At 38.7% G+C, this 59,190-nt stretch overlaps 2 protein-coding genes across 3 annotated transcripts in view; one reads left to right on the forward strand and one right to left on the reverse strand.

The window, feature by feature from the left end:
- Positions 1-2,271: 2,271 nt before the first annotated feature.
- LOC145222770 (uncharacterized) lies at positions 2,272-36,442 on the reverse strand. Its single transcript, XM_080088970.1, has 12 exons — positions 36,086-36,442; positions 33,096-33,482; positions 16,009-16,119; positions 15,452-15,572; positions 15,039-15,383; positions 12,272-12,405; positions 9,878-10,676; positions 7,029-7,081; positions 6,753-6,850; positions 6,308-6,425; positions 4,537-5,277; positions 2,272-4,436 (listed from the first exon to the last, which is right to left on the reverse strand). The coding sequence occupies exons 1-12, from the start codon at positions 36,149-36,151 to the stop codon at positions 2,826-2,828; spliced, it is 4,584 nt and encodes a 1,527-aa protein (XP_079945096.1). The 5' UTR covers positions 36,152-36,442; the 3' UTR covers positions 2,272-2,825.
- Positions 36,443-57,703: 21,261 nt separating this feature from the next.
- Positions 57,704-59,190, forward strand: part of LOC145222795 (complexin-1-like) — a 3,119-nt gene continuing 1,632 nt past the window's right edge. The window contains exons 1-3 of one of the 2 annotated variants that reach the window (XM_080089004.1): positions 57,704-57,803; positions 58,120-58,295; positions 58,859-59,000. In XM_080089004.1, the coding sequence (XP_079945130.1) occupies positions 57,773-57,803; positions 58,120-58,295; positions 58,859-59,000 (349 nt within the window). In that variant the 5' untranslated portion in view covers positions 57,704-57,772. The remainder of the gene's footprint in view (positions 57,804-58,119; positions 58,296-58,858; positions 59,001-59,190) is intronic. The other variant, XM_080089005.1, reaches the window with a different exon arrangement.

Raw genomic sequence — 59,190 nt, forward strand, 5'->3', positions numbered from 1 at the left:
AATTTAGCCACCCTGGTAATGCGGTTCAGTTAATCGTTTTATGGCACTTAACTGTAATTATGTAAAGAGGGCGCATTGTTTAAACTGCATGTTTTTTGCAGCCTGCTTGTTTCACTTTTAAATTGTTTTTATTTGGAAGGCTTCAGTGTCACTAAAAAAGGTTCATGAGCACTCTTTCAAACGTTAGCTTACATTCTTCTGGTTGCAACATAAAATTTGTCTATTGCAGGTGGTCATAACAATGACGAACTGTATTTTTACGCGTCACATTTTGCAGGCTAAAAACAACTGAGAGTTGTTTAAAGAATTTTGTTTAGAATTGTAATGTGATGTGTGAAACTGCTCTTGGGAGCAAATAACACCAAGATGATATTCTTTTCCTAAAACATGTGATGACTTTGCAAAAACGACTTTATCGCCGCACCTACAAAAATATTTTGCGGTAAACAGTTTGAGAACCGATGCTTCACATGTGTCGTTTTCTTTCTTGTATGTTAAATTTTTTAAATTGTTTTGAAACCAGCATTTCAGTTCTCATACAGGTTAGCCCACATATCTAAAAGATAAGTTTGGACTTTAGCTTTGTGAAAAATATAATTGCTATATAATTGCTCTTAAAAGTAGCCTACCGGTTCGTAACTGCCCTATTTATGGCAGCTGATGCACCTTGTTTTGTTGTTGGACATTCGTTACGTACAAAGGGCTAAAGCCCACTACTGGAATTTTTATTTTTAACCTAGGCTATTCACAGAAAAAGATAAATTTAAAGTTTGCGTGCAAAACACCCAACTAACTTTTACAACAGATAAAAACACTTATTTGCTCAAAAAGGCAAATTTCTGTTTATCTGATACAGCCTACACAAATTATATTTTGTTTCGTCACCAGATTTTGACGTTTGTTGGGTATAAAAATACTTTTATGAAGGCATCGTACTGGGAACGTTGTGTTGTAGAGACTGGGCCGAATGTACAATAACTCATCTTTATTCGCTATCGTCATGAACTTGTTAATTATGAGTTCCCCTCCCTAAGGGGACACATATTGTTTTTATTCGTATTTTGTAATTTTTTCGTATTTCTTTTTCTATTTTCTTTTTCTTTTTTTCTGGTTAATCCGGGCATGTTTCAACTGTTTGGTAATAAAATAACGTTGTTATAAGGATTTTATGCATGTCTGAAGTGGATTCTTTCAAAGTTTAAAGACGGATTGCTCGGCGGTTTACCCAGGGGCCCTCAAAATGTGGAAATAAAACGGCTATAGCTTATATCTACTAAAATACATATTCCAGGAGTTTTGTGCTTCGTTGATTGGTCCATTGAAAACAATTTTAAATGTTTAGTTACTTATTACACTGTGATATGTGGTTGCATAGTTTTCTAACGATTCAGTACCGATGTAAGGTTGTATATTTTACCACTTTCAAATTCTGTACGAGCTAGGCCAAACTTTGTGGTTGAAAAGAACCATAAAATAGACTTACTGCGATTTGCGAAACAGTTAAGAATGATTTGTTCATCAGTACCACAATATGGCTTCCTAATTTTGACATAACTTAATCTCGTCAACACATTAGAAAACGAGTTGTTGTACATTTGTCACAGTGTTTTTTTTAATCTTGACACAAAATAAACTCCAGAAAAATAGGTTAGGTACAATTTAGACAAAACGCTGTGGTTGTTGAATATAAAGGATCTGTAATACATTTTTGGTTTTCCAGGAAAAGTTTTAGCTGTTTTAAAACAGGCCCTGGGCTATAATATCAAGGTTAAATATAAATATTCGAAGCTTTTTTTCTTGTCCTTCATTACTTTAGTTAATATATATAGAATCACAATGATGTAAAGAGAATATGGACAAACAGTTTTGTGTGGGTTGATGATTTCTACCAATTTGTCCTTTGAAATCCATAAATATTTACACCATTTTGATGCTGTTACTAATTTGCAATTCCACGTTGTGGGGACCCATTTGTTTTTGCTTCTAAAAACAATCGTGTGAGTAGGTGTAGTTAAGAGGATTCGTTTTTTATTTATAATGGAGTGTTTTTCAGCAAAGTTGTAAACTCGTCTCTTTCAGTCCCCTTCTGAAATTACTATCTATTTCTACGTGACATCGTCGTAAAGATGTGAAGCGTGTTTGAGCATATTTTTAACTTTCCCTTGCTCGTTAACAAACAATCTTGCATTTTGAAGAAAGCTACTAAAGGTAAGTTAACAATCTTTAACTTCTGACACTGAATCGCCTCAACCCAAAAAACACACCAGTTGATAATTTATCGTAGTTCTTGGTTTCCCACAGAAAGCTCGGCAAACAAATATCGAAAAGTGACAAAAGGAAAAATGGAAAACAAACAAATTATCATTCGAACTTGGCGTTATACCTTCAATGCACACAAATCGCGCGAGACTTCTGAAACAAGCGAAACAAACAAAAAACACGAGAACTTCCATAAAATTTGCCGCGGCAAAATCATACCTATACGACGAAATCGTGACTGCGCACTTTAATGATGATTGGGCTAAATTTTCCATCGCTGCACCGAAGATTCAAATTTATCTGGCGCTGAATTTAGGTGCGACACAAATTGATCGCTAATACGTATTGGAATGACAGTTGGCTGCACAGTGGCGTGACGTCACACCACGCTGACGTCATTACACTTTTGTTCACTAGTGGATCGGATACGAGGAGGGTGGCGGGAGTACAGTATGTACGTAGAATCACAGCAAGTAATAGCAGCAACTGTCAGGCATAATAGAGATATAATATCGTTGTGAACTGTATCAAGGAAAAGAGAAAATAAGAAAGGCTCTCTAACGCCGCTATCGTCGCGCATACGACGGGTAATAAGGACTACCGACGTCGTTCGAAAAATGCGGTAACGGCGCGGCGACAAAGCTAGCGTTGCGGATTGCACCAGGAATCTGACCGGGAACACTGGTAAAGGCGGGAACCCCGTAACGAGCCAAGTCGTGTAAGTCATGTTGAAGTTTGGCGGAGGATGATCCTGAACTGGCTGATTCCTGCATTTGACGAATTGCCAATTGTTGGTACATCGCTAACGCCGCCGGGTCTTGAGGACGCATGTGGCTGCTTAACAGTGCTGCCCGGGCTAAATGTGTCGCCGCCGCAGCTTGTTGTTCCTGATGCGTAATTATACGCATTTGTTGTTGCGATTTCTCGATATGTTGTCGCAACAGGGCTTCTTGTAGTTCGGGGTGCATGAGAGGATTGGTGACCACGGACTTCATGGCCTCCTGCAGAGCGTGCTCCAACATTTTCGGTGTGTTGGCCACTGACGGTGGAAGACTGGATAAAAACGCCGAAGCGGCTGCACCGTTATCCTTGCAGGGCGACCGCGGAACCGAGATTTGAGGGCCGGCTGATGGGCGTTTTAAAGGCTCCTGATATTCCGGTCGGACTTCGGGACGTCTCGGAAGTTTGTAAGGGTCTATCTGAGGCTGATTTAGCTTTCGCTCCATCGGTTTCATGTACCCGTGTGATGGGTGCTGAGGGGTTTCGGGGGATGAATGCATAACACGAGGTTTGTTATCGTTTGATGAGTGCTGTGGTTTGTTGTTAGGATGAAGCTTAATATTCCGCGTATCCGCTGTCAAGCGATCGACCGAAAAAGAACTGGAAAATGGCTTCGTCTGAGGCGGTTCTTTAGAGTAAGGTCGCTGCTCAGGCTGGGGTGGACTTCTTGTTCGAGGCACGTACTGGATTTTACTCTTTTCCGCACTATGGTTCACACCATTTGTGATTACAGGACTTCTACTGTCTGTTGGTTTATGTTGAGGACGATTCGGGGTGTCTCTCGGCGACGATTGCTCTTTCTGTTGCCACATTTGTCTACTGGCAGCAATCATTCCATTGGGTGGGCGGTAATAGCTCCCTTTGCGTGGCTGCTGCTGCTGCTCCCGTGGCAGCTCGATGCGCTTTGGCGGGGAAACTGGGCGCATTCGCCCGTCGACGCCTGGGCGCGCTACCGGGAAACCGTTCATGGGTCGCTTGGGCTCAGCGCCTCTACGAGCGTCCGGTTTTATCACAGGACGTTGAGACTCATCAAGGCGTCGCGGATCCACGAAGCTGGGTCTTGGTTGTCTCGCTTCTGGAGGTATTCGGGTTAGTCGAGGGGATAAAAGAACAGGAGGTTCGGCTTTTAAGTTAGATTGCATATGCCGATGATGGTTGCTGGTCTGCTGGTTGTAATTATACGAGCTCGATTTAATGTCCATCGGCTTGTAAACATCTTCGAGTTTTTGATCATCGAGGGCCATAAGGTTTCGAATATCATAGCGACCGTGACTTGCACTTGGAGGCATGACCCTCGATTGAGCGATCTCGGTTCGATGTCGTTTAGGACTGGATGGTGAAATAGTTCGCGGGTTGGAAGTAGAGACTGGGAGGTGATGATCGTCATGAGGCCGTTTCTGTAACATACAAAAAAGTTGATCATATCAGCATGACAAGGGATTAAATCGTTTGACTAAGCATAATTTTACAGTCGGCAAAAGTAAAACAAGTTTTTACCTGCAACCTTGATGTAGAAAACTTGTCCGATGGTGAAGTGTCGATTGGGGGAGGAGGTTGTCGTGTCAAGTCAATGCTCGGACCTGGAGGGGTTTTCCCGTGCTCCGGGAGGGGAAGGGTCGGTTTCGATTTTGGCACAAACGGGGGCGGGGCGTTCGACATTCGGGGGCAGAAAGTCCTGGTTGGAATCGACATAGATCGGAAGGGGGCATCAGAAGGTTGTTGCTGTGGCATTCGACTTGTACCAACTATAACCGACGCCCTAGTGTATTGCGCACCGTTTAATGACGTCACAGGTGATGTTGATGATGTAGGCGGGCGTGATGTGACGTTGATTGGTGGAGGTGGCGAGAGCTTGGCTTTCGTATCCTCTTTGGTGTCCAATTTCATTCCATGGCCTGCAGAGAGGTCTTCAGGCGACGATGCCTTAGCAGGCCGAATGACGTCATTCGGCCGTGACGTCAGGAGTTCCTCGCGTATGACGTTGTGCGCCAGCGTCTCAAACTTGACGAAGGACGATGGCTTGCTCGACACTTGGGACACAGAAGGTTTTTCGTCGGAAACGATTGGGAAAGATTTGCTCTCCGCATCTTTGCTGTCATGGTATCCGTTCTCAGGTGAGGTAACTTTGGTTGGAATGGTTTTTGGCGGCGTGCCAACCTTGCTTTTGGCGCCATTGATAAAATATGCGTCACCGTTGTAGGCACGCTGCACAATGTTGCTTTCTTTCGACGACAGGTGCTAAAAAACAACATATTGATACGTAAGTATTTACGGTCGTGTTTTGAAGCATTGCGATAAGTGGAGTGAGGTAATATTTACTGAAGCACGAATTGTTGTTTAAAGTGTTTACTAGGTCAGATAGTTCGACAACGGTTTATAATTTCTGAGGTTTGAAGACGCTAGCCTGACTCGAAAATCGCCAAAAACATCCTCTACTTTCAAGTCAGCTAAAAAACATTGTTTACAACGCTGTGCTTTAAAGGTTTTCTTCAAATATGCCACAACATATTTCCAGTGATCAAACCAACGTCACAAGTTCAACACACTTTAACACCAGCCACAGCGGTCGGAAGCGATAGGCGAAGACGCTCGATTTCGAGAAACATAAAAATAATTGGTCACGACGCGATTCCATAGCGCTCACAGGTAGAGGCCCGGGTTTGTGCGATAATTTGCCCGCACTATTTTTAGCCGTTGCCAGGCACGACTTACAGCGTGATATCGCGAAAGCCAAGCTCGCCACTTTTTGTAGCTGATTGTAGACGACAGAATGTGGTCGGGATTAGGATGAGAATGCGATACTACGGATTTTCGAAAGTTGACTTTCACGAATGGTTGCGAATAAAATTAAATTGGGGAAAAATTTTTCGCATTTATTCATTTTAAAGGGAAGTTATATCGGTTAAAATTTGCAGTCAGTGCTTTTCCCTGTGTTTTGACTTTAAACTTTGATAAAAACTCTTCGTTGAACAAAGTAGCTTAGTTGTGATATACAGATGAAAACAAATTTATTGCATTTGATTTTACGGATTTTTTTTACTTTATCACTCAAAGCTGCGTTTAACCAAACTTAAATTGATAATTTTGCTCACATAAAAAGCAAATTAAAGAAAGGTAGTAATTCATAAATCGGTATGCAATGACATTTAACAATTACACCTATTTAAATAGTATTCCTATACAAAACAGCAATTCAACAAATATATCTTACATATCCACCCTAGCATAATACAATACAATAGCGTAAACACGTCAGCACTCGGTTTACCTCGTTGGTCGCGTTTCCAGTCGTACTGTCGTCACTTCCGCTATTGCGGTGCTCCCGTGCTTCCGGTTCTTTGTTACGTAGCTGCTGCCGAAGGTGCATCTCGAATGGGAGTAGGAGTCTATAAATGTTAGGTTAAATATGGTAACTCATTTCGCATGCGCTTTCGAAATTATAAACTTTAGTTTCCAATATGCAATCACGGCCCACTCATATCACTGAAGTTTTCGTTTAAAAAATAACGTTATGTTACATTTGTAGAAACATAGAAGACTCTAAAAGTGTACTACTAAAGACATAGGCATTAGCCAAGACTATTGGCCTCGTTTATGGTAAAAGCGTATAGTAATTGGATTTTTGATGAGCAAACGTTTTATTATGGCGCACAATTTTCAACAACATTGCAAAACAAATGACATAATAATGACACAGGATGGAATTTACCCACCTTTCAAAGTGCTTCCTTGTACACGTAGCAGCACTTGTACATGATGGGTTTCCTCCCATACGGTCGTACACATGCTTCCACAGTCGTTTTGCCGTGACCTGCAACAAGTTGAACACAATTGTAATTTCTGTCATGTTTCAAAGTGCTCCTTACAAACCAACGAGAAACTTAACTTTAAAGAGCGTGTGTTGATGTGGACTGTATTATGTTTCAATTGTGTGCTAATTTGGGACACTATGGGAAATTATACAGTTACACAAATGCTGATAAACTTACCATATCATATCCACCGTATTCCTGGGAGAGTTTGAAGAATGCCCACAAATCCACTGCAAAGAAAAGAAAACGTTTAAACTCTGTCCTTTTTTCCACAAACATACAATATATATACATTGTTTACATGACTTCGTAAATTTCACCAAAGTATTTAATGATTACAAGTTTCAATTTTTGCATACATTTTTGAAATTGGGGCGAGTTTAGTTTTGAAACACCGCAAAAGTTGACCCGAATTATATATAATACCATTCTGTGGTACGCCAAAAAGTCCATTTAAAACGTTCCCTTACAGCAGCAGTGTAAAATTGAGAAAAAGTGGGTTTGTAAATTGTTACTCCGAAGTTTGCGTGTAACCTTATCTAACAGGACGAATACTCTTGTAATATGGGCGCCGTACTGAAACGATATTTCCGTCAGACGGGGACGTTGTGTGTTATTCTGCACACGGACGGACTCTGCGATTCCACACTTTTCGACGAAATTGCTCGAATGCTGTAACCGTGCTTTGTGCTTGCGTTATTCGCTCGATGAGCTTCGGGTCCCGAACACAATACATCGCACAGAATTGCATGAGTCAGATCCGGGAAGCCTCGTTGCGAATGCGAGCAAAACATCTGCTACCAACCCCGCCGTGTTTCTCTGTCTGTTTACAGATTCTAGGCGAACTGGCGAAAAGCTGCCGATATGTTGACGCCTATATCAAAGCTGTGAAACGCTGCTGTGATATTTATTGCGCTTCAGTGTATCAAACAAAATATTTTTTACCTAAATTGTTTAACAATGTACCGTATTTTACGGACCGTAAGGCGCAATTTAAATCCTTTTTCCTCATAAATTGATCGTGCGCCTTATAAGCCGGTGCGCCTAATGTATGGATCAAGTAGTGCTTTATTGCTTACACTCAAAACCAGTACCGATACTATTATTATATAAATAAACCATCGTCGTACACAATAAACTACGGTAAAAGCAACTGGGATATTCACTAGGGTATTTTTTCTTTTGCTCATTGTACTATTGTGACTTGCTTAAATTTATTACGTAACAAGTAAACTTTTATAACCCATACTCCTTAAAATACGTTGCGTTCTATAGCCCGGTGCGCCTTATGTATAAAAAACTAATCAAAGCAATTTATTGACAGTGCGCCTTATAATCGGGTGCGCTTTATGGTCCGTAAAATACGGTAATCGTTTCCATAGCCGATTTTAAACAAAGATAGAATCCACACAAAGTAGCTGGAACTACGCGACCTCAAGTGTAACAAATCGTGTGTTTTACTATATAAGCGACTGAAGGGAAAAACAGATACTTTGGTAACGCAAAAACCCATTACCGTTATCTTTAAATAACGTTTTGAAATTATTTTAAACAACCGAAAACAACAACAGCAGATGTGACCTAATCAAATCGAAAGTTCAGTTTAATAACATCGTTCAAAGTAGGCCGTGACTTGCGCTATTTTGAACGAGAATCGAACTTTTGCTTCACGTTTTTAGCGAGACCGCTAACGATTAACGTTTTTGCTGTAAAGTGCACTCGGCGTCAATCACCTGCACGTATTGTAACACACTCGAGCTATTTGTGCAAAGATGTACCTGCGCCAAAATGCTTTGCGATGCGTGGGTTGTGTTAAAATGTCAAATTGAGCATTTCACGATGCCCTTTTGAAAGCGGACTGTTTTGCAATCTCAAAATCGTAAACATCGCGACCTGAATAACGTATTAAAATGGCACTCCAATACAATAGGTATTTCAAAAAAGGCATTAAAGGGATTTTGCTTTTCGCTAATTTGAAAACACAAAACGTTAGTTTTTAAGGGTATTATCATTTTTTCACACTAAGATTACACGAAAACATGGAAGGGGGAATTGAACGTTCGTTCCAGCACGCACATCAGCTGACATGACAACGGTTGTTAGGTTACAAACCACGATATGATCGAATAACGGAAAGACGCATTCGAGTTTTTAGTGCAGACACTATCCCTAATAGGTTTATTCTTTCCATTCTTTTTTACACGATAGTGTCTTGTTTCTTAACTTATAAAACGCATGAAAAATCTGCTAGCGGTTAAGTTACTTATTCTCAACTAAAAATCGTTTTCGAGAAAAAAAGAAACATTTAACTGCATAAAATCAATTTATAAAATTCCCCTAAACATACTTTTCACGTGAAAAGGTCTCAAATTACACGGCGATGAATAGCTTTTTACCTTTTCGGTGAATTACAGTATACATGAAAATGTCACGTACTCCATTCAACATTAGGCCAAATATCAACGAACATGGAAGGAATGGCCAGAAATCTAACATTTTGAAATAGCAAAGGTGTTCGGAATTTTGACCGATTTCATGCTCACACGTTTATGCAAATCAGACACGCGGTCTTAGGCAGCTCTCTGCACAACACTTTGCCGTTATTGCGTTTTATCGCAGCATTTTCCCGTGAACTAATCTCAGGCCGATCTCAAGGCAAATTATATAATGCCAAGAGGTGTTTTTACCTAGACTTGACGACAGGGAAATACCGTTATATCATGGGAAAGTTTCAGTTTCTAGGAAGTGGTGATATTTCTATGTACACGTTTTTATGTCTGTATATTTTATAGGTCAAACATCATTTAGAGCGATAATATAATCTGGGCCTATATAAAACCTTATTTTTTAAACCGAAAAAAGAAACAGTTTTGAATAACCCATCTTAAGTTTTAACAAAAAGCAAGCAAATTAGAAACCCAAATTGCGACATACACTTACCTTTTTAAATTTCACGTTAAAGTTGGTTAACAATTTAACCCTACAACAAAATCGCATATTTGAATTAGTGAAAAATAAAAACTTACATTTCTTAAATCCCAGTGACGGAATGCGTCCGATCGGTGTATTCCGCTTGCGCATAAACTGGTAGAGCTTATCGAGAAAAGCGCTCTTATTCTCCGGGATTTTGCCATCCATTAGTCCGTGCAAGAAAAGTTCCGCGCCTGGGCAGGGCGATGAAGTTCCACTTTTATCCTGCTCGTCGGCGGAGTGCGTCAGAAAATTGATCGGCGAAGACGACGGGGACGACGATGCATAGACGTCGTTGCTGTGCGTCGATGACGCCGATGAGACCGATGACTCGGCCGGCGAAGGCGCTTTTGATGGCGAATGCGAAGCTAGTAATAACTCTGTCGATGGACTTGCACTTCTTGAAGAACTAACAGAACTTGAAGTCTTTTTCTTTGATAATCCAGTATTTTCAGACGGCCAGACCGGCTTGTGATTTTCCAGCAAACTGTTCTGTATAGCGATATTAAGAGCTGTCACGGACGATCGACGACCAGAACGTTTCCTTGCTTTTGTTTTTCTTCTTCCCACCGCCGAGTTTTCTAACGCTGACGACTCTGCAACCACATCGACTGTCTGCGCGACGGTGGCGGCTGTAATCAACCCGCGGCTCGATCCAGCACCTGAATCTTCCTTCTCAATACCAGACTCGCCAACCGGTGTTGGTGTGCGGACAGGTGTTCGACGTGTTCTCTTCGACGATCTAACCAAGAACGGCACAAACTGGTCTTCGTACGCGATTGTCTGCGGCGATTTGCGCTTGCTTCTTCGGCGGCTGCTGCTTCGGCGAGTCGGGGTCGTCGCATCGACTTCGAGCTGCCCAAACACGACAAGCGAGATTACGGAAATGCGTTAACACATGCGGGTTGTCGCGCATCGCTGCCACCAATAGCGCCGCGCGATGCTCCTGCGTGAGTTTCTCGCGGATAGGAGGACAGGAGCACTCGAATGCGCGTGATTGACGCAACATTGCGAATGATTTTACGCTGATTTTGACCGCGTTTTTGTTGAGTACTCGCACGGTGTGCGTCATCACAACATTACTCAACAAGGGTGCTCATTGACGATGACCTCATAAAGCGATTAAGTGAATTCAAAACGAAAAAATAGGGGGTTTTATTGATGCACGTTAAACAAAGTAAAACTACAAACGACAAAACACAAGAGTGAATTTTCGTGACATTTTGCCCTAGGGCTTCTTTTATTGGCACCAAAATCTCAGGTAATTTTTACTAATCGACCTTTAAGCTCTAATCCCCAATATTTAAAACCTAATAGATGATGACATAGCGTTTTTGTACAGCATGGCCTGAATGTCGGCGCCGTAAAGATTTCGGATACCAGCACTCGACGAATTTGCCACCCCTTCGACTTTCGTGGAAGCGATTTCAGGCAGCGAGAATCGAATTCTGAGAAATCGCTGGTGAGCGTGTCTCAGACCAAAACATCAAGTGGAAAAGGCGACGGCGCGCCAAATGAGAGAGCAAGAGAAAAAGGCCGGAGCCTCAACTGTCACGGATATTTCTCTCTTGCTTTCTCAATGCGATCGGATTGATAACCCACGTGGCTTGAAATCGGTTGTTGTTGTTACCATTTTATTTTGAAAATTGCAAACTTTAGTGTGTGTAGTCACATGTGGTAAAATATTGCGCCGCTTTACACAAAAACAAATATTTTTTGTGTAGCACTACAAAACCGAAAAATAATTCTAAAGTTTGTTTTTTGATTAATTAAAACAGGAACACAATATCTATCTTCGCATTTAAAAGTGTGCTAATTTTATGCGTTTTTTCTATGGTGCAGCAAAAATTGACAAACAAAATTTGCGGTGGGAAAAGTCTCATAGGGGGCGCCAAATTTGGGCATCAGCTTCGTGACACAAGATCTCGATGTGACGAGTGGCGGCGACCGTCGATGCCAGAAGGCGATTAATCCCAATGTTAAAACGCAGCCTGCGGTCAAAATCGTATGGGGAGAAACTAAATTCGTGACCAGAAACCGAGAGAATTCGGCGAAAGCCTCGAATGACGATGTGTGAGATGGCCACTGTCTTCAAGCACTAAGCCGCAAAAAGCTAGGCTCGCAACACAAAGTTAACAGACATTGCTACCACATTGTCGTGACGTTTTTTTGCCTTTGTGGTGCCGAACCATTCAAGTACCTTTTCCCAAAATCAAAACCAACTTAATTTTTTTTATATCGATATAAACATGCAAACACTATTTGGCTGTGCTCAGGCACGAATACCACTCCAAAAGCCAGTTACCACTCCAAAAGAGGGAATTTCATAACGTTATCCAATTTACTCGAAATGTTAAAAACCACTGTCAAAAAAAGACAGAAATATACCCCATGCAGTTGTTCTGTTATTTGTATTCGCACTGGATAAGCAACTGTTTGTATTTTTTTACCTTTGCCATGTCGACTGGACTGTCAGTGTTTCTTCCCCGAGGATTTCCATTTGATGTTTTCTTGTTGTTCGACTTGGAACCGACGGCACCGTTCTTTTTCGGCTTCTTTCGTGGCCGTCCTTTGAAGACCGGAGCTGTAATGGAAAATATGCGATTGGACATCGTTTTTTACCAACACAAATTAACACAAAGAATGTAATTTTGTAATAGGCAATCCAACATTACACAAAAAAAGCGATATATTTTGTTCTTTATCGTTTCAGAGCACAAATTTTGCCAGTGACAGCCAAAAATGGGAAAGATGTTGGTGCACAAAGAATAAGCATTTAAAAAACGAATTTTACCAACCAGAAATACACTGAAAATCGCCATTTTTGGTGTTTATGATAGTAGAAAAGGTGTGATAAAACCACACAAATTTTAAAGACCTTGGAATTTCTCATTTTCATAAAACCAATTGAAATAATCAAATTTTTTAAAATTGTATAAAATTCTATATCGCATCACTAATTAATTTTACATCAGTCAATGCCTAATCCCGTCCCTGTTTTTTTTCATTTTCATAGTGCAGTGTAAATTTGAAACGATTGCTGCAAAGCATTCGCAGCAAATCTGAAATCTGAGAACATATGCCAACTTAATGACGCCAAAAGCGAGATAATAGAACAAGATGCAGCAATATTGCCACAAGAACAGGCGTCGACAGATTTCCTCTTGGTGAATCCGTGCAATTGTATCAGACTTTTAACCGGTATGTACATCGTTTGCGACAGGGAGACCGCTCGATTAATTTGAAAGTAACAATGGTCTGGTGACGTGCTGTCAAATAATTTTTCGCAAGTCGCGGGAACCTTACACGAAAACTCCCGCCGCGGCAGGCGAATTATATCGGGGTGGCATTTCCTGAAGACAATTGCTGTTGCAAGCAGATGTCAAACATTGCTCTCTGGTGTTACGCACACGAGTCAATAGGGGATATTTATGGCCATTCTTTCGCTGGAAATTGCCCGGGGAACACCACGTTAGGGTGTCGCTACGAAGCAGTGTATGGGACAAGCAGGCGTTAATTTTCGTCGAAAGTCAAACTGACACGATTGTGTTCGGAGTTGGTACAGACTATGCACAGTAGTGCGATTTGCAATTTTGTCTCTCCAAGTTTCTGACAAGCAAATCAAGCCGCACGGTCATGTCGCAAAGATTGAGCAAAAAAAGGTTTGCCTGCTGCAATACTAAATTTGCTGTTAGTTTGTTTGTTTTCAAATACGTCTATAGGCAGTTGGTTCTGCATTGGTCCAAACGTGTTTGTAATTTTACCATTATGGAGTTTTAATATTGTTATTAAATTTGACACGACAAAAGATTTGTTGTACAAAATAAAGGTCAAAGATTTTTGCACAAAGAAATCGCAAATTTCGTAATAATCAACAACTTGTTACGCGGGAAAGGAAACGGTGCCCAAACGCTTCCTCGGGCGCCAGTAAAATCGAAATCGTGTTTAAAATTCGTGAGTGTGGAGGCTGAAAACGGTAACTTTCACCTAAACATACGCTCCAAGGCCGCACGTCGTCGAGACAACGTAGGATTTCGGCACAGCAACCGCCCGAGTAGAGAAATGCAGACAGGCAACTGTTTTCGGCAAAATATACAGAACAGGAGTGAAATGTGGGTCGTGGCACAATTCCGCTGTTATTCAGCGTAGTGTGGTATGGCGACATTTCAAATCCAGGTGATATTTTCCAATCAAAAATAATTCGTTTGTTTATGTTTTTGCGCACCAAATGCATAAATATGTTGGTAAAGTGGGTTTTACCCTTCTACGCATATGAATTTCACTGATATTTTAAAATTTATGCTCACAATAATATTTCTCTGAATACATGTTGTTATTTTTTTGTCGTGCTTCACCACTATGATGCTACGGGGTTGATTTAACATTTTCCAGGCCATTATTACCACAAACTAATAACAACCGATCGTGGTTGTACTTGTTAATCTCGCCTGAATCATGTTTTTCAACCACACAGGGCGCACGTCCAACCAATAACCTTCGCAATGCGATATCCCAAGAGCAAGCGGGTAATTTCGCATACAGCTGCAGAACCTACCCGCGGAGCTATCAAGATCATTTCCGGGGCGATTCCCGGTATTTCGCGGTGATAAGCAACGAGCCGCGGGCAAAAAAACGGCTCCCTTTGACGATAGCTTTGCCCAGAATCGCGCCTTCAGTCGGCTAATCCGAACGCTCAACGTGAAATGCCGAAAGACCGATCCAAGTGTAGATTAAGGTCGAAAATAGCGATGCCCGCATTTACGTCTCACGCGTCAGCAAAAGACAATGGGATTACGATTTGTGTGATTGTGAGTGTGTACAGGCGCCACAAGGTGGAAAAACAACATGCCTACGCCAAGGTAATTGCATGCCACACCACTCTTGTAAGTCAAGGTCGGCCCACTTGGCGAGGCGCGAATTTACATCGGATATAAACGGCATCGTGCCTTGTCATTTTAAGCGCCAGCGGCTATGGGTTGGTAGCTCCAGGGCAAGCAACAATCTTTTATAAATTGCGACAACTACTTCTTGGAATGGCAAGCACGCATTTACTTCCAAACCGCACTGAATCGTTATGATTTCAGTGTGTTGAGTTTACCGATATTAGGTGAGAGGTCAATATTTTACGCACTGTAATGCAACACAACTGTCTGCCAACATTTTGAGGTCTATCATTTTGATCTAAATGCAAATCATCTATCACAATGTAATGCTTACCAAGCTCTTCACATATGAGGTCATGTTCGAATAGTTGTGGGTATTCGAACGTGTCGCGGCAGAAAACAACGCGGGCTTTTGGGTTCTCTGACGTCACGGCGCCGAGCGCGGTCAGGAAGGTCTTGGCACCAGGTCGGGCCAACCAGTCCCGATCGACGTGTTGAACCCGTTTCATCAATGCCTTGTGTCGACAATACGCGTTCATGCTTAACATCACCACCTCAGCCTTGTGCCGGGGTGGTTCACAGCACGCGGAGTTCGATGATTGATCGGCGGGGTTTTGATCACTCATTTGCCCGCTGACACTTTGCGGTTTCCCGGTCGAATGTGACCCGTAGCCGTTTTCTGGGAAAACACATCGTTAGAGATCAGGAAACAAAGCCGCAATTAAAGTAAGCACCAAACACGCTTACTTGACAGCAGCAGCGCCCGTTTTTCGGCATTGATGTCGTTCATGTTAACGCACGAATGGAGCATTGAGTAGCGATGCAAGGGAGCACCAGAGAGGTGGTTGAAACCACCATTCTTGTGTGGCTAAAGTAAAACATAAAAATGCTGTAATTAATAAATTTCAACCTAAATTTACGTGGTAATTGAACCAATAGCATGAAACCTAATAATATTCCACAGTGCTGGGTACTTGCACATGTACAATCGATCTTGAAGGTTTAAGTTTATGAAAAAAAAACAGTAAGTCATCCGTCCTTAAGACTTTGAAAAAGATAAATATTTCGTCTTAACATAACAAATTTCATCATAGTGTTCACCCACCAACCAATGAGCTGGGTGATTCTATTTTTAAGATAGATTGAAGTACAAGTTTCTTGAAGGTCAAATCTAAGTTTAAAAAACTATTTCCAAACACCTAATTCGATAGAACAATACATTAAAATGGTCATAAGGATTTTCTCCTGTTAAAATTAGAACTTGTTTATATTAAGGTTGGGTACTGAATATACAAAATATTTACCGGGGTAAGGAGTAAGGGGCTTCCGTAATTCCACTCGCTTGGTTCAACGATCCATGACGCCAGGTCGGTTGTTCGCATCACTATTTTGTCTGACACCGCAAGCATTTCATCCTGCCAAAAACATCAATCGTCTGTTAGATACGTATATGTAAAAAAAAGTTACGTAAATTATTTGTGGTCGTATACATAGAGATCATTTTTTTCTGCGAAAATGATTAGCACATCCACATTAACTAACGGTTTTCGTTTTTCATGAGTTCCAATAAAAACCACAAACAATTTCAGAATACAAAAATACTTGGAAATTGTAGTTATGTGTTGTAATGCAATAGCTATTCCCCATGCTAATATTAACCCAACGAGTAATCGGAAAAAAATTCTAAACGCTAAAACACCATTGCGTCGTTACGCCTCAGAAAAAAACAAAACAAGGCAATTGTGCAGCAAATGAGGACGACTAGAGGTCGAGAGACGACCATAGGTGTTTACGTAGACACTCCAGGCGCGATTCGTGGAAAAGCAGCAAGTTTAAGTGCACGGTTCCTGGAGACCTGCGCTATCATCTCGCGGGCAATTCAAGTCAGCAAGCTTCTATTACGCGCGCGACGACCACCGACAGACACGGATCGCGGTTTTATGGCGTTTTTACAGCGTTTTGTTTGTGCGACGTTTGCCCACCACTTCTGTTTAACGTTGGTTGGAGATTTGGAGTGCGTTACGTTTTAAGGTTTGTTTTTATGTATGTATATTGTAATGCACGCGTTGTACGTATGTTATTGTCACGTTTCAGGCGAACATTGACATACGATTTAGGGTTTGCTACTCTTGTTTGTAAATGATTTAGATTCTCATAGTAGAGAAGACTGGTTTTAGGTAACCTGATTTTAAATTAGTTTTACAAAGTCTAAAAAAAACAATGATTTTATTGCAACATCCTGAACATAAAACCAAAAATTTTAGTTGTACCAATATTAAATACTCGCAATATTGCTTGTATGTCAAACCCATTATATTTATTTTCTGTTAAAACGCCGTTGGTCATGTTTAACTTAATTTCGAAATAAATTACAATCTTGACCGCGATTGAACATGACCCAACCTATCCCTATTGGATTAACTTAAACCACCAAGTCGCCAAACGTGTTCTTGTCATAACAAATTGTCATGTTGGTCTGGTCTGCGAACAGAGCGCTATCTAATAAAAACGCAAGTTTGCTACCTTCCAAAAACAAAGAAAATAGAAGTTTCTACCATTTAACGTAATTTTGATAAAGAGACCACTTGATAGTATTGGTTTTGATTTACTTGTTTTTATTTGTTTGTATTGCAAATTTGTTTAGCATATTCTGTAACAACGGGCTGCCACCTAATGGAGATTACATAAAAACTTCTACGACACGATGGCGCCAAAGCGCAAAGCAGTTATAACAGACCCAACGTGAAACATCGCCCAGAACACGAAATGTTGAAGTACTTAATGTGACATTAGGTAACAAAGAGATAATACGCAAATGTTGGTGCCAAATAATTAAAGTATAATTATATTTTCTCAATTGTGAGACACATAAGTACTGAAGAACGAAAATGATTTCATGCAAATATTTTTTTTTAAATGCGAGTTACAATTGCAACAAACTCATAATTTATTCGCCACATTTAAACAACACGCCGCCTGTTCACAATTTTACAACCGACTATCAGTCCACTAAAGCGAATCAATGGCTTGACATCTCCCAAGCACTGTCACCAAACAAAAGCCATTCAAAGTCGATGGGAAAACAAATACGCCCCTACGAGGAGTGCAAGGAGAAGAGTGAGAGCATAAAAGAAACCAACAGAGGAGCGCCCGCTCTCCCGAGGGGCTTTGAACAGTCGGCGCAATGGTGCTTGCTAAATATTGGCCTTGGTCGATCTCCGACCTTTCAAATGCAAAAAAAGTTTGCAAGGAACTGTAGGCAAGGAAATTGTTGAAATTAATTGCTGCGGAAATAATTATTACAGCAACGTGGTGGTACCAGTTTTGCGATCGCATTTCGAATCACGTTTGTCAGAAGGAACAATTATTTCCGTGGTTCGATAAGCGGTTGTAATCAAAACACGGTTTAACAAAGCTAGTCAGCTCTTCCGTCCTGTGTGCATAAATTATGCAGCCCGTTCGCTTAACAACAACGAATGGAGGCCTGTGATATCAAGACACTCAACTAACGAATGACCCCAATGGAACTCTAAGATTCGATACACAGTGTTGAATTAAATAAAAAGACACCAACTTAAACCATGTGTTGTTTAATTTCAATATGTACATTTTAAAAACCTTACAAACAATGTACTTATTTGTTGGTATTATGCAGTTGCGTGGTTTATTTTAATACATAATTTTGTTACATTTGAGCATCAACACCCCTTTGCTTGAATAGTGTCATAAAATGTCGTTATCTTTTAGTACCTGAGTTGGTCGTATCTCGTATTTCAACACAAGCGTTTTATGAGGGTGCTGTGGGTGTGCGGAATTGTGCGCGACAGTGCTTACGTGTGTGTGTATGCACGCGGGTAAAGCACCTGTCGTCTGTTGATTCAGCAATTCCGATTTGTTTGAGCGGCCTGGTTTTATCACACAGTCGCCACTGCACGTCTGAATAATTCAACGATATCAAAAGTCGAATATCGAAAACCCTACCAATTTTGTTTTACAAGTTGAAACTAAAACAGTTTGTATATTACTAAGAGAATGATTCAAAATTTTCTCCAATACAGATATGTTTAATTACACTATAAGTAATGGCGGATAAGGGTAGGAAATGAAAATTAAATAATTAAAAAAACTGTAGCACAAAGTAATGTCCTAAACTTACGCAAGTGATTCTAAAATGTTGTTTGTTAGGTTTCAAAAAACGTAACAAGAATAGCGCTGTAATTAATGTCAAAAAGGACAGTACTATTCCAATAAATACCGACCAAAATCGAGGTTGGTATCCATTAGGTAACTAAAAAACGTGAGTAACAAACTGACGGGTAGCATTTCAGTGGCAGGCAGCAATTAAATTGTAACCGCAAGGCAAAGTGACAACGGCGAATCACACAACTTACAAATAAGGATCTAGTGGCGACGCAAATAGCTCTGTTGAAATTCGAGCGACAGCACAGATAATTTTCACTCAAGTTTCAGTCACGCCAACTTCTCTTACACCACCGCTTTCAAACGGTTATTTGATGTCCCTGCCGCGTCACTATTTATTAGTCTTGGGTCGCTTTATTAAACCACAAAAAACGTTTACAGCACGTTTTTGGAACACTCCTATTAAATTAAAATAGAACTCGACACACATATTTAACGCAACAGAATTTGTACATCAATAAATCTTTACAATATATTTTCAAAATAGATGTGTTATGTTCGCCTTTAAATTAAAACATGCGGACAAAAGAATCCACTTAACAATGTGCAATTTATTTTACAATACTTTGTGGGCAAGATGGGCATGAAAATCGCCACTTGTAAAATCCCATCCCGCCCGTGCCATTTTGAAATGCGGGAATTGTAATCTTAATCTTGACAAAGCCACGTAATTATATCATATATGCGAGTGGATTTACATTGCAGAGATAAGAGGCAAGTAAATACCACACAACCACAGTGACGCTGAAGATCAATGTGTTCTTTTCACATGCACATATTAAGTTTTCACATGCAGTTGCCTGTTAATGTAAGTGTTACACGAAAGGTAATGAATGATGAACGTAACCAAATGAGCTCTTTGCAAAATGTCAGATGAAAAGAAATTTTTGCAATTTTAGAGCGAATTCTACGGCAAAGACACAAAATTTAAGTTAACGGTTGAAACTCAACTCAGCGAGCTTGTTAAATCGACGCGGTTCTGGTTAAGCAGTTGGACGTTATCTGCATGGTCGACAAGCAGTTGGGGCATCATTAATTATTCACAGGCCGCTGTTACACCACAAGAATTCGCAAAATTACCGGGAAATGGATCGGGTTACAGCCGCCGTGGTCTGCGCCAAAGAGGGAAAAGGGCGTAGTACCAGATGCTTGTATAGTTTGTTTTATGCGTACCAACATGTTAAAAGTTCTTTGCTAGGTAACAAAGACTGCGGTTTTAGTAAAGGCGGTAATGATGCTGTTTACATGGGCGCCCGAAGCGATTACAAACAGCTAATAAAGGCAATGCTCTACAATAAATTAAACTTGATAAACCGCAATCTTGAAACCGATTTCATTTTCTGTTTAACTATAGTATAGTTGTTTATGTTTTTAATTTATTATTGTTATTTTCCTGCAATAGTAGGCGATTTTCAAATCACTTGTTTGCTTTGAAGTGTGTCTAATCCTCGGAATTTACTACATCTACGCAATTAGTTTCAATTTGAACGCCGGATCATTTTCGCCGCTTGGGGTGACACAGACCCGCGAGTGTCTGGAGAGCGCAATGCGCACAAAAGAGAAACGAAAAGAAAATGAGAAGGGAAGGAGCGACGTGGGAGCAAACAGCGAGCCTTCTGTTGGCGACAAGGATTAGCAGAAAACAATTCCGGGAATATCGTTCGTAACCTTTTGCCGGGGGATTATAGACTTACACACATCGCTTGTGGTTTAATGTTTTATCGCATTAGCAAGAGGGAGGGCTTGTTTAGCGGATTAAGAAAATGTATTAAGCGCAACTTAAAATGCAGTTCAAAAAAATTTGTGCGCCGATTTTTTGTTGATTTGATGAAATCTTCTGATGAATTAATTTCCGGTCAATTAGATGAACATCAAGTATTGACCTCTAAATGTCCTTTTGCGGTGACCAAATCGATTGATGACGTGTCACCCGCCAATTACGGGTCGAGGCAAACGATAATTGAAAGAAAATTATTTTTGGTGATTCTAAATAAATCGGTTCGTTTTACATTCACACGAAACATACAATTTACATATTCGTTGCTTAACTGACCTTTTCCGCAAAGTTTTTTCCCAATTTTACAAATTTTATTGGTTAAATTAATCATAAAGTTTCGTTTGATTTTGACTGGCTACATAGCTTTTAACACCCAAACAAATCGAATGGACAACAAAAGAAGAAAAATCACACACAGCTGCAGGTGGGGTTGCCAAGGGAAATTCAGCGAGCTAGAATTGCTTTTTTGTTTTCAAAACCTCTTACATGCCAAACGAGACGTGTCGAATTTTCGGGCCAAGTTGCCTGCGTGGGCGAACAATTTCTAGAGTCAGTAAAGTTTTGTTACATTTACACCTAAAACCACAATAGTTACATAATTTTGTGTGAGGCAACAACGGACAAGCTCATTAATGGCTTACTACTACTGAGGTATAACAGCTGATGATCACGGCGCTTGCGCTCTAAGCCAAAGGGCTTTGTAACGGCACAAATAGCTACAAGCCACCTGTGAAACCATTTATGCGTCACTAAAGAGAGTGGCCGTGACCACGTAACATTTTACAACCCAAAGAACGCGTTTTATAACCCTCATTTGAAGGGATTTCTAACGAAGCACAAATATTACACAATAGAAGCTACTATTCATTGATTTTTTACAGACATCCAATTTTATTCAATGAAAACAACGGACACAAGCTGTTTTCTCTAAATTGGCAAAAAGGTAAAAATGAAAGTACAAAAAGTAGGTGATCAAGCCTAATATATTTGTCATGCGGCGTCAAGTTAGGGCTACGGTATGCAATAAACCTGTTTAGGCAAACAAGGCTTACTGAGGGCAAAGGCGGCTTCAAAAAACAGCTTATCTGTCTCCACGAAGCGTGAAACGCACACGGGCGGTACTGGCGCAGTGTTGATATTAACGTGTGGTTTGTTCCATACACAATGTACACACAGGAAGACATAAGTAATATTAAGCGATGGGGAAATGGACTTATGACAAGATTTAATCAGTTTCGTTGAATCTGTTAACGCCATGAAAGATACAAAATCATCCCTAATGAATTCCAAATTTAAAAGTTCTTTATTTATTTCAAAATTTTCCATTTCAATTAAAAGTTTGTAATACTATTGGTAAAAACAAATGAGGTTAAATATAAACACGCTTTAGAGTTGTTGTTTTTTTTACTGTGCAGTACATTAAAACAAAACCGAAAACGCGAAAGGCCATGTTCTTTCCATTGTGTAATCATCATGGACTGAGTAGATTGTGCCGTAAATTGGCAAGCAAACCTTTTATTTATTCTCCGTTGCGTAACAACCAATAACGGAAAATATCGACAATGACGCAACGTTGACAAAACCCAAAACAGATTCGCGTCATACATGACTCAACATTAAAAACTTTGAAATAACGCATTTTTATCACAAGCAAGTCAGCGAAAAAGAAGTTTAACATTTCGTTGCTACTTCCGTTTTAGAAAGACCCGCTGCTTTTAGATCGCAATTAAAGTGTGTCAGTCGCATTAAAAGCAAATTGCAGTGTCGCTTTTTCGCCGCAAAGAGCAGCTTATCCCATTAAGATCGTGAACCAGTAAGCCCATTCTCTCTTTTTCTCGCTCTCACTGCTCTGCGCGTTGTGACGTCACAAATGAAACTTTCTCTCTCGAATACGTAACAAACACAAAAGAGATTTCCTCTGAATATGGTGACTCCCTACTCCCTAGGGCAGGGGAAGGACAAACAATACAGATTAAAAATATATTTTTTAACATTCCCTTAATCAATAATACCCTCAAGACCAAGTCACGATCTTACTAAGCGCTTGTAATCATCAAAAATCCAAAAAAGGTAATTTCAAAAATTTGGAACTGAGACTAACAATCGGAATTGAACACAATTGAATGTTTTTTAAAAGTTAAATTGAAATAAATCTTGTTTAGAAAAGTATACAGCACCATAAACAGTAGGCTTTAATCACGTGTTCAAACAAGGTCAAAATATTAGGCAAATATAACCCCTACACAGTGTTTTTTTAAGGTGTTTTGGGGGACCGAAACGGTGCCCCAAATTTCTCCAGCGGTTTCCCAAAATTTGCCAGTAGCCTAATAAATAATTCGTTTAAGCAAATATGGATATTTTTGGTATTTAAATGAAACACTTGCGGTCTCTTAAAACTACTTAGCGGTCACCCAAACCAAACCTTAAAAAAAACCTACACATATTATTTTTTTTTACACAATGTCTACATATTAATTTTTTACACAAATGTCTTCTTTTTTATTTCATACCAGCGGCGCCACACCCGCAAAATAGAGGCATTTTTACGCCCCCATTGAATTTTACAAAATCCAGACTTTTATTACAGGATCATAGTTTAACTTGCCGCACAGAAAAAAGGGACCTTAATTTAAAGGTTTTGTTACTCATATTGTCAAGGAAAGAAAATAACAAAAATATTTGTGCATTGTTTTGGGAGGTGCTTGGAGAATTGCGCAACAAACTTTTTGGCTCGCTCTCAAAAGCGAAGGCAATCACATGCAGCGATGGACGGTAGTGCAATGAGTGTACGTAACGTCACGGGTTAACTCATATGTTGTCACGTACGCCCACTTCTCTTGTTTCGTCATATAACGCAACGCACAACGACAAACCCACTGCTGATATTACAGTATTATAGGAAAGCAATTGAAGGCCCCTTGATTTTTTGTCCATGAGAATTTTTGAATTATGCTGCGAAACAAAATTAGCTGAAAACAATTTTAAATGAGACGTCTCAAAATGACTTATCATTGTCACTCAACCAATTAAAATATGTGCTAAATTCTTTGCCACACCAATTTTTAAAACGCAAAAAACCACTTTAAAATCTTAAAACCACTTTAAAATCGCGCAAATAGGACTTATGAGCTAAATATCACGGAAAACAACAGGCCAGTACAGCAATTACATCAGAAAGGATGTCCCAGCGCCAGTCTATTAATAAACCACGCAAATGCAGCAGCTCTTTCCCAACAAGCAGAGGTTTATGACGTCACAACTCCTGATGACCTTTCAGGCTTATGAGTGTTGTAAACGAAATTGCCATTACTGAGTATTGGTATCCGGTGTAAATGGGCGAAAAGTTAACGGGATTCGCAAAGTGATTCCTAATGCGGATTTCATCATTGGTATTGTTTTCAAAGACATTTAACATCATTTTAAACATCATTCAAACATACATAGGTTTTAACAAATATTTAAGTGCCAACGACAATGTTTAGATTTCATTTAAAACTACCGCTATATATTAAAATCCAGTTTGAAAAGGCACGCTAACAAATAAACACCGTAGTTTGTTTCTTAACACTGTGAGCAGGCGTTAATTTCAAATCCGCCAAGGCGTTAAGAAACTTCCTGTCTGTGCACAGAAGCCTGCCCACATGAACGTCAGCGGTTTGTTTGTTATTTCACATTAGCGTATAGCATAAGTCGGTTTGCACCAGTCAGAAGCCGGAAGTCCTAATGCCTTCTGCTCAACGTTCGCAAACGCGAGCAATTAAATGCAAACCGGAAAAATGGGACAGTCGTTTAAATTTTGCCGAAGATGTGGTTTTGAACCACAACAATTTGGACCTTTTTCGCCTGTGTTTGACATGTATAATGACATTGATATTATATATGCGAAATATTTGCATGCTATAACCCATTACCCTACATGCGGTCTGGGTTTGGACATTTCACATTAATGTTGCGGGAGTGGTATTTTATCAAGGCAAAGAAAAAATGTTACAATTTTATGTAATGTGTAATTTATTTTTGCACGCAGGAAATGTAACATTTCTTTCCTTAAACGCAATAGCACGAAATAAAACCTACTTAATTTTTCTGATGCAAAACAAACAGCTATAAAATTTTCATCAGATTCAGTTTTAGGCTCAGTTTTCCATATTTGCTGTAAAAACAACAATCATGTATTTTCATTTCCACAGATGTTTATTGAGTAGGCCGCATGAGAACAATAAATCAAAACCGCTTCGTATCATTGCCGGACAGCCTAGGGGCAGAACAGTCATGATTTACAAGGATTTATGGCGTCTAATAGCGCCTCACACCCTCCCTATTTCGGATTATCAACACGAAAAGATAAAAATTTGAAAATTTAAATTGGACTGTTCAAAGCAGCAAGAGGTTATTGAACAGCCCGAGAACAAAGAACGTATTGTTTACGTAACAAAACGGTTTTTCAAACTAGCACGTCAACACAACACGAACTTTTTTCGCGTTTAAAATAAAACTGAAATGTGGCAAATATTTTGTTGACATTTAAAATTCGTTTTACAGAAGTTTACAGGGCACTTACAAGCTATCCAAATACTCACGTACAAAAAGTAGGGAGATTTATACGAACCTCAAAACACACATTGTAAGTAAAGTTATTGGCATTTGACTCGACAATCAAACAACAGGGTCGTTGGTATTGCTGTTTCACAAGTGTGGTATTAAATTACGAGTGTTGGTAACGACACTTGTTGTTTTTGTCATTGTTTACGTTTAATTTAAACATCGACTGTTTGGGCCTTATGAGTGCCACAGTGTAGGAGTTTCGTGCACTCGGGATTAAAAGTTCAGAAAAAAATTGGTTTTAAAATTGCGTGTAAATCATTTCCTCAAACGGACGTAATTTTTCAGGTAATTTTGACAGCAAAATACCCAATTGTGCCGTAAAAAGGAATATCTGTTTACAGACAGTAAACCACTATCCGCTTTCGGTATTTGAAGGCCAATGATTAAAGAGGAAGTGGACCTATGTGTGCTTGTGGGGTCGTCTGACTTTTCTGCGTACCAAAGGGGAAATTGGCCACAACGGGCCAGTCAGTGGGTCTTCTGCATAGACATCAACACAAACAACAATGCCTAAAGCACAACTTCGCCCGAAAAAGTTTATGCAGTGACGCAAAACTTTCATTTTCCCGTATTCAAAATACAACCGGTTAAATTGGTGCGCTTTTAAAAACATTTCTGTAAACAGAAACGACTTTTTCGTGGCTTGGTTTCCTTTTATTTATGACCGATTCTATGTAGTGCGCATGTAACAATGTAAACATGATACACCGAGTGTTTGTAATTATGGATTATAAACTGAGCGCGTTAAAATCATTGGGCGTGTGCGATTATAGCACACAAGACCTTAATGTTTGGCTTTGGAGTGTTATCGGTGTGTACACGGTAAGCTCAAAACTGCTTCACAAACAAGAAGTTTTTGAGAAATGATTGACTAATTTCACAACCTTGATAGTCAACTTTTAAATACATTTTTATTGCATATATTTCATGTTAAAGTGTAAAAGTCTTGCTCTCTAAAACAATGCAAAATCATGTTTCGATTACACCGGATAGAATTTGAGCTAGTGGTAAAAATCAAGGAAGTGTTTTCGCGAAGGCATTAGCAAGCAACTGTGATTTTTTTAAGATTTGCATAAGCGAGCTTGCGTCACCACACCTACATTACATGCTTTGCATCACATGCCTGCCAACCACGAGCCATAATGAGACATATAAACAACACATTACTCAGTGGTAGCATGACCGGATTGTACAACGGAAATGGAATGCACAGTCTTGCACAAGTATCTTTAAGTTGTTCTTTCCAAAATTTGTTTCGATTATTGTATTACAAAATTAACAAGATTTTAATTTAAACCCTGGTGGTTAAAGCATCAATTAAATGATTTCTACGAACACGGCTAAAGTTGTCGTAAGCGCAACGATGCGTAACGAAGTGCCCAAAGGTTCGGCGAACCAATCCAAATTGCAAATTGCTTAACTTGGCAAAAAATGCTTCCAGACAAAATTTAGAAAACTTATGCATAAAAAAACGCTGTGGTTGGAATAAAAATTTTGCTTGTTACCAAACGTTAATTCTAAAGACGAAACACAATTCCAGCAATGCCACAGGAAGCCTGGGGACTGTTTAGGATCAATCAATCACGCGTTTTCAGGAGCATAAAAGAAACAAAGGAGGGAGGGAGTGGCGCGGTCATTGTTGCGCAACAAAGGGAAGAAGACAAACCGACAAGGTGAGCGCACACACATGACGAGAAGCCGAGAATCGTTAAAGAGCTTCTATTGTGTTTCGGCGGGACTGTCCCGGCAGCGGGTTTGATTTACTGTGGGGGAGAATTGTAAACAATATCTTCCTATTGATGTGCAACGTTTGAAATGAAACTTGTTTGTTTTTCCGTGTACATATTTTTGTATCGCCACTCTGTCTGTAGTTAGATGAAAATGTTCCCAAATATGCACCATTAAATCGTCGCAATTGCTTCAAAAACTCAACCCTGCTTGTGTTACCAGCTTGGTAAAACATTTGATATATTTTATGGTAGCGAACAACACCAGTACAGAAAACCTGGCCAAAGGAGCAAGTATCTCCGGTTAAGGAGAAAATGCCATGAAACCTTGACGAAAATCAATAAACTTATCCAAACTGTTCTGGTCTCCAGGCGCCAGCGACGTGGGGGGAAAGGAAAGCACAATAAACCATCAAATACAAGTTGTTCGACCAAACCACATACCTTCCCGTTTCGTTTGAAAAATTGTCAAGCAAACTTTCCCACATTAATCCAAAAGTATTTCACCCTTTACAAAATCGTCTGAAACTAGTTTACGAACGAGTTTAATCAGTCAAGAATTAACATCGTTTAAAGTTTTCTTTCAGAAATGTACGTTAGCTTGCGTTTTCAATTGCCTGAAGTCGAAAAGTCGCTTTAAACCAGGTCGATGACAGACGCGCAGTTGGATAATGAAATAATGATATGACCAACAGATGTAGATGAGTTGATATCAGCGCGCCTTCTACAAGCATTTGGCGATCAATAACCTGACAGGATTTGAAGATAATTCAAAATTGTGTTGAATTAAAATTGTTCTATTTTGATTGTTTATTACAAAAGTTAAAAAAAAAATCTAAAATCTAAACCGAAATTTAAAACAATGGCACTAAAAGGCAAAATTGAAATTGATTTCAACTAATACTTTCTACTTCTAAATCATTTATCAGTATTATTAGTATTTTAACTAAACGAAGAATTTAAAATGGTACATGCTTACAAAATTTCGATTTATAACTTCGCTTCTTGTGTATGTTTTAAACAAGGATTAATTTGAAAAGTGCTGTAACAGCAGAAACCGTTCTGCGTTGGCTGATCGAGAGCGAAAGGCGAATTAGCATGTCGCTGGGGTTCAGTTACTTTGATCGATAATCGTGCCACGGAAGGAAACACTAGCCTACTTGCGCTACCAGATTGTGTTACAAACATCGCAACTGCAACAAAGCATCGAATGCACGGAATAACTGTAGTTGTTGTTTTTTGGATTCAAAAATAGTTTAAAGCGACAAAATAAATAATTCAAAACGTACAAATGTAAGTGTTGTTGTGTTAATTTTCATTAAAATGAAACTGTGTTCGTATGTAACCACATTGTTTTGCTAAAAAGTTATTAGAGTGTCAAAAAACACGGGTCTGAAAATACAAAGTTTAAACCGTTGACGATATTTAACATTTCTCATAACTTCAACGCGAACCACAAACAGATGACAACCGTGGAATAGGCCGCGGCAAGAGAATAAAGAAACAAAGAAAGGAGCAGAGTGAAAGGCGCGTCTTTTCACCGCGGCACAAGCGCTGCAATTTAATACGGGCGGAAATTATGGCATAGGAACAACACAGCCACTGCCTCTTCAGTCGGGGATCGAAGTATCGTAAACTACGTCCCCTTTTTGAATACAATGTCAACAGGCTGCGATGAGTCAATACACGATGTGAAACGAACCGAATTGTAAGGAGCCTGTAGGGATTAAAACACTTACGTCGGCGCGTGTGGCTATAATTGTTTATAACGTAACAGTGCCCTTTGTCTGGTATTTAAATTGCTGCACAACTCTCATCAATAAGCGTGTTTTTACCAACAAAAATTCATGGAAATTAATTTTGACATTAATTGCGTTGATCCAAACGTTTTATTGGAACAAGATTACATTAGGAGTACATGATAACATGGCGACCATTTCAATGATTTTGCCTTTATGTCGTGTTCATATATAACATAAGTATCAATTCATTCTCTTCGTTTGGCCAAAAGCATATTGCTACCACAGCGTTATTAAAACCAGCATGATTTTTAACGTTTCACAGCACAGGAAGTTTAGCAATCAACGTCCGACAATTTACACAACGGTAAACGCCTGCCTGTTATAATATCAAGTGATTCATTTGGTACAAATATTGACCTATATCGAAAAGCCATTCGCTTGTAGCAGACCATTGAGCAGAGCCGCAAGAAAACAATAATAAAAGAAAGAAATGTTTTAGAGCAGAGAAGAGTGGGAGAGTCGGGAGGGGTCGAAATAGTTGTAGCTTTCCCAACACTGACTTGGCCATCTGTTTACAACCTAATTAATCCCACCCGACCACAAAGCAGAGCGCTGTTGCGTTCACAATACTAAACAAACTACTGAGCAGAAAAAAATGATTTGTTGCCATTTTCTACTGTTCTACACTTCAATTATATTCATGCTATACTTTAAATTTCATTTCGTTATGTTTCTTTAGCATAAAGAATATTCTATTTTAACACGGCTGAAGTGCATTAAAATTTAACAGAATTTGCTTTGGAGGTCCTACGCATAAGGGCGAAGGTTACTTCATGATCATGACATCAAATCTTGAATGGAATATGTCAGCAGGAGAGAAACTAAAACACCTCAGGTCAATTTAAATTCCATTTCAGATTAAGAAAGCACCATGACTAAATAAAAAATAAAAACTTTTTGTTCGCGCATTATTTGATGTACATAAACCAATGTAATTTATTTATCTGCACCTTTTATTTCAAAAAAATTTGACAAAATTGTGCACGAAATTTTCATGGGAACGCAATTTATGGTTTCAAAGGCGTTTTGTGGATAAATAATTAACGAGCAGGCGGTAATATTGTAAATGGCGCCGCAGTCAGTCGGGCGAGCTTTGACCTTGTGGCTTTCAAAACACATTAGATGAAACATGCTTCACAGCAATTCCGTTTTAAAGCGGATAAAATCCAATACCGGTTACGCGGCGTACGTTTTGTTGCTATGTGTTGAAATATAAAATACCATGTAAGCACAATCTAAATTCGATTTTACACGGGACCTAACAAAATATAGCAAGCCTTGAAAGTTTGTGCAGTACTAGGGTACGAGCACTTGGTAAACATTGCCGAATCATTTTAAATATTAGCTTGGTGACGTAGCAGCTGTTTAACAATCCTTCGTCAAACCCAGGTCTTGGGACTTACAGCGGAATGAACTCTCTAAAAAGGCTGTAATTGCCGGCTGTATCGGCCATTACTTTAACGGTGCAACGGGGCTAATTGGAAAATACGAAAGAGATAACTAGCACTTTGATATAGTTGGCTGCAGCGGCAAGGTACACTATTCAGCACTTCAAACAAACAACGACGCGAAGCGAGCGACTGGGAAGTTATAATGAGTTCGCATGTAACTCCTATAATACGCTAAAGCCCACGAGAGATTTGCGCTGTGCCAACTTGGGTGTTAAGGGAATGTTACGTGTGCTTCCAAATCGGTGCAATAATGGATATCTAAATTGTATCACAAATTGAAAGATATCCAAATTGTATCGCATTTTCTTTACAAATTCAAAAAACATGTTAAAAAACAAATGACTTTATCGTAAGGCAGAACCAATAAACAACTTTTTGTTTGAAAAGAACTTTTGCGTTGATATTTTATGTGCTTACAAAGTAATAGTTGACAACAACTTTTTTACTTTTCCTACGCTTGGATAATTGTGGTCGTGCGAAACAATGCGCAAAATGGGACGCAATAATAACAGCCTGCAGTGATATTGTAAAGAAAACTCTCCACAAACGAACGGAAAGCATTAACTTTACCGCGTCATGCTCTGCCGCCACCGAAGAATGACGCAATAAAAGGGCGAGGTCATAGTTCAGCGCTCAACGACAAGCCGATTACTATGTGGAACTTTGTGAAATTATCCCAAGGCGTTGCCCGGCGCATTACGATCGAGAAAGTTCCTCAATTAAGAGAAGCGTAATAACTTGAAAGTGCTGGATTAGTCATAAAAGCCACCGCAATTACACAATGTTTCAATTCGAAACTAGCACATCTAGAATTTAATTTAACTATGTTCCGTTTCAGGCCTGTCGACATACGACCGACAGACATTCAATATGGTGACAATTCTTACAAATTTAATGTAAAAAATCCACCCCAGAAAACATTCTTCCAAAATGAACAAACGAAATGATCGAAATGCAAATAAAATTGGCAAGTAACGTTTAGTTTCCTGCATTAGGTACATTGCGTTTTGCTTATCTCGGGTCCAACCGCCGTGTTTTCTTTGCACTGTGACGTCACAAAGAGAAAACAAACGGGTACTTGTTTGCTGTTAGCCCCGGGTTATCGGCTCCCGGGAGCGAAGAATGATTCTATTTTAGGCTTCATTCAAGCATCTGACAGTTTTTCGACAACTTGCGAACAAGCGAGATAATTATTTACAAACATTAAAATGAAGCTTTGACCACTATTATTATCTAACCAATATTGTTTCATCAAATGTAGCAAATGCATAGCGTTAGTTAAACGACTTGCATGTCAAATACTACATCAGATTAAGAATGGATTTGTTGTACTTCAAAACTATTTCAATTTGTTCGCAGCAAGATTGGCAACACCCAAAACATACGAAGCATTTTTGTCATAAAGTGACGGAGGGATTTTAAATCTGGCCAGTTGCGAATTAGCGATTACAATTTAAAAACCGTTCGGTCGCTCCCACGTACAATGGCGCGACCTAAAAAGCCATTGTGTAATTTATAACGGCGGGTTTGGTAAACCGGAAAAGTAGAGGACAACAGAGAACCAGAAACAATAGCATGATGGTATAGCACGCGTCAATGTCCTGCGCGTTTTAAACAAAACCGTAAGGAAGACTGTATATTCACAGCGTACCCAATACATTATCAACAACGCTACGCATACATCCCTAAAAACCAAACTCGAATCAGTCGTAAAAATTAACAACAGGACACTAGCTTGCACGAACACAACATGCTAATTGCCTGGCCCGAATTTGGCAACCACCACACATAGGCATGATTAGAGACTGGTATATTTGCATACCGTTGTAACCTATAACGCTGAATACTGAGAAGCAGCGCTGTCGGGTTTAGTCTCTATATTAAACCATCTCTCCAATAAAAAACAATTTGTTAAATACAGCACACATAAATGTAAAGTATGGTGAAAAAGTTTACCGTGGGAGCAAAATTATAAATCTGCATTTGTCCCAATATTATCGTCTGTTATTGGTCGAACCTATTGTGCAGCCAAGCTAGGGATACATAAATAATGCAAGAACGTTTGAAATGACATGGCCGTTAAGAGGTAACCCGCCTTACACGCCGAATGACCCCAACAAAAGCACATTCTTGACAAGACGCTCGCAGTAATAGCTGAGAAAGCTAAACAGAAACACGGCCTTATGGTGGTTTCCGAAATGTTTGAAAAGTACCAGGTAACGTTATGTCACGTTTTTTACGCAAATTTACATAAAAACTGTTGCTGTCTGTTAAATACGCAAGGTGTTTTTTCATGGTTTGCAAAAACGCATGACTGACGGGGATAAATACAGCGTGAAGGTGGGCAGCATACTTGCGGTCAAAAGTAGGCGTATTTCCCAAGTCGGTGCAGTTTTCGCCACATTCCTATCTCACAGCGGCGCGATTGTGATCTCATAAAAGCCACTGAAGCGCGTATTAACACGTCATCGTGGGCAATCACCCGAGTCACTTGATAAGGCGTGTAGAGTGCTCAATTGACCCATCACAAACACGAGACTTGACCCGTTTAAAAATCGGAGAAATTAAGAGTTTGTGTAACACATATTCCAACATCGGCACAGTCAGCAGGAAACATCGACGCATGTTTAATCAAAAGGCCTTTTTTACAGCCTTTAGAATCCCTTTTGACTAGTGCTTTCCTGTGTGATTTTCTATCATCGAATACAATGGTTTAAATTTAATGAAATACAGAGATCGATTGGGTGAGCAAGAGCGCTGTTACTTGCAGATGACCCCGATTCTCTGGTAGACCAAACCACACCACAAACAACGATCAATATTTCATACCTCGCCATGTTGTGACGTACGGCCAGCCGGGGTTGTCTCGGGTAGATAGTAAAGACGAGTTGATGCCAAATCCTGGCCGGAGTGCTTATCATGCCAAAGCAATTGGACCTCACCCACACAGACAGGGTCTTCGGGGCGGCATTGTACAAAGAAGAACTCGCCCAGGGATAAAATCCTTTCATTGATCAATGGTGCGAAACCGTCACGCTCGAATGACTCATCCAGGTTGTCGTCAGTGCGGGCGGTGAAGGACCGTCTTTCGCGGTTGCGGTTTCGCAAGGTGGCGCTGTTGCTTGCCGGAAGCAGGTTCTGTTCCGGCGCCAGGCTAAAGCGGAAAGCCTTGTAAAATACGTAGGATCCATGGCGACCGCAGCTACCACCCACCCACTGCAGGAAAGAGAAATTATTTTTAGTCAATAGACAGGGAGTTGGAAAAATGTATCATTTATAATCTTCCGCGTTATATCATATCCGCCAAAGTAATGTAGTACCATGTCGACCTTATAGGCATTTTAGTCAAACTTGTTCTTGTATTTGCAAGTAATGCATGGACTATGTTACAAACGGTGCATTATTTATCTGTCATTACTTTTGAAATAATAATAATAATGTCCAAATCATTGTTTGTAAAAAATATATAATTACTACAATTAATCAAGCTACTTTTAGGTCTAAGACAGGTATTCTTTTACATTGCATCGTGCGTAGAATAAAAACACGACTTTAGTTTGGGTTATAGCGTATCTCGGATTGAAAACGGCAGGAATTTCCCTGCTGACAGGCTTTTCCATCAAATGCTTGAATGACAATTAATACTAACAGTGGCAGCGATTTGTTAGCGGTGTCGAAGTTTGCGGGACACCCCAACAGGCAATTGTTATCTCTGTGTGAATTCCTACGCGTAAAGCGCCTTTCTCTTTCCATAGTCAGGCATCGACGTGGTGGCGATGGCGGGCGCGTAACTTCGACAGGAAATTTTCCGAGAAGATTTGCCACAAGCGAGTAGTTTGCCAGCGCGTCCTACTCTTGTGTTTCAACGCCGGCTGCTAAATTAAGCAGAAACGCAGTAACGCGAGTTCGTCTTTGCATAAAAGGGGTTACACGCGCAGATGTTGCACAACTATATCAATTCGCACGTTGATATCGTGGACTGTTGATTTGCAAATACTGTGCATGATTTCAAATTGAATGTAAATGAACTCCTTGATTTCATCACATACATGATATTATAATTTGTACGACCACTATAAATTTATCACAAAGATACTGTATTGTCTTATAAATCGCGGATATTTTTTTAGTATAAAATATATTCAGTCAACCTTTTCTTTTAACTGTTAAAAAAACAATACTAAAAAAGTAAATATCATTGCAAACACTAACAGAATTAAGGCAATCACATTATATGTTGATGTGAAAAAACACGTATATAATTTACTTTAACACATAAATAAGTTTAATCAAGTGAAAAAACATCAAATTGTAAGTCTTACATTAAAGCTCATTTAGGTGTGTACTGTTCTTTATGGGAAAAAAGTGTTTCTAAAATTGAAAATGTCGCTTTTCAAAATGTTATCAAGCCAACGGAAGCCCGTTTAGGGAAATATAGCTGAGCAGCGTCGGTTACAAATCGATTGAGGCAGTAGCACAGCAGCAAATTAATTACTATGCGACTTCATGCAGAGCACTATAAACAGTTGCCCTTCCTTCGTGATATAATAGCGGGCTAATTATTGGTGTCTGTTTCGCATTGGGTACATTGCGGCACACAACTCAAGGTCCGACACGAACATTGTATTTTTAGAGCAACCTTTTAACAGCGCGTTCCTTTTGACATTTCCCCATTCGGGTTTTATTAGCTTGTGTAGTGGCGAGATATTAATAACAGCCAGGAAGTATTTTACGTCAACAAAAAGGGACACAAGATTTTAATTCAGTTTCCATTTCGCTGTAGGCGTATTATACATATTACTTGTGGCACGAATGAACATACCGTTGTCATAAAATCAATAAACAAGTTAAAACGCATCCCAAAGGACTTCACAAGCGCGGTTTATAGTTCCCACGACGGATGGTTAGTATTGTTTTAGTGCTCTAAACTTTATCATTATCAACGTTGCACGTTTTAAATTAGTTTTGATAGTAACTTTCGACAAGTTAGTGATAAGTACTGCGGCCTCTTTAAAGCTGTGTTGTCACGCACAACACGCGTACACACCCCACACGCGTGTGCACATACGCGCGAGCACGCACGCACACTTGGCGAGCACGAGTTTTCGCAAGCACTGGAGCAGTTTTTAGAATTTGACATCTCTCAATTTCGAGACGCAATCTGAACACATTTATGCTGACACAACTGTCTCGCAGTACGAATGATATGAAATAATAAAACCTAAAGAAATCCTTACTTGGCAACCGGGGCGATTTTACTTTGAAATTGAAATTTAGTCAACGCTGAAAAAATGTGTAGAACTGTAACACAATTTAGTTCAAAGGAATATTCGTATCATACAGTTACTAACGATTCGTGCATTTGTTTAGTTTTCGGGGTTAATATTTCATTGTTAATTTCGTATTCGTGTCAAATGGACGAAAGCTGGAAATACACAGAGGTATGCATAATTAATGAGGACACGTCTGGCAAAAGGTCTAGATTTTAACGAGACGTCCAACAGGCGGCCATCCACCTTTTAACACACGCAGGCCATACGTGCCACGTCATCTATTTACACACAGGGCAAATATCTCTTTCCGATTTTCGTGTAGAGGAAACGCGACAGTTTAGCCTCGTTTGGTACGTGAAACATTTGTCAATGTAAAGTATAAACATTTGTGAGTCTAAAACTAACCAAAATTTAACTTGACAAATTTATTTATCCATATGAGCCTCTAATTTCGTTACCACTTGTCATGTGGAATGTCGTAAAACTCACGAAAAAGATCAAGTAGTACGGCACAATTTAATGCCGAGTGCTTATCGGGTGAATTACCGTGACGACGTCCGTTCGAGATCCACTGTTGGCTCTCGAGTGAGCATTATGATGTCTGCTCGCCATTCCTCTTAAGTTTGTTTCTTTCCTTCTCTTTTACTGCTCCGCTCCGCGCGAAGACAACTTTCGGTCAGCCTATGTTGACGTTTAAAGGCCTTTCCCTTTTGGTCGTGGCAAATGCAATAAGCCTTCACCTAAACGGGATTTCGTCGGACTTTTAAATGACTTTACCGATAATCCGTTCGTGTTCTTGCGACATTTCCGTTCAGACAGCATAAATGGTTTGGTTCGACAAAATCAATATTATACGTCAAAACTGATAGTCCTGAACTGTAAATGTACAAAATCAAAACATAAGAAAGTGTTTAATGCTATCCCAGTTGTCACACAACTGGATGTTTGTGATTATTGTCACAATATTATACCAGTACAAAATAACTACTTTAAACTTTCTCATTACATGCGAAATAGCGAAACTATCTGAATTATTAATAAACTAACCAACAACAAATAAACTCAACTGCACTGCTTGGGTATTACGTGCTTAAAAATTAAAAGTAAAACTTTTTACTGTACATCGGCACATTTTGTCAAAGACTGGACTGTGTACAGCTAACTGATGCAGTAAAACCATCAAACACTGTTCTCAAACCATATGCTAAAGGCAAAAAAACAACGATGATATAAGCAGACAATCTTTCCTGAAATATTGATACTGAAATAATCAGTCACTTGAAACCTGCTGTTAGTTTCGTAACAACAACGCCATTATTTCATTGTAACGTCAAAATGCTTGAGCCATCGGGCAGAATGACATCACTACAACACTCTGTGTAATGTAAGCCGTTGCTCCTTTTTCTCACTGCACCTTTCTCTTCTCTGCTCCTCGCGCCTCTCTTTCTCTCGCTCGCCGTCGGTCGACTTCCTTTATTTCTTTTGCCAATCAATGGCCTGTCGACTTGCTACGTTTTTGCGCTGCCCCGGTACCGCCGCAATTTAACTTGTAAAGCAACGGGCGCTGTAATTAAGCTACACACCGTTAAAAGGCATCAAACGGCACAATTACGTAGGTTATTACCCCTCGATTTTAAAAGATACGTCATATTTTTGTTTTGTGCAGTTAATTCAACATCGTTGCGAACCAACACTTTTCATCTCAAAAAATGCAATAAGCTAACGACGAAGGCCAAGCGCTGCATAAATTATTAAAACCTGTCTGACAAATGTTGAACACGCATAAAACGACAAGTGGGACAAAGGCGCAATTGTTATGCAAACAATCGTAATCTGACTCGAATCGTATGCTGTTCATTGATTGTATTTTATAGCTATCAAGACTGAAATAAACAGGCATGGTGAAATTGAAACGCAATAGGCAAGACCGGACATTGAGCAACAAAGCCTCACAGCAGCACATACTTATTAGGATTATTTTTCACTCACTCAGCAATCCCTTTAACATTGGTAGATTTAAATCTTTTTGACTTCCTAATCACAACTGAATTAAAACCAGTGGCTCAAAAAATGACACATTGCGACGAAATCACCACACTGTGAAAGTAAAACCGTCAACGAACATTACTGCATGTATGCGCATCCTTGTAAAACAGCTTTTTACAGCGCGTACTGCACTGTGGCAATAAATACGAATTGTAAACAAGGCTTGGACGTGGCACTTCTTTGCACTGTTCAGTGACGAACATTGTGTAGGCAGCAAACCGCAACTAAGCACCGCGTGCCAAAATTGCGCGCTTCAAGGATATATCCCACTTGGCGCTGGCGGCAATGCTGTCAGCTCCTGGCAGGAAGCGGCAAAAGGAAACAATGTCTTGAGATGGCCTAATGAATTGACGACAAACAAGTATTTTTTACTATACCTTTGCGTTGCCGAACCTGGCTATTAGGTATTTGCTACTTGCTCTTCAACTAGAACACGAAAATTAAACCTTTCTATCACGATTTGCGTGGTGACATATCCTAAATGTCAAGCGTGGGGCATCATCGTAGTATATTTGTATTGCTTTTCATTCTACTGATGCCATATTTTATTACTCTAAAGCCAGAAGTAACTTCTAAACATTGATTTCAATTAACCACAAATTGTTGAAATGAATTTCTTACTGCCTACCAATCGTCCAGTTATTACACATTGAATATTGTCAAGCAACAAAGCGCCTACAACAAAACTGCCTGTATAGCAGATCTTTAAGCCGTCACAAATCGATACGTATTACACCAGACACAACTCTTTGTAATTTTAGGTGCAAGCAGACAAACAAGAATGTCGCAATGTAATGGCGCAGTGCAGCACATAAAAACCCAGTCACCCACAGTGATTTCAAGCGTTTCGGTTACAAGAGTTATCAGCCAAGAAGCCACGTAAGTTAATTTGTTACATGGCCTTTGACCACCTTTTTGCGAAAGATGTCTATTTTGCGACCAAATAGTAGCCTACAAGCGTAAGGTCCAGACCATTTAATCATTTCTTAAAATACATAAAACCACAACTTTATATATTGACACACACACACACACACACCTATTGATTTACAATGAACGTTTAGTTACATCCCCTGGCAAAACACTCAATTCGGCGCATATTGTTAGCGAAGTGCTTTGAATTATTCATTTGGAAAACTTAAACCAATCTAAATCAAACATAACAGACCAATACATGAATTATAGATAATTTGATGTTTATCAACGTAAGTTGTAAAGGTTTATTCTGCCATAGGTTTGTGACATCCAGGTAGGTTTTTACAATATTAAATCCGATATAATTTTTCAAGAACGCCTACAAACAAAGTAATGCAACATAATTAAGTTAACACCCACAAATAGTATGCGATCAAAAACCACGTATTTTCCAAATCATAACATTTGACAGCTTGCCTGTGAGACCTAGAATGCGCACGCAGAGCAATTCGTGGTCTCCTCGGGCCAAGCCTCTTTTGTTTCTTTATTATGCGCAGGAGCATCTCATTGAGTGCGCCGCGAGAGTGGCCCTCTTTTGTTACGCGATAATCTATCGACGAAAACTTAACCGCGTTGTGTAAATAAACGCTGGTCTTTGTAAGGCGTCAATTAAAATCGAGTCGGTAACTGGGCTGAAATCTCGGGTTTTGTTTTTAAACTCGAAGTCGCAAATCAGGATTTTCTGTGTGCGGTGTGTTCTCGTAAGTCCGCCATCAATAATGCATTGTGATTAATTGTATCCCTAATCCAGCAGTCAGAAAGGGAATCGCAAAATCACACACGTAGTCACATCGACACTCATTAAACAGGCTGCTATTATCTTGACATAGTTCGTATTTGACACAATATATAAAATCGATGTCAAACAAACCTTTCTTTCAGTATTCTCATGAAAGATGGTGCTATCGTTTTTCGCACACACCACTAACTGGAACAAAGCGGATATTTAACTGAATACAAACGCGAAGCAACTGCATACAAATACAACCTGAACAAACACTGTAAGAAACAGCATCTAATCCCTTCAATGCGCTTTGTTTACATAACCCTTGTAACGTACTTTGTAATTTACTACTATTTGGCAAAACCGCGAAGCGAACAAGTCACGTTTCGCTACATACAATCGAAATTCGTGATGCAAAACCTAGCAAGTCTTTGCCAGGTCAGCGCTAGTCATTCATGATGCATAATGCCTACAGTCATGCACAATGACTCCCAGCCTTCATGAAGCAGGCCCAGCTTGTGAAAATGGAACTTTGGGTTTTAACAAATGGTTACCTATAACGTTATAACTTTAGCGGTTTAGTAACAGATAATTTTCATGTCTTGGTTTTGTTGCGATTGATCTTTTACCAGAACGATGTAACTGATAACTCTGAATTCGGCTAACAAGGCTGTTTTGGTTCACGTTGATCAGTCAGAATGATAGGCTGATTTTTGAACACAATAATATACTAATGACATTTTTACACAAAAACGGCATCTATCCCCAGTGTGTTAACAAAAAATAAATTGTTGTTTAGAGTAAAATGTTACGATTCGTACCAATTATATAAACATGTTTAAATTATTTAGCCATTCAAATGATGTTTTACCCAAAAAATGTAATATTAAACTACCGGTATTTGATCAAACGCTTGACTTAGAAGTGGCAAACCAAGGCATTTATCGCAGTGTGCGCAAATTGAGTCGTAATCAAGTTTAGAATGTGTCCCATTGGTGAAAATCGATGACAACGGCAAATTAGGCGGAAGGCAACTCAGCGTGTAAGCAACGTCGATAAGACTTCGCTGCACTATCGACAAGATTAACGTTGTTTGAACCGGCTGCCCTGGCGGTGTCCATAACAGCAGGCTGTTGGTGAACTATGAACCTCTGTGGCAGAGTTGCTGTCTGTGTGCCTTGTAGAATCAAGTCAATCAATACAGATGGCGAAGCAATTATACTTCGTCTTCTACCTCTTACGTGCACCAATTTCTTTTTAATGTGTACGTTGTATGCAAAACTGGCATAAAATTGAAACTATAATAGTCGCTTTATGCCACAATGTTACTATTACTCCACATCACTGAATTGTATTGGAAAATGTACAAGAAACGAATACGTTTATTTATTCCTAAGCAATATATCTTCATTTAGCGTAGACTTATTCAACGGTGTAGTTATGACAACAGACATTCCTCAATGAGTAACAGCACGTCCGTTTGTTGTGAAACATTATCAGCACATATCAGGCAAACCGCGATGCGGAGCGGCAAACAATAATCTGTAAGTAAGCAAACATATGCCTTGCAACCAGCACCATCGTAACCTTTGTGGTGTACGAACTAAAACCGTTGTCTACAACTCCAGCAGATTTGTATTTCTGGTTAATATAAAGCAGGGTACAAGACAAAACGCCAGGGCTCGCCTGCAAATAACGCCCAAACGCCTGCAAATAACGTCAGGGCTTTGAAGTATTATGTTGCTTTCACCTATTCTAGAAACTAAACCGTCATTTTAACAGTAACATTATTCTAAAGCTAATCAATACAGACACACCTCTGACAGTTTACAAGCATAAAACTTTTACGGAATTTACAGAATTTTATAGATCAGTGTGTAAACAAAACCTACAACTTTCGTGTGGTAAACTTGGTTCTCTTGCTACATATTGTTGCGTTGTAGCAGAAGTGGCGGCGGCTTATTGCGCGCGAGTTTTTTTATTACCTGTGACACAACAATCACTCTAACAAACCAAATGTCTTGTTTGACTACGACAAAAGATCTACTTTTTGAACCATTTACAGTGGTTGAAAACTCGTGCTTCTGTTGGATTGTGAACGTTTGTGATTGCGACAGGTGGGTACAATTTTTCAGATTGTGTAACAAACCCGCGGGCATGGACTTCAACACGTGTTTGTGTAAAGCGGTTTTCTTTTCCAACCGTAAATGCTGGGTCGTCACAGTTGACTAAATAAGATGGCTCGTAAAAACTGGCTTTGACAAATTTGCTTCTTGCAAAGCTGTTAATTTTATCGCTCCGTTACTGTTCATGCGATAAAATGGGAAACTGTTTTTTAGGTCAAGTTCACTTCAGAAAGGAATGTGCATGCACAGAATTCAAAATATCAGCAGTTAAGCCAATCATTCTGAAAAAGATAACATGGCGTGAAATGTCATTGAGGTATGCCGGACATGTCTATCCTACACTGTCAAACATAAATCACATTGAAAGTGAAATAACATGGTAAATTAAACCCATTTTTAGTCCTGAAAAAATGTACCTTTAGAGGATTAGAGACATTATCACTTTCCTCTTGTCCATACATAGATATAGTTTTATCGCCCGAATTCAGGACTTTGTGTTAACTGGGTGGTCACAAGGTTTTGAAACAACTGTTGACCTCGTTAGATCTGTCGATTGTTGACAACGCCTCTCCCGCACTGTCGCTTACAAAATCAATAGAGCGTGTCAAATTTCTTTTCCACTTTATGCGTCACTTGTACACTTTACGCCAATCTGTTTTATTTCTCTTTACCAGTGCTATAAAAATACACAAAAAGTCGGAAATTTTAACAGCGAGATTGGATACCCAGTTTTACCTTAAGTTTATGAATTGTTAATTCGGATTAGACTGTGATATTAGACAGAAAATCGTGCTGGTTTTTAGACTTGAAAATGTGATATTGCGTGTAGATCACCGCACCGAGATAATGCCCAGATCCCCTGTGTTGTTCTGGCATACCGATGAAGAGAAAATCTTAACATAACTAAAATAAACACGGGCTGATATCAGATTACAGCGAGAAAACACGCGGGCACCACGGACTTCAGCCTTCCGCCCTCCGTCGCTTCAAGTGTATTTCTTCTGCGAAAATGCGAAAACCGCAAAAGGCATTGTGCTTTGGCTCGTCCCGGGTCGTCAAGTGCGCTTACTGCGAATTTAAAATGCCTTATCTACAACATTTGGCGTTTGTTAAACAATGTTCTTTCAAACTCAATTTCAATTTAACAGTTGACCTTTGGGTCAATTGGCATGGCGTGTATATAATAAATCAATATTTATATCCGAAACCAAGGAATCAATACTAAATATTTCTTGTTTGTTTCTGTTTCACAAATGCGTAGTGCGGTAGATACCAAACTATATTGTTACATATCAATACAACAGACCTAATAACAGAGAAAAATATTGTGATATTTGCTAAATATTCTACGATTCGCTGCTTCAATGTAAACTGCGTTATGTTAGCAATATAACAAATAAACTTACGTTTGGCGCGTATTAAGATTACGGTTTATTGAATTTTTGCGCAGGGAAATCTGTAAACGAAAGAAACGGGTTTGCACAAAAGTATGTAACTCCCTCAGGACTTAACCAGTGGTTCGTAGCGGTTGGATAATTGTACAGACAATTATTATGCATTTTACAAACACCCAATTATCTTCTTATGAACCTGCCAAAATTAACGCGCACCCACTTGTTTGTGAATGTTAGTCCGAATAAAAGCAAGTTAATTGGGACGACTTTGACCTTATACAGGATATGAAAGAGGCTGGACGAAATTATTGGCAAAAATATCGTGTTTTGAGGTGCGTTTAGCATTGTGTGTTTTGCTTATAAGCAAATACACTGCATACATAAGGAAACAGATTGAATTTCCAAGTTAAAGGTTTCAAGTTAAAAATTCGCATCAGAAAATGTCAAATAAAGAAGGTAATAAGGTCGTCGCCAGTGTTGCCCTACATAACGTGATAAATCCTTATTTCAGATTTCATCAATGTTTAATGAGAGGGCAATGAATTCCTGCGTCATCGCTGATGGGGTAGACACGGCATGTTCGCGACGGCACCTCATTTGATTGTGACGGGTTTAGTGAAATACGACGGCCGTTTGGTGCAAAGATACTAATCATCGGGTATGGACCCCTCGCATGGTTAATTTGTCGACTAAGCGGGTTGAGAGTGGGTCTGAAATCGATACACAGTTCTTCAATTGTTTGTCTTGGCACGTTGTGTGCGCCATTATCGGATTTCTGGAATTCGTTACAACAACGTGGCGTTTATGTTTTTTGGACTCCAGTAATTCTCGGCTAGAAATTTATTAGATTTATGTTTGCGTTTTACAATAATTTAACTTGTAATCATAAAAAATAAACCGCCTTGTAAAAATAGCGAAACAGTCGTTTAGTTTGACCCAATAGAGCTATAACGTAATACAAATATTCAAAACGAATGTAAATCCTGAGCAAAATGATACAAGTCAGTTTTAAGTGTAAAACATCGCAACGTTTCGACAGCTCCTATTGTCATCGTCAGGCTTTCATTTATTCATACGAATAATCATTACGTCAATACCAAACAATAATTTTCTCCCAAAAAAATTAAACATTTAAAATAATCATCTTAATTCCCAGCACTCCAGGCGGTATTATTATGACATGTTTGGAGTTCACATATATATCAGAGATATGTTTCTGTTCTCAAGTGTCGAAGAAGGTTTCACTTTGCGGTAAAGCACTCCGCGTCCATATACTTGAGAGTGCTTTCAACTACTGTCGCAGTAATCTATAATCGCTGCGCAATTTTAAACCTACACCCAAGCTAGTGTAAATAATTATAGCTATTTCGTGCCTGATAAAAGTGAAGTTTTCGTGAATATGCAAGTTTAATTTTGATATCTATCAAATTACATTAAATTTAACTACATATATAAAATAATCGCTACATTGAGTATACTGTTTTTTTTTGTTTTGTTTTTTGTTAGTTTTCATTTTACTGAGTGATTTTTCTTTTAGTGTCAAGCATTTACTTGCCTAATTGTTGATGGAGGCTTATGCTATGCCACCAACACCTTATTTAAACAAGAGATTGCTTTGTTTACGCGGCGACATAAGTGTTCCTCGTGTAACGTAAAACCCGGTTAAGACAATTTATTAATTGTGGAAACGTGACTTGAATCTTTTGATTAACATTTGGTCGTTGGGGTCAAATACGTGTTTTGAATTAGAAGTCCTGTGTGTGTATAAAACACAACGATACTTTTCCGTGTTATCTGCATCTTAAAGATCATTTGCATTAACGCACTCTGCGCACTCATCTATAATTTATTGCGGCATTCAAAACACGGAATTATTTTTAAACCATCTCCACGCAATGAGCGTCGCGCTTTATCCCAGCTTTATCACAGGCGAGGTGGGGGCGCTATTAATCCGAGCAATAATTAATAGGCGGCATCAAAAAGCAACCTGAAATCCACGACTTCCAGGACGTGACGTCATCGGTTAACTCATAGCGTTGGTGTAACGAGTCAGACCCTTTAAAGTGACTTTGGCCACCACCGAAGCGGGTGAATAGTTTTTCAGGTCGTTGCTGACTGGGACATGGAATTGTGACGTCATAGTGTAAACAGTTGTTTCCAAGAGGGATAAGCGCGGCGCGGCGACTTGATAAGAGCTTAATGTCGTTCTTGTGACATTTATTCGTCCTGTTAAATACCGCATCGCTTCGGTGTCAAGTTATAGCAGAATTTGACCTTTGGCAGCACGTTATAACACAAAGAGTGTTACAAGGAATTAACAACATTTTGACGTCTCATTCTGTGAAGTGACATATTTTTACAAAGTTTGTCCGACAATTTTACAAACGTAACGGCGTAGAAAAGACGGAATAACTCTGTTCCACAATTTGCCGTTGAAGTTTTTAACCCATAGCGCTTGTACAGAGTACACATACAACCTATATTATGCGTCCAATCTGCAAGTAACATTAAACCACCGCTTGTGGGTGGTAACTTACTCACAATGTATTTATACTTCTATGTGGTGTTACTTCCGCAGTATGATGTCACTCGTCTAGCAGTGGTTTATTACTTTGACGCTGCCATCAACGTTCATGACTCGCAAACGATTTTGACTTGTTTTTACTTTAGCCACTATCATTCACATTATCCCAGGCAGATGCAGACAAAAGCCTGGAATCGATATCGCCCACAGGAATTGAATTATTGATACAATATGATAGTATTCCGCCAATACCAAGCCTTGACACCTAATAACAAAAAACAATCTCGGTGACTTACAGGACTCTATACCCATCATAAATCCAATTGGTAAACAAGTCTTTTTGAAATATTTTGCCCCCTTTCATATTAATCAAGGCTAAAAGTGGATCGTTAGTAGGTAAACATCTGCTATCGGGTCAAAATCGAGTACATACTTAAGAAAGGCAGTGGAGCGTAGTTCGCAGTGGTCTGTTTATGCGTGGGCTTTACACAATCGCCAACAAACGCACCGCCCTGAGTAAACCAAGACTAAATCGGGATCGGCGCCACCACAACTAAAAACTTCTACAATCAATTCTGGCCATGTTCTATGACGTCAATCGCAGTGCCTAACCACCAAATAGTTAATACTAACTTGATGACTAAGGATTATAATAAATTGTCTCGAAAGCATTTAATGCGTAGCATGCCCCCAAGTGTTTCGTTTCACAGGACACTGGAATATGCAACATTAAAATCAGTTTCAAATTTAAACACGTAAACAGTATTTTCATTTTTGACAAATATGGAACGTTGTCATTTACGGCAAATATTAAAAACAACAAACCTAGTATTAGATTGTTCAAACAGTCAATAAAACCGAAAATCGGAACAGAACATTACGCCCGACAGCAACTTTTAATTTTGATTTTTTGTTTTTTTACTTTTGACTCAACCAACAATCGTAAACCGCTTGTCAAAACGAAATAAAAGGAACAGTTCTGAGAGGAAAAGCGCCCGTGTGCGTCTGCAAGGTTTCATCCTTATTGACAAACGCATTAAGGCGCAAATTTTCGGTGTTTTGTGTAATTAGATCGCTTGACAGTCTGTTGAAATTGATACATGTTTAAAACGTTCCGATCCAAGAAACGTCATTGGTAACTGTGGGTTCTTCGCACTTATATTATATTTCATTTTGAGATCTCCTGGTTACAGTGCCTAAATAGTTGTAAAAACTTTTAACAGTTTTAAATAGTTTGCCTATAAGGTAATTGAAAACGACAAACTTTACTGCTTAGCTTGCTGTTGACAACTATCGGTCATATATAGGCGTTAATGGTTACTTGTGCTTATGTTAGCAACCGTAAATAATATCACAACAATGAAAGTAAAATAGGTCAAAGGGTATTATCATTGCGCCAGTTAACATGTCGTAGCATCATCCGATTACATGGCTGTTAAATTCAGTTTCCTTCTGACAAGAGTGCTGTGTTTGTTCGCAATGTACTGGCAAGGTGATAAATGTCGATTGCCAAACAGATTAGTTGCCGATCCGGCGCTTTGGGTGTTGATGAAGCGGCCACAATCGCAGCCTACTTGACTAAGCGGTTTTACTGCACGGTTTTGGCAGCACCGCCACTTTAATGAGTAATTATAAATTAATTTCAATTAAATACATTTAACCCATGGTGTGTGTCAATAGGCTTTCACTGCTGACTACTTATAATATTAAACGTTAATGTAACTTAGATGACAATTTCAGCACACTCAAATTAGTCTGTGTATTTTTTATTACAAACCACTGTGGATATCGATTTCCCACCCCAAAACATCATCATCAATCCTGAACAAGAATGAATCAAGATATAATGTTGATGTATTTAGTATAATCACGAGCAAAGGGTACCACTATAAAGTCTATGTAGTCCCGAAAAGTTATGAATACATAACTACACGCACTGCAAAATGTGACACATATTTACCACAGAAAGTGAATTAAGACGTATAACCTAAAATATAAATAAAATACTCCTTTAAAGGGCCTTATGATTGTTAATTTTACCAACTGGCGAGTCAGAGTATTTGACTAACAATACTGTTGTACAGTATTATAGTGATGTGTTTTTCCAGTACAAGGTATAATAATTGACAAAATAGACGGAACTTGACTTTGAAACAACAAATTGCAACGTGACATGCAGTATGCGATGGATCTCTTGTGTTTAAAGCAATCTAGTCGTCGTGCATAATTTATGCTATACCTAACCTGCACCCCACACGCTGTGCAACGCGAATTTGCCATTTACGTAATACGTCCGACTGTTTGTTTTGCAGCCATTAATGACTTTTAACAGGAACTTGAAAGATTACTTTTAACTTGCTCGCTTTTAGCTTGCTCATACCAGTTGAAGCACGATTCAGTGTAATTCGCGAAAACGCAGTAAAGAAATTTCCCGCATAAAATCATTGACCAAATGCTAAACGTTATTACCAGGCAAATTTTAATGGGCATTCGAAACGCACATCCAAACAATACCGGACAGAAAATGTCAAACTATTTTTGCGGCAAATTCTGAACGTATTTAAAACGTGCAGGCGATTTCCGTGGTCAAGGGTCCTATTTCGAGGATATATTTAGTAGCTGAATGTCAATAAACAAATTTCCAACGAATAAAAATTAATAAAAAATGACATATTCAGATTTTAAACAACCTTTGCTTGACGCAAAATGTACGTACATATAAATGCAACAATAAACATTTTTGACAGTGTTGTCAGTTGTTACGGTTCCCCGGGTCATACCATTTGTTCTCAGAATCCTGTAATAGCTTAAGAATCGAATGTTTCGGCAATTTTGTGTTGTTGTGAGGCAAGTCCAGACAAATGTCAGATTATTTTACTTCAGGGTTGGTTGACCGATTGTATATTTGAGGTTTGGTCGGTATGTTACACGATCATAGCTTAATCTATGCATGCAAATTTACGAACACACATATGATCAAAGTCTAATGCATTTATTTATGGGCAAAAAAGGAATTTTATGCAATTTGCTGTTAAATGTTAGAAAATAGTTTTTAAACTTTCAATTCGTATGATTGCTTATTGGAACCTTTCCATTACGTTTGGTGTGTTATGTGGTTCAGCATTGTCAAGCTTCCACGATCGATCTTTGTCAATAAAATGATCGATAAACATGGCTAGTGAGAAATCGTTGCTATGTAAGGAGACCACGCACTTTGGCATTTCTTTAGCCTCAGTCGCAAATAAATCAATGCGTTATGTACTGATCTCCGGTTTATGGTTTAGTAAACACACACCAGGCATGTTTCAGTTGCCCATAAATGCGCCACCACTGCACTGAGCGTTGTAAGCACTTTTGAAAGTTATTTGGCGATTTGTCTGCCTCGTAATTCCATGTAATTTTATATCGCTCACCCTTTAAGTATTATGAGTTCTATATATGGCCAAGATTTATACGAATTCGTTAAATTAGTTTCTGGAATGAGTTTAAATTGATTAAATTAAAGCACAACTGCCAGAGAACTTGTGCATGTAAAATATATTCTGCAGACGTTGCAACAATCGCTTTTCATTATCAGTGTAAGTTGTCAACTGTGCACGCGGAACGGGGTTTGTATAAGCAGAACGAAAACAAGTTCCGTAAGGTATTCTGTATGCACAAATTTTCTGGCAGTCCTGTTTTGATTAAATTACTTCAAGTATAGAGTTCCTGAGTTACGAAACTAGAAATACCCTATTGAAATATATAAAGAAATATCTTATGAAATAGCGTTGGTAATAGGGTCAAATACATATTAGCGTTAAAACTAAACGCAATCTTCTCCAACAATTTGCTTTGATTAAGTTTGAGAAAAGTTTAACATACAAAACTATGTATTAATGACACAGAAAATGCGACAACAAGACACCACAAGATCGCAACATTTCGTTCGTAACCCGACCCAACTCAATGTCAAAAGCTGATAAAATCGACCGCATTTCAAATTGGCTGCTGTCGCAAATACGATTAGATCAGTCAGAATCAATTTGCAAGATTAAGTTTCATTCGAGCTTATGTCGTAGACTTAACGCTACGAATATGGGATTTTAGTTCGGGGTTAATATCATGCGGTTTCTCCCGGATAATATTACGTGTTACTTATTTCACATTATTAAGTGTATAGATTGCCTAACCGTTAGACAAATAGAGTCAAGTACAAAATATATATCAATTAAAGAGGTAATGCATTCACTTAATTAATGAATTTTTGTTCGTAATCACTTTGTTTGCGCAATAAAATAAATGTATAATACTTTATGTTCAAACCTTGCAAGTATAATGTTTACAACGCGTTATATGTATTGAAAACCAATCGTTATTTATGAACCGCAAAAACAACGAATAAGGGAGTATCTTGTTTAACAAAAAAAGAACATTAATTTAATATTTAAATATAGTACGAGAAAAGAAATTTTAATAAGCTTTAATAACACACCAGGCGGTAAAACGATATTTAAATACACCACATGTTAGAAAATAGTAACAGTATACCCACAGGGCAAGGCGCAGTGGTCGTGGAGGCGTAAATAGGATGACAGGTGCGCTGGTATGCATGTGTGTTACGTCCGCAACTGCGGTCGATAAATTGTGTCATTAATTTTCAGGACATCCTCGGTTGCTGGTTGTAAAAGTTCGCCCCCTGTCAGCAATATATTAACCGGACGTATGAAATCGTGCAGTTAGACCAAAACAAAATTGAAGCGCCCGGAGACTTCACGCATCAAAGTCGGATGTTGGCTAATCGATTTCTATAAATAGATGCGTGTTTCGTGTTAATTTATCAAATACTTTTTTTTTAAATTAAAAAAATAAGTGGCATCAGATTTCATTTTATTTTAAATATCCATTAGTAATTTCCAAAGTCATAGTAAAACTGCACAACAATTTGTAACATTTCGGAACATCTTGCAAAAACATGACCCGCAGAAAATATGTAATATCAAAATTTTAAAAAGTTTAGGACGAAACCACAAAATTGACAATTCATTGTTTTAATTTCAATTCAATAGCGCTTTCAAAGTGAAAAAAGTTGCACAAACGAAACTGATAACAGAAGTAGAATTTGGTAGAAATACGTAACTGTTTATTTAAAAAAATCTTTTATTGGGTCAATAACAATATGTTTAAATCTTCAAATATTTTTCCATTGTTTGAAATCAAGTGTAAATAAAGTTTCCGTTTTGCAAACTTTCTCACTGTCGTTAATTATTCAATTGGAATAAACCCAATAAACCCAGCATAAAATTTACAAAATTGCTTTCTTGGAAGTGACATTTCCAATTTAGGGAGTTTACCGGTGGTTCCACTGCCGATTTGCATTGAATAACATGGAAACGTCACTTCAGGGGATATTCGTGTTCACAAAACGTGATGAGAATAATAAAATCATCGACATCGTGTCAGTTTGCGTCCCTCTCATCCGTTTTGAAATATTCTGTTGAAATCGAATAAAGACTTCTGTTAATATCGGCTGCAGATTAATTTTTAGTTCTATAGACGCTGTGTTAATCCCAAAAATTGTCTGACTTTTTTCATAAATATTGCATGACGACGCTTGTACTTATTGCGACGTAACGTTGCAAGGAAACAACCTAAATTATGCAGTTTTATTTTGCATAAAATCGATAATATTTTATAAAGCAACAAATGACAAACAGAACCAGTGCATAAGTTTCAAAACTATATATTGTGTAAAAATCAAAATGTTTTATTTATCTGTGTTTAAAAATGTCCAATGTTCAATTGTATAAGCCTGGTATTAAAAATTAATACGTTCTTAATGGGTTTCCGTGCAAAGCCCTTTGATAAACAACAAACATGTAAAAACATTTATTGACAATAAAACTGTAAAAACATTTAAAAACAATAAAACAGTAAAAACATTTAAAACAATAAAAACCCATTTGATTGAAACTTACTTTGTGTTACATTGTGACCATTCCAATAAAAACAAATGTTTTAAAATGTATTACGTCCCTATGCAAAAGATAGTTCAATACAGTCCATCGCGCGGCAAAGGCAAACAAACGTCAAAACAGGCATTGAAATGTACAAAAACTAAAAGGACTAGTAATAAGTATGCTTACATCCTTTAATTCCTTTGCCCAAAGTGGGAGTTTATCCGGGTAATTTAAAAATTTTGGGAGGTTGCAAGCTACATTTGGTTGCTAAAATGGGTCACGGAATGAAAAAGGTTGATTTATACGAACGTTGCCTTATAAAACTAACAATCTTTGAATTTTATTGCATACTTTTTAATTACGCACGCGATGTTTGCAACAACGTGTCAAAATGAAATCAAAACCACAAGCTGTGCCAGAAGCACTAACAGGCGGTAAGCTTCGATGCCGCAGGGTTTAATTACACGCCCACGCACGTAAAGGTCAAATGGCTTTACGCAGTGTTAACTTGACGTTCTTTGCGTCAGCCGCCCCCGTAGCAATCCCGTGGGGTTTGTCTGCCGATTAATTTAGTTTTTGTGGTGTGGACCACGCTTTTGGCTACACCCGAATCAAACCGTGACCTCATGCTGAGAAACAGATGTTTTGTACGATTAGAGCTACCTCGTACCCCTTGAGAATATGCTGAACAGGAGTGTTGCAAAAAATTCACCTTTGTATTTGGTACATAACTGATTATATCTTGTTCCTTGTAAGGACCGCACGTATAAATGGCCCCAATTGCGATTCATCTAGAAATAGATCAGTGACTCTAAAACTTTTTAAGCATGCGGCGCATTAATGAACTAAAATTTTCTTCTGCGGCACGCTCCCCAGTTAAGCATAACAAAAGTTGTACAAATAACGTTAATTTTCAACTTTATAGTAATGTGCAAGGAAGCTTTTTATTACCAATAACAAAAATATGAGCTTTGAAACGTTGTGATGCACACCAGTGTTTTGTTACAAGTCCTTAATCACGAGAGAATGTTGCACTTCAAAATCGGAAATATTTCGCGACATACTTGGAAATCTTTCACGGCATACTAATGAGCCGCGGTACACTATTTATGAATCACTGACCTAGATTAACAAATGATGGTATTTGATGTTTAACTATCGCGGTTTGATATGTTATTGCCAAACTATCGTAAATATTTTGTCAATATTCAAGCACGATTTAGACACAGTTATGAAACGACGCCAGACGCGTAAAAACACAAATAAAGCACCTCATTATTCTGATAAGGCAAACGAACAGGTGGACATAGCCGTAGTTTTATCAAAATGTGCATTTCTAGAAATTACGATATTTTCCCCAAACACCTGCCTTTTCATATTTTGATTAGTGACATACCGTTTAAACGTCATTTTGTGTTGAATTTTGTATGTGTTTTGTTTTGTATAGTTTTGTAATACCAATATGGAAGACAAGCAGTATATCTTTGGGCCTCGAAGACCTGGTTTCCCACCAAAAACCACAGGCGCCGAAATACCGCAAAATGACGTGAGGCGAAGCTGAAAGTGTCTTCGATCTGTTATTTCGTGCAACTAATAAGTTTCTCAACACTGAAACTTTGTTTGGATGTCACGTATGTGGCGCTGATCAACCAAACAGATTGTCCAAGATCGTTACACCACAGATGTGAGTCCAAAGTATGAGAGAAACCATATTTTTTATTGTTTTATTGTTGTTAAGTTGCATAAAGATCGGCGAAATGATACATAACTCTGTTTAAACTAAGCTAAAAAAATACTCGACGGCGTTATAATGGCTCTAGCTGAGGACCTAAACCCGTGTAAGCATTGGCTTTAGAAGAAATGACTTAAATTTAACTAAAGTCACGACTTGACTCGAACTAGCTGTTGCTATTTTTAATAATCAATAAATTTGCCTATAATCCGATCTTTTGTCCATCAATCAAGGATCAACGATTGTGCGACTACTAGGACGAATGGCGGATATTATTAGTCTTATTTTGTCATAATTACATGGACTTTCAAGTTGTCTCTTTAAATATTTTAAGTTGTCTCTCAGCCACCATTCTGGCTTAAGGATCGTAATCAAACAACTTGAATCAATTTTTTGACTTGGGAAAGAGGGCGTAATTATGACAGTGAAATAAGCTGGCTATGTAATGTTGTAAACAATCATGACTGATTTATTTCTGATAAAAACTCCATGCCTTGCGGGTGTTATATTGTGTATAAAAAATAGCAAAAATAACATTTAAGGCGATAGTTTCTCCTTAATGACAAAAAAAATACTTTCACGTGAAATTGTATACAAGATACTTGAAAAGCTTTTAGGAACAACCGTTCGAAGAAAATGATGAAATTGCGTGTTGTTTTTAATGCCCACAGCCAGTGAACGGAGAGAAATGACATTAAAACAAGCTTCTACTGTCGGTTATTTGTCGCCATCTAGCGGGTAAATATTTGCCACTTTCAATTCTATTCCAACATAAAGTTCCTATTGTTTGCTCAATTTAATTATCAAATTGACTTACATTGTCTGATAACTTGCTCCATTTTCAGCAAGAGTGGTAGTACACCACCAAAAAAAAAGAAGTGAATTATTATTTCAGTAAGCCGAAATCGGTAAAATAGTTAAGTTGGCATCGCTTTGTCAAAGTCAAACTAAAGCTAAAGAGAAAGACGGAAACCATTTCAAAGCGTAAAATAACCAACATCGGGGTGTAGGTTAAATGTCATTTGGAAAGTGATACGCTGCTGCTTCATTTTAAAATAGCATTTGTTATGTTAAGCGAAAATACATACTCGCTAGACATATTACCCGAATAAGATCATTGCTTACATTTTTAATTTATAATTGGGTGCACCCCGGATTTGGTTTATTATTGGTACTTAAATTATAATTATCACTCAAAAACTTTACCAAAGAGACTTAGCATAGATATATGTGCACAGAAAAATAATTCAAAATTTATAGCAACAAAAACAGCTTTACTGAAACCAGTTTAATGTTTTTAAGTTATCTTTGGAAAATTTTTGCTTTGTTGTCGAACAATGTCAAGTGTAAGGAATGTACAAAGTACCAGAAAAACCGTTGTTAAATTTTATTGTATGTCAATTTTATTGTAAGGCGAAATTTAAGTCGTCGTCCAGGTTGTACGAAGAATTTACACCATCAAAGGCCTATAAAACGTACCTGGACCTTCAAGGCATCTTTAACGTATCATACCTACAGATTGTGTCAATACACTCAAAGAGCATATTTGCTTGGACCTGGTTCCCATACTTATTGACAGAACGACTGGTTAAGTATTGACTGGACGTGATTTTCTGTGAAGCTAATTGAAGGCATAGAAATCTCCCAGACCCGTCCGCCTCTTCGGTCTGTTTTGGCTTTGATTATGAATTATTCAGCAGACTGAGAAGACACAAGAACGTAATAGTGCATTATGCAGCCAAGCGGCCAGGTCGATATTCATTGCCGTTTGAGTGAAAGCCAGAGCTAGAATGGCAGCAGTTGCAAGGCACTGGACACCAGTCAGACAAACCACAACACAGAGCCCAATTGAGGTGCAGTTACAAAGCGAATATATGGCAGAAATCTTGCAGTCCAGATTAGGTCAAGTTCAACTGACTATTGAGATTTAAACCTAAAATGATAATACTTTTATGCTATGATCACTATTTAGTTCGAAGTTTGCTTTCGATTCGTAGTTATGTGTCGGTAGTTGCAAGAGGAAAAAGCTGTTTCAAAGTCTCCAGGACTTATAATAAACAAAATATGCTAAAGTTTTATTGCCACTAACAGTTTGTCGGTCAGTACTTGGAGTTCTAGGTGGCGTTTAATTTTTATGTGTTTGTTGTTTTAATAAATATTTACTCATGTGGCAGAAGCGTTGGGCGTTTAGAAAAGCAAATATTTGACTAAAATCCTTCTTCGCATTTTTTACTCATCAGTTACTTGAGAAACTACGCACCATTGACTGCGAGCTGCTATAATATTACCTTCATTCAATTGTTTTGTTGCACACACCAGAACTGCTCTACTAACCTGACTATGTTTGATAAAATGGCAAAGTATAAGTACTTGGTCAATCGTGTTAAGGTTTTGTAAGAGGTTGTTTGGTGTCAACGGGGTTAGGTACATGGATGCATTACATAATAACAGGTTTAAACTAGCATCACTAGATGACCGAAAAACAGTATATTTGTTCTGGATCTACACATCACTATACATTCAAGATTAAGTTTGAATTAAGAGGCTTGTGTGTACATTTGGGCTAAGTGATGCCGGTTTATATCAGTTGGTGCATTTCTATGAAACCTATCGTTTGCAGTATTTACCAAATTGGTTGTTTCGACTGCGGTAACGGTAATGCCATCTGTTTCTGGCTGACAGAACAATGGATGGCTAGCTGTGTGCAGAACAATGGCACTTGAATAATTCATGACAAACCGCTGTTGGTGATTGATGGTTATTGTCCTGTTTTATTTAGGATCGAAATCATTTGTTAAAAGGGAAAGCAATATTGTTTGACCCCTATGTGGTTCTTAAAGTTGACCGTTGACACTACGTTTTTGAAACATTTACCGGCTTTGCAAACCTATACTTGATAAAACAAATTTAGATATTAGTGTGCAAACGCTTAGTGTGGTACAAATTAGCGAAGAACTCAAAAAAATCAATCACTTCCTGCACCCGGTGGCCGGTACTACGCGTACCTGAGCCAGCCCGCGGTTAACCAATCAGGCGTAGAAATGTACTTGACCCCAATAGACCCGATAAAACAAATGTTTTTCCCTTGCGTGCATCCACCTTAGTTCCAAGCAATTAGTAAGTAGGACACTGGTCTATAATTACCTATTTCAAAAGCATGCCGTTGTTTACTCGAGGGAGCGTTTGCAATTAGTCGATACGACATTAAAAGGATTGTATAAAGTAATGAAGTTGCCACTCAAAGGCAACGCACAATCAATACGATTGCAACGCTTGTCAAGGAGCGTATCTGCTAGCATTCATTGTTGCAGAGAAATGATGCTGGTGTCTTTATCAGCAATCTGGTTATGGAAATCTCTTTTGTTGCACAAAATAGATTCGTGTGTGTACCATGCAGTTTCATCTATAGATAGACTTTTGCAAACCAGAATAATTGACAGGTTGTGTACTGTTATTTGGATTTGGGTTGCGTGTGATTTGATCGGGGAACACCTGAAAATCAATGACCGAAAACCACTAAACTTAACGCTAGAGAAAAGTAACCTGCACTATAGGAAATTTGACTGGTTCAAATTACCCTGCGGACGTAGGTGCTGTATTTATCTATGAAAGACTTCTAGTTTAAATGTTAAGCTGTAATTCAATCGCCTTGTCCTCACGCAATATATTGTATACCACACTAAGACGAATTTAAATTTGGAAAAGCCCATGATATTTAAAGTTTGGAGCAGTAGGGGCTGCAAACGTTTTCGTGTTAAAATTGTATTGTATTTTGTTCACGTGCACCTTGACGCAAACAACATAGAAACGCGTCATGGTAATGTGGCACCGAAAGCACAGGACACAAAAGAGGTATAGAAAAAAATCTAATGTAATGGTCGCAAGTGACCACACTCAAGTGACATCGCATAGGACGCCAGCAGCTTCTGTGCTAATTAAGTTGAAAAAATCAATGCAATCGATGGTCAGGCAAAAGAACTGGTAAAAGCTTATACGATCGACTAAAAGCAGGATATCAGATGTTCTGTCAGTCTGCTAGTTAAGTTTCAGCAATGGAAGAAAGGCGAGCAGAGTGGTTAATAGTAAAGGTCAATGTGAGGTTTGTTATAGGCAGTCAGGTACCAAATATTTTCAGTAGTGGCTTTGCTTTCAAAAGAAGTTTTATTTTCCGGGTTCGGTTTGACAAGTTGGCAGTTTGGTAGTTTCAACATGTAATCAGTTGTTACTCTTAGTTATTAGTTATTACCCTTTACTTTCCCGCGGGGGATTGCATTGATGAGCTTCAAAAAAGAAAAATAGAGCGTATAAAATATTCAACAGCGACAGACGTTCGCTATTGCTTCCTTCATCAGCCGAAATGTCAGTTAAGCAAGCAAACTTATCAAGCGTATACGTTTCTGTTTAACTGTAACCTTTAAATTTGCCAAAATGTACCACGCTTACTCAAACAAGATTTTACGACTTTACAATCGTTGTCAGTTAACTGGAGAAACGCCAGGCTATGTCATAATGTCGATTGTCACTTTATAGACCAGCAATTGTTGTTCAAATCGTTCAATTCGATAATATTAAATTAATGTTTACCACATGTGTAAATTTAACGCAGTGCATAACAGATATGCAGAACAGTTTCTGTTTGAGAATTCCTTGTAAAGTATGTAAATATAAGTAATTGACTGTCACGTTATTTTCGGATTGAAACCTAAACGTTTACATCTTTTTTTTGCAGATTGATATTTGCACATGAATTGAGTAACAGATTAAGCGTTCAAAATGGATTTTATTGTAAAGCAAGCTCTTGGTGGTAAGTTATACTGTTAAAAAAATTTTTTTCTGTGTGGTATATGGCCGACATTATTTTCCTTAAAAAAGATAAACTGAATAATGTAAAATTACATGAAATTCCAGAAAATTGCAAAACAAATGGTTACGATTACAGGTGTTAAGATTTGGTTGATGCTTTTAGTATACGGTAATAACATTTATGATGACTTATCAACAGTAGCCTAATAGCAGAAAAATTTCGAAGTTACATGAGAAAATTGATTTAAAAGTCAAACTCAAAATCAGTATCATACACAAACATAAGCGAAATCAGAGAATAATAAAATATTTTTTAGGTGCCACGAAGGATCTAAATAAGATGATGGACAAAGGAGAGGAAGCTGATCCCAAACAACTAGAACAAGAACGAGAAGCTCTGGAGGCAATGGCCGAACAAGAAGCCGAAAGGAAAGCTAAACATCAGAAGGTGGAAGTTGAAAGGGAAAAAGAACGACAAAGAATTAGAGATAAGGTACATTCGTTTTGCTTGTTTTGAAAACGCTTGGTTTTGAAGGCCTTTATTTATATAGTTCATGAATGGCCACTCTTAAGAAAACACATGGCTTTAATCTTTGTATTCTACCGCCTAATTTGACATTTAATTTTGTAAAACAGGAATCTTTTTCACATAAGGTAGTATATACAGTGGTGGGATTCAGCCCGTTCGCACCGGTTGTATCGAATCTTCTCACGAAATTTTATGAGATCAGAGAACCGGTTAGCATTACTGGTTACTGTCAATTGACTTTTTGTAACAAAACCGGCTGAAAAATATGACTTTGAGATAGAACCGGCTGACAAAAAAATTGAATCCCACCATTGACTATACACCGCATATAGGTTAACACGCCCAGCTGGATCAATCTGTACAGTACATGCATATTCTTTAAGTCTTATATTGGACGTCTTGTTTAGATGAATTGGCCAAATTTTTCAATTGTGCAAACGGCAATTTTAAACAAAAATCGTCATATTATGCACTTGAAAACTTAAAATATGGTTAAGCGTTACAACAAACACCATTTTTGTTTGCAGTACGGTTTAAAGCGCAAGGAAGAAATTGAAGCCGAAGAAAAAGCAAATCGGGAACGAGAAACCGAGGGAAGACTCACAAGAACAAAAAAACCTTCCATGGAAGAACAAGAAAGTCAAGAAGAAGAGGAAGGTAACGATGATGGTAATACCCCAACGACAGATCTAAACGTCGTCGTGGACATTAGTTGTGTCTTGTCGTCTTCATGAACTGCTGTATTAGTCCTTATAGCGAGCATGCCTCATTGTTAAACAATTAAGCTACAATTGTGTGTGGATTCCAGAGTTCTGTATTCCTAATTCGAAAAATAAGATTTACAGAAGTACGTTTTCGT

The sequence above is a fragment of the Phallusia mammillata genome, chromosome 4, assembly GCF_965637545.1.
Source record: "Phallusia mammillata chromosome 4, kaPhaMamm4.hap1.1, whole genome shotgun sequence".
Taxonomy (NCBI): Eukaryota; Metazoa; Chordata; class Ascidiacea; order Phlebobranchia; family Ascidiidae; genus Phallusia; species Phallusia mammillata.

Bases quoted from the DNA above. Each gene is read 5' to 3' on its own strand.
- LOC145222770 (XM_080088970.1), bottom strand. From the start codon at position 36,151: ATGGCGAGCAGACATCATAATGCTCACTCGAGAGCCAACAGTGGATCT. The intron at 33,483-36,085 runs GTAATTCACCCG...TCTTTCCTGCAG, and splicing joins CTCGAACGGACGTCGTCACG to TGGGTGGGTGGTAGCTGCGG. The intron at 12,406-15,038 runs GTAAGCATTACA...TTTCCATTACAG, and splicing joins CCTCATATGTGAAGAGCTTG to CTCCGGTCTTCAAAGGACGG.